This window comes from Dipodomys spectabilis, unplaced genomic scaffold, assembly GCF_019054845.1.
Source record: "Dipodomys spectabilis isolate Male_0828 unplaced genomic scaffold, ASM1905484v1 ptg000178l, whole genome shotgun sequence".
Taxonomy (NCBI): Eukaryota; Metazoa; Chordata; class Mammalia; order Rodentia; family Heteromyidae; genus Dipodomys; species Dipodomys spectabilis.
Genome location: NW_024870855.1, coordinates 3,028,030 through 3,100,118, shown reverse-complemented (window position 1 = coordinate 3,100,118; position 72,089 = coordinate 3,028,030). Strand labels below are relative to the sequence as shown.

Sequence of the window (72,089 nt, the reverse complement as noted above, 5' to 3'; positions counted from 1 at the left end):
ACCTGGGATTACAGGTGCTAACAACTACACGTGCCCTCTGAGCAATTCTATCAGCATGCATGATGATGATCCTCCCCAGAAGCTACTACAGGAAAAGTCTTACTCAAGCATCCTAGTCTCTGAGGCTGGCAAGTCCAGGAAAACCAACAAGAGAAGCAATCAACCAGTACGTGCAGACATCAGGATATAGAAGATGAAAAAGGGTAGCAGAAAAAAGAATCAAATGTATTGGCTTTAGGCTCAGATATGCTCTCCAAATACCCCAGGGGCATTACACCCCTCCAAGCCCTAGGTATAAGATTATGTGCAGACTCTCCCTGGGCTTCCAAATTGCACGGGGGGAAAAGGGTTCCTGCCCACAGGAAGAATCAACTAACACCACTCTGGTTCTCCAACCCATGTGCTAGTGCTTACCGACCCACCATCCCGCCAAATACTGCTCTTTGTGCAGAAATACAGTTCTCCCTGGAGCAGATCAAGTACCAAGAATCCAGTACTTTCAACTGAGGAAAAGTTTTGTTCCTACATTATTAACTCTTACAACTAAAAGAGCCCAAACTGTAGCCTCAATTCTTAAAATTGTAGTTCCAATAATAATCTTACTCCATTTCTGGAAGACAGTTAGCAGAAGTGGGGGGGAGGGAAAAGGACCTCAGAAACCTTGAGCAGCATCTCCTTTTATTTATACATGTGACTAATTTCTCCACTCAACACTATATCAGGTTGTGCCTGCAGTTGACTCCATTTGGTGAGCTAGCGTTCCTGTGCCCACATGCACTTCTAACTCCTTGGACTCCATTCTCCCATCACCTCCCACACACACCTCCCTTGGCTTGAGGACAGTGACAAAAGTGCTCAAATTACCCGAGCACTGACTTTGCAAAACATCAGAAGATATACTGCAAAGACAACATTAATTTCATTGTATATCATGCGAACTGAAGCCTGTCAGGCTTCAGTTGTGGTTATGACAGGTAGTCATGATAGCTAATAATCACACAGCCTAAATTATGCTCAGAACTGAGCAGAGCAACTTGTGTGCATGCTGCACATGAGCTGGCTTTGCTTAGTAGCCTGCAAACACAATGCTAACATACTGGAAGGCTTGGAGACGGGTAATGTCCAAGGTCACACTGGAACTCTGGATGGAGGGCTGGCTTTCACATCCTTACATTTTGACAGTGCTGAAGTTAGAAACCCTTGACTTGCTTCTTTAGATAAAGGGTATCAAGTCCCAACTGGCTGAAATGCCTAATTGAATCAGATACTGCAGCACTGGGGCTGCTAGCAAAAGAGATCTGCCAGGGTCTCTGCAAATCTCTTATTAAAATCAAACATATGATAACTGCTCAACATAAAATAGGAAAAGGAAGGCATACCAGAGTAAATTTCCAAAGATCTTCAAAGTTCTAATCTAGCACACAGATTTACTCCTAAGTACAGTAACTAAGTAATTCTGCACCACCACAGTGAAAAGCATGTCCTTGGTCTCTGATCCCTCCAGGAGGGTGATGTTTGGGCCTAGCACACTGCTGTGTTCCATAAGCAGACAAAAAATTGGAGGATCTAGGTTTCACATCAGCCCAGGCCAAAAAGATGTTGAGACCCCACATCAACAGAAAATTCAGCAGGGAGCAGCAGTGTGCACCTGCCAGCCCAGGACCAGCAGTCCATTCACGCCAGCAGGGAGGAAGAGTGAGACCCTATCTCAACAAATAACTACAGAAAATAGACAACTAAGGGCCTGGGTCACATGGTAATGTTCCTGCCTTGCAACACAAAGCCCTGAGTTCAAACTCCAGTACAAAAGAAAAAAATTGCCATAAAAGAGGCATTTTTTAAAGTTAAGCCAATGACTGACACTGCTCCTGCTTCAGGGCTTAGAAATAGTAACTTTTACAGATTATACCAACAGCACATGGTCCACCAGAAATAGCTATGTCTTTCTTATTTCAATATTCTCGGAGTCACTACAAAGTTGTGACTCTACAAAGTATAGATTCTTAGAACTTCCTGGGTTATTAAAAAATTTAAAAAAAAAAAGAAGGGCCTAGAATGTTCCTTTGTGGTACAGTGCTTGCTTAGCATGCATGAAGCCCTGGGTTTGATTCCTCAGTACCACATAAACAGAAAGAGCCAGAAGTGGTGCTGTGGCTCAAGTGGTAGAATGTTAGCCTTGAGCAAAAGAAGCTCAGGGACAGTGCCTAGGCCCTGAGTTCAAGTCTGGGACTGGCAAAAACAAAAAGAAAAATAAAAAGGAAAGAAAGAAAAGACAAGACACACTGCTGATCACAAGTATAATTCTAGCTGCTAATGAAGCTAAGAGGTGAGAATTGAGGTCTAGAACAGCAGTAGCACACAAATCCCAAGCAAGATCACAAGGCTCTGAGTTTAAATCCCAACATGGTATTACACACACACACACACACACACACACACACACACACAACATATCAAGCTATATAGTACTCATTAAGATCAAGTGTGTGCACAGAGTGAGACCAGGAGGATATTCTTAGGAGAGGATCACAGAGGCTCAATAGCTATGTACAGTTCATATAAAACAATATTTATCAAAACGAACTCCAGGAAAAGTGGGTTCTTTTCCTTTGTTGCTGTTTTTGTTTTCTTTTCCTCTTGTCTTGCTCATTTATCTCTTTTGGGGAGGGTAAGGTTGAGCACAGAAATGGAGGGACAAAGAGTGAACAAATGCAGCAGCTATACAATGTTGAAAATGACTGTACAATTTGTGGGTTGGGACTGAAGGAAAAAGTAGGGAGAACGGGGCTGGGAAGGTGGCTCAGTGGTAGAGCGCTTGCCTTGCATGCCTGAGGCCCTGGGTTCGATTCCTCAGTACCATATAAGCAAAAAGAAAAAAGCCGAAGGTAGCGCTGTGGCTCAAGTGGTAGAGCGCTATCCTTGAGCTGAAGAGCTGAGGGACAGCGCCCAGGCCCAGAGTTCAGGCCCCACGACCGGACCAAAAAAAAAAAAAAAAAAAAGTAGGGAGAACGCAAGGGAAGAGGCGACATTGTCCAAATAAGGAATGCACTCATTACCTGACTTATGTAACTTGACCCCTTTGTACATCACCTTTACAATAACAATATATTTTTTTTTAAACCCAGTGTATATTTTGTGAAACAATTTCTCCTCTGCTCACCTCCACTGCAGGTTTTATCATTTAGTTGCGTTTGCTTATTTTGCCAGTACTGAGGCTTTTTTCAGGTCCCAGGCCCTGTTCCTTAGGTTGGTGATCTAACCCTTGAGAGCCACATCTCCACTTTAGGCTTTTTGATGTTTAAGTAGAGATGAGGGTCTCTTGGACTCTCCTGCTTGTGCTGGCCTCAAACCTTGGTCCTCAGATCTCAGCCTCCTGAATAGAATTACAGGAGCACCCACCCAGGCCAGGCCTACTGCATGTTTTAAATGGCTGGTCTGAACAGACAAAATGGGCATCATTATGTCAGGTCCTCCTTAAGTGTGCAAGCTGTAGCCTAGTAAGACTAGACAGAAGCCAAACTGAATGTGCCCAGCTGCCTCAAGCACCTTCTGCTCTGCAAGGCAGCCAGGTTGAACAATTCCCAACCTTTTCCAAATTCAACAGAATGTCTGCTAAGCCAAGTTATCTGCTTGGATGGCTGGGGGCACTCCAATGTGGTTGCTTGAGCTTTGGTAATAAAGCTGAATGGACCTACTGTCTCAGCAGAGGCAGGGGAAAAGTCCCCACTGTAAGAATGCCCCTCTCTCAACTTCAGTGTTAGGCAAGGAGATGACAGTGTCTGCTCCAGGCAGCTCCCGCCCCCAGCAGCAGCCTCTGGGCAGGGGCTTCAAAGCCTTCCCTTCCAGCCACTCCTGCCTAACCCACTCACACCCAACACACTCAAAGGGGGGCAAAATAAGCAAAACACTCAAACTGTCTTATCTTCAATCCTGTAATTTCAGAAAGATTATGACTTTGAAGCACTTGTCAAAGCTCTTTATCTGCTTTCTCGTTTTCATTTTTCTTCTCCCCGGGGTATCTCTCCTGTCTTCTCCTCTGGAGTTGTCTGCGCCTAGCCTGGACACCCGCCTCCCTGTTCCCTTCCATGGCTGGGAGACCATGTGACACAGTGGGTAAATGGCCATGGTATGATGCTATTAACAATCATGACACATTTTGGCTTTGAAGTGCTGTCCACTAAATAAAGGATGCAATAACAGACCAAGAGTAGTATGTGTTTTCACTCTCCAAGGAAATCACCTCCTGGCCCCTTTCTTGTCTGAGATTCTAAGGGAGGAGGGGGCAAGTCAGTAGAGGGTCTGAATGAACAGTGGCCACCAACAGACAAGGGTCAGGCTTCTCCATCTGCTCCAGATGCTACAGACTTCTCTGGCTCTCTTTCCCTGGTGAGTCTCTCCCTAAACAGGCATCTCTTCAGTCAGACATTTAAGGAGCACCTACTAAGGGTGCTCCTTAAACTAAGGGCTAGGAATCCATCCAGTGTGTAAACATTTTAAGGTATTTTCCTATAGAAACATCCATTCTAATGGAAGAAAGACAATAATGAAACAAGTAAATGTATCATGCCAAAAGGGAAAAATGCTGAGAAGAAAAGTGAGAACAGCAGAGGACTATGCAAGGCTGCCTATTTATTATTTACTCAGTTGATTATTTATTTATGGACACTAATAGGGCTTGAACTCAAGGCCTGGGCACTGTTCCTTAGCTTGTTTGCTAACGGCTGGTGATCTACCATATGAGCCCCACGTCCACTTCAGGCTTTTTGGTGGCTAATTGGAGGTAAGAGCCTCAAGGACTTTCTTCCTCAAGCTAGCTTTGAGCTGAGATCCTCAGATTTGGCCTCCTGAGTAGCTAGGATTGGAAGGACTGGAGGCATGAGCCACAGACACCTGACTTCTGGTAGCTGTTTCAGATGGGGTGGTTTACCGTGTAAACCCACAATTCAGCAGACCAAAGTAAAGGAATTAAGGGAATGAGCCATCTGGTCTTGTGGGAGAAAGTGACTCATGCATGAAAATGAAATCTGCAAAGGTCCTAGGCTAAGAGCTCAGTGAACAAGAAAAATGGGATGTGCTCAGCACGGTTGTACTGGACAAGGGCTATGTGTGTTGTGGGGCACATGCCATCCAGCACTGGGACCATCCATACTGCAGCCAGTTGCGGGTCCTAAGTTTCCCCAGACGTCTGCCTGAGCCTGCCCCTAGCTGATACTACCCAAGAGTGTGGTTCCTACATTTCCCCACAAGTCCAGCCCCAGGCCCAGCTGGAGATCCCACCCTCATTCTTTCACACATTACCAGTTCATCTAATTAACAACAAGCACACCAGAAACTGCGGACATGTGTAATGGGAGAGGCAGCTGGCCACACAAACTTTTCAATCCCAGACTTCAATACACACAGCAGATATTACTGTCAAGAGCTGAGAGTTAAAATTAAGTGTGTTGTATGTCTGCTGAAGCTCTGGCCGGCTAACTTAGCAGGCTCCCCAGTTCTGTAAATGAGAGGACAAAAGCCCTTGAAACAACCTTGGAGACATGCAAACCTGGAGCAGAAAAGACCTCAGTAGCTGCTGGCAGCCTTTGCAATCTCCAAGTGCAGAGGACTGGACCAGGCCCTCGGGTCCCTAAATTGCTCTCGAGACTGGCTCTTTCAATGCAGACTCTCAATTACTCTTGTTTTCTAGCAATCTTCTTTTAATTCTCAAATTTTTCCACTGTCCCTAACCTCAAGCCACAGGCAGGCACCTTTGCCTCTGGGGCCACAAAGCCCCCCTCCCCCCACCCCCCAGTGTTCTGGGACATCCTACCCCTGACAGAGAGATCCAAGAGTCCCCAGCAGAGGTGTGAGGCCTGTGCAGGCTGAGGCCTGGGGAGCTGTCCAGGGCCCTGGGCTGGCCCTGCGGGGACCTGCCCTGCTGGAGGAAAGCCCTTTGGCAATAAGCCAGGGCTGCTCCTGAAACCAAAGGCCCCTGACCCTCCTGACCAATTTCCATGGGCCCGGGGCTGACAGGATCAGTGGGAGGGGAGGCTGGAGGCAGAGCACTTCCCCTGCTCCTCCGCCCTCCCCCCCCCCCCTGCATGTACCTGCTCTGAGCGCTCAGCCAAACTCGCACTCTGGCCTCACACTCCGCCCGCGGCTCCGTGTGGACTTTCCCAGCCCCAAGCTCAGCCAGAGACAGAGGGCGTTATTTCCTCAGCCCTGGAAGGCACCCCACGGCCACCGGGGCCTGCTCTGCATTCCAGCTGCGGGCCCCCGAGCACCTCTGCCTCCTCCTGCGGGGTCCACAGGGCGGGTCCACGCCTCCCGCCCAGACCCCAGCGGGACCCCCGTCGCATCCCCACGGGGGGGGGGGGTGAGTTTGCGGGGATCGCAGCTGTCCATGGCGCCCCCACGGCCTCATCCATCGCGGCCGGCCCTGTACCGCTGCCCGGGCGCTTCTCGGCTACACACAAGCACGAGCGCAGCCCCAGACGCCGCCAGCCGGGTCCGGAGCAGCTGCCCCGAGCTCCGGACTCGCGGTCCCGAGGCCCCGCGAGCCGGTCCCGGTGCACACGTCTCGCTGGGGTCTCAGGCCCTGAGGCGTCGCGGGGTGCCGCACCGGCCCGGGCGCCCTCTCCGCTGATCACCCCGCCCCTGCCCGGCTCCGACCCCCTCCCCGTCCGCCCTGGAGCCCCCTGCCGGCCATCCCCACCGCCCCACGCCGGTCCCCTCCCGCGCACCCCGGAGCCCTCCACGCCGACACCCGGCCCCAGCCCCCTCCCCGCCGGCCCAGGAGCCCTCTCACCTCTCCACCGGCCCTGGAGCCCTCTCACCTCCCCGGCGGCCCAGGAGCCCTCTCACCTCCCCGGCGGCCCTGGAGCCCTCTCCCCTCTCCACCGGCCCGAGGTCAGCGACCCCGCGCGGCGCGGGCCAGAAAAGTAGGAACCTGCCCGGGCCCCGATCTCCAGACAGCGGCGGCGGCGGCGGCGGCGGGGGTTCCCGGCATCCGGAGCCCCGACGACCCCTCCCCGCGCAGTGCATTGAGGCCCCGCTGCCGGGCGGGCGGCGGGCGGCCGGGAGGCAAATCGCTGCTCCACGCGGGTTCCCCAACTCCGCTCGCACTCACTCTGCGGCTCAGGCGGCGCCGCCCTCTCACCACCTCTTCCTCCCGCCTGCCCCCCCCTGCCCCCCCCCAGCCTCCGTCTGCACCTGCGCAGAGCACCGCGCGCTGCCCGGGGAACTCCCTCCAACCGCCGGCCCGCGCGCCCTGCGCTCGCGCCCCCGCCCGCCGCCCACGCGCCGAGGGCGGGGCCCGACTTCCCCACGTCCCCACCTCACACAGAGGGAACGGCCACAGCCCGCGCCCGGACTGCGCGCACGCACCGAGGGTGCAGGGAGAAGGCCGGCCACCGTCCACCTCTGCCCCCCCCCCTGCCAGCCGCCTGGGCCGCCAGCAGCGCCTGCCGCTCTGCACAGGCTTCCATTCCATCATTTTTATGTGTTTCTCAGTGGTGGGGATTGAACTCTGGGCCTGGACGCCGTCTCTGAGCTCTTCAGCTCAAGGCGAGCACTCTACCGCTTGAGCTGAGCTACAGGCCACTTCCGGTTTTCAGGTGGCTTATTGGAGATAAGAGTTTCAGGACTTTCCTGCCCGGGCTGGCTTTAAACCGGGATCCTCAGATCTCAGCCTCCTGAGTAGCTGGGATTACAGGCGTGAGCCACCAGCGCCAGGCCGATCTTAGGCTCTTGAGTAGCTAGGATTACAGGCGTGATCCATAGGTGCCCAGCCACCTTACTTTTTGAGTAAAACAAACCACCACTGTGGTGACAGTTTTGTAAGAATCACTGGGTTGGGATGGGGTGTTTGGATGTGGTGCATCCCTCAAAGACTAGTGTTTTCAAGGCTTGGTCATGAGTGCCCTGCTATTGAGAGCTTCTGAGAGGTGTGGCCTCATGAAAGGAAGTTAGATAATTGGGGGCAAGCCATCTGTGTGTGCCTCTCTCTGTCTCTGTTTCTCTGTCTGCCCTCTGTCTGTCTCTGTCTCTGTTTCTCTCTCTGTCTCTGTCTGTCTCTCTTTCTGTCTCTCTGTCTCTGTCTCTCTCTCTCTCTCTCTCTCTCTCAATCCTCTCTTGTCCTCAGTTGCCAAAAGGTAAACTGCTCTGTTCCTCTACTCCACACACCATTCTACAATCCCTGAAACAGTAAAAGCCAAGCACCATGGACAGAAGCCTCTGCACCCATGAGCCAAAATAAACCTGCTCTCACTTTAACTCACTCATCTCAGGTACTTTGTCACAGCCACAGAAAGCTGACAGAGATGTTAGGTATAGATGTATGTAAAGGCGAAAGATCTCTGATAAATAAATATAAATAAATAAATAAATATAAAAATAAATAAATAAAAAACACCCCATATGCGTAACATCCCATATTTTACATGTAAAACTTTAAGAGGCATTTTGAAAAGTAAAAGTAGAATGATACCGTGAACCTAAGCATTACATGCTGTGTTCTGATTTTGTCACTGGGTTGCTATCTTTAGGTTTTAAAAATAAAACAACAGAATCGTCTTTTATCAAGATCCAGAAAGAAAACCAATTGCTTGAATCATTTTTACATGAAAGGTGAAATTTACAAAGCTTTTGCTTTCTGTCATAATCACCCTAATTCCTGGCTTTTGTAACATAATTCTGTTTATAACTAAGTTTTTTTGTTTTTGGTGGTCATGGGGTTTGAATTCTGGGCCTGGGGCACTGTCCCTGACCAATTCAGCTCAAGGCGAGCGCTCTACCACTTGAGCCACAGCACCACTTCCGGCTTTTTCTGCTTATGTGGTGCTGAAGAATCGAACCCAGGGCCTCATGCATGCGAGGCAAGCACTCTACCACTGAACCACCTTCCCAGCTCCTGTGACCAAGATTTTGACAAACAAACAACCAAATATTTCTTGGAGTATGTATCTTCCTTGCAAATAATATTATTTTTATTTTTTATTAAGATTTGCTTTTGCTTGTTGAAGTAAATCTTCTGCAGTTGTTTGAATTAAGTGGTACACCCTATTGCAGCCTGTCTTGGGCACAAAAATGTACATTCTTACTGGGTACAAGTGGCTCATACCTGTAATCATTGCTACTTCGGAGGCTGAGATCTGAGGATCCTGGTTCAAAGCCAGCCAGGGCAGAAAAGTATATGAGACTCATCTCCAATTAATCTTCAGAAGACCAGAAATAGAGCTGGGCTCAAGTGCCATCCTTGAGCAAAAGAAGTTCAGAGGAAGTGCCCAGTCCCAGAATCCAAGCCCCAGGACCAACACAAATAGATAAATAGATAAATAAATGAGTAAATAGATACATCATCAAGCTTCACTTTCTAAACTTTCATTTAAATGGAATACATGATTTTTTAGAGCAAACAAAAACAATTCTTTTGACTATGGTAGTGTTTGAACTCAGAACTTTGCATTTGCTAGGCAGGGACCGTGTCACTTGAGTCACACTCCAGCTCAGATACATCTTCTAAAATAAGGGTGAAGGGCTAATACATTTTTTAAATAGTTGCAAATCTGAGACTATTTTTCTATTGATTTCACACTGGAAGATTATCTTGCATATGGTAAACTGATGGCACAATTTTTTCCCCTCAAAAAGAACTCTGCCAAATGATGTGTCTTTGGCATTTAGTGTCACAGAGACCTGCGTGATTGTTTTTTTCAATCCTATCCCACATAATCCACTTACCCATTATAGGCTTGTCTTTAATCTCCTCGGAGTTTTTATAAATTGAGGATTTGTCAAGATGTAATGTGGTAAGACTTATTAAGATTCATTTCCCAGTGATTTATTATTTTTCAGTCTGAGAAAAATTCTACATTTGTGTGTGATTCTTGATCGTGCAAGAATCCACCAGGTGCACAGAGAATTCCGCAGTGGATTCTCAATTCTCTCTACCTACCACTTTTATCATCTCCATTGCAATATTTTCCATTCTGTTATTCTTTGTCTCTGTTCTTAAGCATTTCTTCCTCTCATCCTCTAGAGCACTGATTTGATTTTCTGAATTTTCAGGGCTTCCCCCCCCCCCCATAATTGCTGTGATTTGGAGTTCTATTACTAAAAGTGTATGTTTTCCTTTTTTTTGGGGGGGGGGGGGTCTGGTCATAGGGCCTGAACTCTGGGCCTACGCGCTATCCCTCAGCTCTTCAGCTGAAGGCTAGTGCTCTACCACTTGAGCCACAGCGCCACTTCTGGCTTTTTTTGTTTATGTGGTGCTGAGGAATCGAACTCAGGGCCTCATGCATGCAAGGCAAGCGCTCTACCACTGAGCTACCTTCCCAGCCCAAAAATTGTATGTTTTCTTGAGTACTTTCCTTAACACACATTTCCCCTTTAGCATCTCAGATTCTTCTATTCTCTATTTTCCTACTTCATCTTTTTCTGTTCTGTTCCAGTTGCCAGTTGCTAACATCTACCTTTTGCTTGTCAAAATAAAGGAGAAAAAAAGAGATGTGCAGCCTGGGAATGTGGCTTAATGGTAGAGTGCTTGCCTCACATGGGTTTGATTCCTCAGTACCACATACACAGAAAAAGCTGGAAGTGGCACTGTGGCTCAAGTGGTGGCCTTGAGCAAAAGAAGCTCAGGGACAGTGCCCAGGCCCTGAATTCAAGCCCCAGGACTGGCAAAAAAGAGAGAGAGAGAGAGAGAGAGAGAGAGAGAGAGAGAGAGAGAGAGATGTGCAAAACTCCTATCTTGGGGTTTTGGCAACTAGGGAAGAAAGGGATACAGATGAAGAAATCTCTTTTAAGCTCACAGCAAACCAGAATTTGCTGGATGAAATACCATGGTGTTCTCCTATCCAATCCCATCAGCTTAAGAATGAAGAGATGTATTCTAAAAGCTAGTGAGAGCAGGAAAGGGGGCATCTAGGACCATCAGGACAACCCCCTCCCCTGAGGTTCTACACCCTTCACCATGGTCCTGAGTAGTCCTGGGTGCAGGCCCGTGGGCCCTACAGCACCATGGCTCTAAGCTGTCACACGTGCAGTCCACTAGGCATCACATCATGGCCCATTGTCCTGGAAAACCTGCAAGTGAACAGCAGACTGAAGGAACCCCAGAGTTATCCAGGATCGAGCACCTGGTCAGAGGGAGTAAGGATGCAGATCTCAAGAGTCCTTGTACCTTATTCACTCCTGCACCACACACCCCAGGCCATCCCTGCCCTTGGGACCCTCTTGTCTAGCATGAGGTCGGCTTATATTTTTCTTCAACAAATCTTTGCTGGTTTTACTTCTCCCTCTGTGTCTGTGGCCCTCAATCCTTGAGACCACAGAGACAAAGAACCAGATCCAGGGTCTGCAAGTTTTCAGTACCAGTGGGACAATAACAAAGCTTGTTATTTGACGAGGCCAAATATTCCCTCTTCCTCTCACATTTTCATCTGTACTGAATTTTCCTAAGCTTGCAATTGCTGTTTTGGGAACCCAGAAACTGATGTCAGGGTTTTTTTTTATACTGTATTTGTCAATGCTGTCTAGGTTAAAGGATGAGAGAGATTTGAATTCATGGTTTCAGAGGCTGTAGTAGTTTATAGTCAGTTGGCTCTGTTGTGTCTGTGCCATGGCAATGCATCATGGGAGGAAGGAAGAAAGCTGGCTGGTGCACACATGGCCTGTGTTTAGGCCCCTGGATTCCATGGTGGTCCACCACACATGGAGGGCAGGAAGTAGAGAAACAGATGGAGAAGAGTCCTGAGAAAGCATCGCTGAGGACGTTACCCCCACTAGAACAAGATCCCTTCAAAGACAAGGCCCTCCAGGACAAGCCCCTTCGACATCAGCTCCTCCCAGGACCAGTGCCCCCCAGGACAAGCCCTCAAGGACACAGTCTCATGACCTACTTGAACCTTACTTGCACCTTTTGAGGGAAGACTTCATATCCAAAACAGTAATATCAACCATGCAAATAACTTCCTGCACACCCATCTCTCATCGATCAATAGGAACAACTGTGACACACCAGGCTGGATTTCCACCGCCAGATGGACAGAACTCCCCTGCCGTCATCAGCAGATCTAAGTTAACTTTCTGGTATGTGAAGAGTTAGAAATAATGCTTAATTCTACCCAGAAGCATTCTCTTATTAATTCGGAGAAGCACTCCCAGCCCACCATGGGCAATGATGAACATGACACACCTTCAGTTTGGAAACCTTTCCTAGGTTTTGAGTTTATAGGTAACCTGGACTTAACAATAGTGAGGTTCCCACTGTGATTCCATGCTGTGATACATGGCACCAAAGGAAGTGATGTGGGAAGCTGAACCTATGCACACTTCATCTTCCATGTCATGGTTGCCTTTCACAGCTGGAAAAGGGAAGAAGGAAGCAACTTAGGTCCAGGAATCCTGGGAGATGGGGACAGAGAGGAAAGAGAGGCAACACTCATTATTTCAATGCCCCTTCTGGAGAAAGGGAAGGCACCACTCTATTATCAACACCTGGGTGTTGGCTAGCATCCCTCACCTGGTCTGCAAGGTGTGGGGATGGAGCTCTCCTTTCTCAGTTGTGGCCTTCCTCTTGGGCTGCCATCTTCCATGCACTACATTCTACTCTCCCAATTTCCATCTCTGCGCCTCTTTCCTGACACCCAATCCTATTACTTTTGTTCCTACTTTGCTCTTTTCTCCCCCCCCCCCCACTCTGTCCTCCCTCGCCCTGTCAAAGTAGTGTTCTACATTTGAGCCACAGGTTCACTTTCAGATTTTTGGTAGCTAATTGCAAGTAACTGTCTCACAGACTTTCTCGCCTACGTTGGCTTCAAATAGTGATAATCAGATCTCAGCCTCCTATGTAGTTAGGATTACAGGTGTAAGCTATCAGTGCTCAGCTATTAGGAAAAGCTATGAGTCTCTTACTTTCAATAAGCTACTCAGAAATAGCCAGACTTGGCACTGTAACTCAGTGGTAAACCACTAGCCTTGAGCACAAATGACTCAGGAGCAGGCCCTGAGATCAAGCTCCAGGACCTGCCAGTAACAACAAAAAAAGAATAAAGTATGAAAGCAATTTACATAATGAACTTGACTAACAGAAAGCTTCCTGTTTTATAATGCTAGGGGAGATGGTGGAGACGTTCCACAGATAAGTTGTCTTGATTCCAAAGGCAATAGGGTTTGCAGTACAATCTTCCTTTCAGTTTATGCCCTGAGTCTATTTAAATCTGCTTCAAGCCTCTTATTCTGGGTTTTCGTTGGTGGTCAAGAGTTAATGAAAAGTCTATAAAGGAACATTACAAATTCATTGGATAGAATGTAGAGAAACTTTTACCTCTAATAAAGAAAAACCAGGTTAGAGATATGGGTAGGTGTCATCAAAAATGACGCAAAGCTTCTGCACGTGGTGTCAAGTCTCTAACAGTTATGAACCTCCCTAGCCCCAGGCAGCCTCATCTTACAACAATCCCCACAAAATCAAATTCTGACTTCAAGGCACTAGCAAAGAGGGGACATTTAAGCCGGGCGCTGGTGGCTCACGCCTGTAATCCTAGCTACTCAGGAGGCTGAGATCTGAGGATCGCGGTTCAAAGCCAGCCTGGGCAGGAGAGACCGTGAGACTCCTATCTCCAATAAACCACCAGAAAACTGGCTGTAGCTCAAGTGGTAGAGCGCTCACCTTGAGCTGAAGAGCTGAGGGACAGCGCCCAGGCCCAGTGTTCAAGCCCCATGACCGACCAAAGAAAAAAAAGAAAGGAACATTTTCCTTTCAAAACACTATATCAGAGCATCAGTCACCACTACAGAAGATAAATCACAGTTGATCTCCAGCATTTATCAAAGTGCCCGAAACATCATAGACACTCAGTATTTAGTAGATAAATGAATCTCAGTTTTCTAGAATGTTTGGCAGTTGACTCTGGGTAGAGATGATGAATTGAACTAATACATATTTCTGGAATTCCACTAACACCAGAAAGACGGAAGAGAGAGAAGTGATAGCCACAGAAGCACGGAGGTGCAGCGCGGTGATCACGCACGTGGCAAATCTGAGGAAAGGGAATGCTAAGATAGTGACAAGCCAGGTCCTCCAGATGTGGAGGGGATGCTAGAGGGAAATAGCATGACTAAGGCATGGACACACTCAGGGCTCAGAGCCTCTCCCAGTTCCTGAATTGCTGGAAGTAGAGGCTTACTCTCTGAGCAGAAGATGAGAAAATTCTCTGTGGAATACGGGCAACTTCTCATTTGCTTTTTGCTGTCCCATTCTTTTTTTTTTTTTTTTTGGTCTGTCGTGGGGCTTGAACTCTGGGCCTGGACACTGTCCCTCAGCTCTTCAGCTCAAGACAAGTGCTCTACCACTTGAGCTACAGCGCCACTTCCAGTTTTCTGGTGGTTTATTGGAGATAGGAGTCTCATGGTCTTTCCTGCCCGGTCTGGCTTTGAACCGCAATCCTCAGATCTCAGCCTCCTGAGTAGCTAGGATTACAGGCGTGAGCCACCAGCGCCCGGCTGCTGTCCCATTCTTAAACATGAACAGATGACTAGGGTTACCCAGCATCCGAGGAGACCTCCAACATGGCAGATAATGGAGGATTTGACTTCCCAAATAAAGCCCATCCACTAAGCGCTCGGTGCAATGGAACCCATTGAGCCTACTCTCGGTATATATCTATACTTCTAGAGGCACCGGCAGAAAGACAACATTAACTTCCAAAAATAAATAGCACATGTTCCCATTGTATCCTCTCCTGGGACTTTGGAGGTGACATCCTGGGAGCTGAGCCAGTGAAGTGAGGGGCTGCAGTGGACAGAGGCTGTGTTGTAGAAAAGTAGCCATGGTGGGCAGCCTGAGAAAGCTCCTATCCTCTCAGTATCCATTCCATGCTCCACCCCTCTCCATATGCCTGCTCAAATCTCCATTTCCAAATTACCCCTTACCACCAGCACTCAGAACCTTTCCAGGAAAACAACCTAACTGCTAGCAACAATGCTGCCCAAAGACGGGTCTGGTACGAAGAGGAATGAAAAGAGTGACCCTGTATGTACATATTAGGCAAGTTCTCTACCCCTGAGCTTTGCCCCCATCTCTACATACCATGTCACCTTGTCTCTGATGCCCTACAACTTTTCTTTATCTTTTTCAAAATTTTAATGTTATTGTCAAGGTGATGTGCAGAGGGATTACAGTTACATAGGTAAGGTAATGACTACATTTCTTATCTAACTGGTTACCCCTCCTCCATTTTTCTCCCTCCCTCCCCCCAACTTTTCTTTTTCTTGCTCACAGCAATTTCAACTACTTGTAAGTTGCTGAACCTACTATTTTGATCCTTCTCATGTGTCCTTCTCTTTGCCTGGTTCATGTCTGCTTACATTACAAACTCAGTTCAGGCATAACCTTCTCCAGTAAGATATTCCGCATCATCCCCCCCCCCCCCAATCTACCTGTAGCCTCGGGTTAGATGTGCTTCCTCTGAGCATGTGCACAGCCCATTGTGTTGAAAATGATCTCTCCATCCCTCTGTGTCAGTGGGGACAAGATCCTCTAGTTACACATCTTCAATGTCTAGCACAGAGTAAGTATTAAAAATTTGTGGAATGCAATTTGTGTTTGTGTGTGTGTGCTGATCTACATTTCCAAACCTATCATTTTCTTCTCAAATATTGCCTTTCTTGAATGTTTTCTCTTTTCTTTATTGGACATTACATGGCTTCTTGTCATTAGCTCTTCTGTGTTATTCAGTTTTCTTTTCTATAAAACAGTATTACAAACAGTATCTGACTTGTAGGGTCATAGTGAGAAATACATGATAAAGCTACGTAAAACACTTAGGACAGAAGCATATGTCTCTCAGCTGTTAGTAACACTCGTTATAACTACTTACTCATTGTTAGTTCTTGGAGAGTGTCTTTAATGTATTAGGGATATTTTGTAATAATTGAGTCAATTAAACCAAATGTTGATCCAGTTTCCTGTCTGGCTGCAAGCTGTGACACATGCCACGTTTTATGTTCTGAACACTTTCTCGTCCTTCTACCTCCTTATGAATCACATTAAGTGTGTGACAGAAAACTTCAGATAATCACATCGTAGAAGTTTCTTTCTCACAGATGAAGCCTTTTGCCCAATCTGGTTTTATTTCTGATTCTGAGTGTCAACTTATTTAACTGTTCATGCAGTGATAAAAATCTCTCTGTGGATTCAACCTCAGTTCCTCAAAATCCATTGCCGTTTTTATCTCCTTAAAAACCAGACTTCCTAAAGCAGCAGCAAGCATGGCGGGAAGGCAAAGAAACTGCATGGGCCATTCTGTTTGCAGTGACCCTGTCTCCTTTCCTGTTTCTCTCTTACATGCAGAGCATTAGGAGCTTTCTCAGACTCTCAGAAATAGAGCCAGAGGCTAAAGATAAAGAAGGCCTGCTCATCCCACGCAAGAGAGTTGGAAGCTTTCATGTCTGGTAATGTTTCTGCTGCTGCTTGGATATTTTGTGTGTGTGTGTGTGTGTGTGTGTGTGTGTGTGTGTTAGTGCAATTCCAGAATCATCTGATCCTTTGTATGAAAGCACATATATGTACCCACTGATCTTAGGTGTATATTATAGGGTACACACAATAACACTTGTTACATAGCCCTTGTCAGCTTTGAAAACATGTTGGGGGGGGGAGGGCAGTAAGGTCCATACTAAGTGCTTCAAATTACACAGTTCTGACTTTAGAGCCAGTACCCCCACCAGGTATGAGCTCCTGAAACATATTTTCTTCCTGGCCTCTAGTGCTTATTGTCAGTTCCTGACCCCCAAACTAACTGGAATACAGTGAATCTATTTATTCATTTATGTTGTGGTGTTAGGGATGGAACCTAGGGCTTCATGCATACCAGACTCAAACTCTACCACTGAGACACACCCATTTCAACTTTATTTATCATTAAAATAGCTATAGACTTTTTAAAGTCTATTCCTTCCTTCCTTCCTTCCTTCCTTTCCCCTTCTTTTTGGATTTGAACTTAGAGCCTCCCAGAAAGCTCCCTAGAATTTAAGCTACACCACAAGTCCTTTTGTCTTTAGTGGTCCTGACAGAGTCTCTCTTTGGCTCTAGCTGGCTGGAGACTCTGATATTCCTATCTCAGCCTCTCGAGCATCTGGGATTACAGACGTGCACTACCAACACCAGGCTAGCAAATCTTTATCACCGAAAGCTTATCGTTTGAAGTTCCCACTTGGTGTTGAATCTTCAGTGCCTTTGGACAAATGCATGATGATGTGTATCACACGGAGTGCTATCACGGCTCCAAACATCCTCGGTGCAGTGTGGCACGGCAGAATTTAAAGAGGGAAAGGCAAGGCAAAGAGAAAACGGCAGAGCAGGGGCTGCCTCGACTCCCAGCCAGGTTTGCTGGGAAAGAAGTTCCGCAGCCCCCGCCGTCGACCCGTCATCCCAAGTCGGCCTCGGGGCAGGTTCCTCCTCCTTTGTTTTTATCAGGCAAATAGGTTTCCTGTTGGCTCGGGGATCCTGCGAAAGGGCAGGAAGAGGCCAGGCCTGCTCCCCGGGCCCCTCCCTAGCCCGGTTATTTATTTTGCCCACGTTGTTCGGGTCCGGGGGGTGTTCCCGGCGGGTGCGGCCTCCGTGGCCGGTTTGTCCCCTCCCCTAGGAGGAGGCGAGGCCGGCCCACGCCCGCCGGATCGCTCGCCTCCCGGGCCGCCGGCGTGCGGGGCGGGGAGGGGAAGAGGAAAGGGAAGGAGGGCTGGGGGCTGGGGGGGAAAGGCCGCCCGCGCGCCCGGGAGGCGGGGAGACGGGGCGACCGGCCCGGCCGCGCAGCGGCTCTCCGCCCGCCGCAGGTGGAGGGCCGCCGGGGTGGTGGATCTCGACCGCGCCATCACCGCCGCCACCTGGGCTCCGAGCCCGCCTGGCCGCCCCGGGGGCGCCGGCGCGGGGCGCCGGGGACTCGCGGACCCGGGCGGACCCGGGCGCGGGGGGCCGCAGCTCGCCCATGGCCGAGGGCCGGCGGCGGGACGACGAGGAGGAAGAGCTGCGCGAGCGCCGAGAGCTCGGGGGGCCGCGCCGGGCCCGGGGCCGGGCCATCTCCAGCCACTGGCCGCAGGTGGGAGGCGCGGGGGGGCCGCAGGTCGGGGGCCGGGGGACGTGGGGGGACCCGAGGCTGGGTGCCCCGGGGTCCCTCAGATCCCGCCCTGCCGGGCCGCAGTACCTCCACTCGCCGGGAGGGGACCGGCACCTGGAACTCCTGCAAGGGAAAGCGGGTCAGTGCCTCAGCCATCCTCACCTTCCCCCCGCCCCCCACACTTTGGGGGCCAGGTCAGGAGCTTGCCAGCGGCTGTGTGGTGATTCTGGAGCCAAACTCCTAAAATTCCTGTGCACGTGAAATCCCAGAGCTGGCGGCTGGGCCCGAGCGGCCTGCGTGATTCCTTATGGAGGCCAGGAGCCCTCCGGGGAAGTGGGGTGACAACGACCCCACCCAGTGGCATTGCCTGCACCGCCCCAACCAGGTCCACCCACGTGCTCACGGCCGAGTCCGGTCTTGATTCTTTGTCTGTTGAACTTCGGACCCCAGGTTCCCTCCCTCCCTCCCCCATGGACTGAGCTCACCAGTTTTCGCTGGGACTCCTTTAAGAGTTGTCTTGTGAAAGGAACTTAACATAATTTCAAGAGGTAATTCATTCGGATTGGGGGGATCGTGGTCCGGCTGGTAATTACTTTTCTGATCTTGTGTTTTTGGGGGTACACAAAGGCGGCAGGGATCAAGCGGTTTAGGGTCCCCACCCCTTGCTTCTTCCTGGGCCAGTTTTCCAATCCACATAATAGAGAGCTTTGGTTCCAACTGGAGAACCAGAGTTGTCTGAAACCCAGAAAGAAGCAAGAACAAGCCCTGGGGGCTGACAGGCATGGGAGGTGAAGGGGTGAGGTAGGTTGATTTGAACACGATCATTTGATCGTTGGAAGCCTCTGTCGGGTGTTAGAATGAATAACCTTCCAAGTGTTGGACTCAAGCGTTGCACAAGGTTTCTAGGTGGTCCCTTCATCACTGAGAGAAAGCTGGAAGCTTAAAGAAGAGATGGGGCTGTAGGGAGCGAATAAATGAAGGGGAGAAAAATACCATGGAAGGAAAGAACGAGAGCAGAAAGCATGAAGAAATGGCCAATTGGATGACTTTAGTCGAATCTTGAAGGCCCTCACAGGGGCTTTCATCAAAATAAGGCTTTTGACTGTCCCAATGGAAACCAGTGATCTTGATGATGATAGCTTTATCTACTGTAAAACCAGATCTAGTGAAATAATAATTGTTGGATATTTGTAAATATTCCTTCAAGAATAAAATGAAAAAGCTTTGCAAAAATGGACCTTCATTGGATTACAGGAACCTGTAATCAATTCTCAATTTTCAGTAAAAATAGTCCCTTTTACAAGGAACTGAACTTTTGGGAGCTGTGTTAGAATCCAGATGAAATAGGGTTCAGAAATAAGTTCATCATCCAGTTAAGTTTAAGTGTATTTTTTCCAAGACTGGTGGAAATGGCATTTTAGTAACTTTTTACCAGTTCCATAACATCTCGAGGCTGGCAGATACTTTTCAAGGTTCTATGATAATATTTTGCCAAGACATGACGTATACTTTCTGCACTCAGAAAATTGGTGTTTGCAGGTTTCTAACCACTTAAACATCTTTCTTCAGGAAGGGGCAAGGAGCCAGCACTATGGTGGAGGGGTAAATTGTTTTATTTCTTTGGGGACAGATTATTTACTAGCTGGCATCTTGTTACATGTAGTGTCTTCTTAGTGAACGTGCTTTTCAGACACCATTACATTCCTTACCAAGCCTGGGCATTTGTTAGTTCTGCCTGTTGATCTCTTGCAAGCCAGAGTATAAACTTACCCAGAGATTTAACATCTCTTCTACTTCTTTCTAATCTTTCACTTTCCTTTTTTCAACATGTCCTCCTTCCCACATCACTTTATAATTTAAAGATTTCCCTTTTCTCTGATCTCACAGAATTTAACACAGTCAACTCAGTGTTTGTGGACTTGAGGGAGCCTGTGAGCCCTTTTCTCTCTTGAGTTGTATAAATGCATCTATTTATTTTTGCAACATGCATACAATAAAAATGTATAAAGCGAAAACTCGTAAGCGCTCTACCACTGAGTTACATATCTTGCCTTTGTTTTATGACTTCTTTTTCTTCTTGCAATGGTGGGGATTAAAACTGGGGCATTGTGTTGCTGGGCAAACACACTCCCATGAAGCTACATCGCCAGTCTTATTTTTATTTTTTAAATTTTTGTAATTGTCTTTTCTGTATAGTTTACCATACACAAAAGTATCCCTATATTATTGCTTAATTTTATTTATTTAACAACTTGACCTAAGTATGTATGTCTTTTATAATGGCATGCTTCTTCTCTTTTTATTTTTTTGAGCAGATCATTATTTTTATTAACCTAGCAGAAAAAAAGGTAATGACTATGAAATGTCTGGAACGAGTTCTTTCGATTTAGAGGCCAAGGCTCCAGAAAGATTTCTTTAGAAAATAAGAGCTTTTTAAAAATGAAGTTAAGAATATTGGATTTTTTCATGATTTCATCATATGCTAATTGTTTTGGTGTTACCTTCATAAAATATGGCTTATTTTTCCACTTTTGCCTTTGTTTGGGTTTTGTTTTGTTTTTGGATTGAAACTAGGGCCTGGCTCTTGCTAAGCATGCACTCTGCCATAAAAACCTGTTTTCCTATTTTTCTTCCTTTTTTTTTTTTTTTAAGGTTATACTGGGATTTGGACTCATGCCTTGCTAAGCCAATATTGTACCACTTAAACCATGCCCCCAACCTGTTTTGCTTTAGTTCTTTTCAGATAGGGTCTTGCATTTTTTTACCCAGTGCTGATTTTAGCCTTTGATCTTCCTTCCTATACCTCCCACATGACTGAGATTACAGGTCTATACCACGTACCAAGTTTATTGATTGAAGTGAGTTCTTCCCCCCCCCCCCCCAGGCTATTCTTGAACATGATCCTCCCAATATCCACCTCCAAAGAAGCTAAAATCACAGAGGTGTCACCATGCCAGCTTCTGCTGTTAAAGTAATAAAAGTGTCTTTTGTGACACTAGCTGAAGCTTTGCAGAATTGCGGGGCAGTCAAGTGCTGAGGGTCAGTTCAGCGAAGACTAATTCTGTAGTAATTCATAATTCATGATATTAATTAATGAGCCAACGTAGGAAAGTTAAGTGGGAAGGTTTGCTGGAAAGTTTCATGCCCCCATGCTGAGGTGTCATGAATCTGGTTACAGTATGAAATAATTACTGTTGAGAGTTATTTCAGTAGCAAGATCCTGTTGCTTCACCTCACCTGAGTAGTTATATTAAAAAAGGACATAACTACCTGAATTCTTGGGGAATCTTATTGTTCCACTGTGTGTCCATCACAAATACGACAGAGCTGGTGTGGGTTCTCAGAAGTTCTCAAGCTTTTTCTATATACATAAGAATCATCTTGAGCCGGGCGCTGGTGGCTCATGCCTGTAATCCTGCCTACTCAGGAGGCTGAAATCTGAAGGATCGAGGTTCAAAGCCCACCTGGGCAGGAAAGTCCGAGAAACTCTTATCTCCAATAAACAACCAGAAAACCGGAAGTGGCGTAACTCAAGTGGTAGAGCTCTAGCCTTGAGCTGAAAAGCTGAGGGACAGCGTTCAGGCCCAGAATTCAAGCCCCACGACCGACAAAAAAAAAGAAAAAGAAAAAGAAAAGAATCATCTTGAAGGGGTTGTATACTCACAAGTTCTTGACTTCCATCCCAAGTCTGTTCTTTCAATTGGTTGAGAATTCAGTTCAGTTGGTTTCCCTGAGAATCTTTGTTTTTCTTCCCAGGTGATATTATTGTTGCTGATACTGAGGGGGATGCTGTCTATATATGTAACTAAGAGAAGTCACACCTTAATAATGGATCTTAAGAAATAGTTCCTCGGGCGGTTCTGGGAAGATGGCGGAGGAGAAGCTGGAATCTGAACAAGCTCTTGCATAGAAAACAGTTTCAGAGTTCCAGTGAACAGTCCCAAGCCAGAGAATCACACCAAGTGTGCCATCACAGGACAGAGAGTTAGCCAAGAGAGGGGAAGCCAAGCAGACACATCTGAACGTCTGCCAGCAGCTGCTGCTGCGGCGGCAGGGTCGCAGCGGCGACCGCAGCCGCGGCCATACCTGAGCGCTCACACAGAGAGTCCGGGACGAAGGAGCCAGACGCAGCGGGCGAGCGGATTCTACTCAACACCAGCAAGAACCGACAAGGAGCGGACAACTTCATCCTGCACTTTGCAGACCAGAGACGACCCAGGATACGAGACTCGGCGTGAGTAGAAGCCCCACTTCCTCACTCCTTCCCAGGGAGCAGAGGAGGGAAGGCCACCCCCCCCCCCAGCACCGGTGATCTCCATCTTGGATACCTACAAAGCTCGCAGGAGCGGCTAGCTCCAGCTCAGGCCTTGGAATAAAACGAGTCATTTAGCAGGTCACAAGAACTTAACGGCGAAGTGACCTCACAGACTCAGTTCCATCCAGGGAAAAGTCACCCAGCTCAGGCGCCAGCCATTGGAGTGGCTCTCCTCACCGGGTAACCAGAGCCAGAGGCTGCCCCTCCCTCTGGCAGCCACCACAACAATTGAAAAACAGAAACCCTGAGAATGGCTCCAGGCTGGGTGCTGTGAGTTTTTTTCACAAAATAGCCCCAGGGAAAAGCTACTGTTTGTTGAAAGGCCTCAACTCTACCCAGAACCTAGCCTCATCACTGCATCCCCCTCTTTTGTGATTCTCAAAGCAGATCACCCTCCCAGTAAACTAACCTGGGAGGGGGATCTCAAAATCTTGGGTAAAGCAGAGCATTTTTCTGCCTGTTCCAACAAACTGACTTAAGAAACCAATCAAGCCACAGGACCTCAAGCTGACCAGAGACTCCAACCACACTCTGGTTACAGACAAAAGGGAGATACAGGACTCTTCCCACCCCTCCCCCCCCCAAAAAAAAAAATCAAAGACCTTTTTTTTTTTTTCTTCTTCTTTTCTTTTTTTCTTTTTTTTTTGTTTTGTTTTGTTTTTCATTTTTTGTTACCTTATATATATAAAAAAATTTTTTTTGCTTTTCTAAAACTTTTATTAATCTTTAATTTTTGCCTCTTCTGAAAAAATAATTGTTTTCCATTAACTTTTTTTTTTTCTTTCTCCTCTTATAATTTTTATTTTAGGAATACGTGAATGTGTGTTTTCCTTTCTTTTCTTGTCTTCTTTCTCTTTTTCTTTCATTCTTAATTATCTTTTTGTTTTTTGTCTAGCTCTACTGAACTTCTGATCTTTTCTTCTCACTTTCCTATCCTTTCCATCTTTTCCTCTTTGTTCTTCTTTATGTGACTTAACTCTTGTCCTGCACATCCTCAGATAAACCCGTAGTTAACCAGTAGACCCTACCCCCCATTGTGTACACACTTAATCCACAAACTTATTACTCAATTCAAAACCTCTGAGACTTAAATTCATTAATAGCAGTACTACCTCTTTATACCTATATAATATTTTAAGCATTTTTTTAAAGTTTTTCACATCTCCTCTATGTCCCTCCCTTTCCCTCAACATATTCATATTCCTCTATAAATAGATGGTCTTTTAATCTCTAAAATAACATTAATTTTTACGTTTCTATTTTTTTTTCTGGTCTCTTTTCATTCCCCTTTCCCTTTCTTCTTTTTCTCTCTCTCTCTACTTGCATCCTACCCAACCTATTTCCTGCACTGTGATTAGGACATAGTTAACTCTCCCTGTGCCTCCCCACACCAATCTATTCCTATTTTTTACCCACATCTCTCCCTAACCCTAATAATTTCTGGTTTTCCAAATTCTTCTCTGCGGTTCGAAGTCCTTTAACATATAGTTGTTTGATGTCGAATAGATGTATCTGTTGAACTAGATTGTATCTGTAGACTATTGACTGTACAAATGCAAACTTTGGTTGATGGTTGCCTTAAGATAGTGTTCTAGCACATAACTGGTGCTATCTTCATCTCAAATGGGCAGAGTAAGCCGGAAAAACACAAGAAAAATGGCAAATTCGGGTATCTCAATTCCCAATCTTGATAATCAGGGGTTAGAACAGATAATGAATAATCCAGAGGAGAGTTCCCAAACAGCTCTACAAACACTGCTGGCAAACATGATAAATGAAAAGTTTGACAATGTACAAAGGACTCTGTATGAGCGTGACAGGGAGAGAGAGGAGGGATCCCAGAAGTTTATACAGGAATATCATAAGCGTGAGGAAGCTACTCAAAAACTGATACAGGATTTGCGTGAACAACTTGAGAATACTCAAAGAGAAAGGGAGGAATGGCGTGAGCAGGCTGAGAACACTCAAAGAGATCTGCAGGAATCCCACGAACGGGAGGAAGCTAATCAAAGAGTAATACAGGAATTGAGAGACCAGGTAGAGAACACACAAAGATCACTAAAGGCATTCATGGAATCCATTAACAAAGAGCTGAAGGAAGTCAGGGAGACCACAAAGGGAATGCTGAATGGAACCCAACAGAAGGAATGGGAGCCCAAAGAAACCATAACCAATCAACTAAGTGATTTGAGGAGAAACACTGAACACCAAATTAAGGAAGTAAAGAAATTCATACAAGACCTAAAACAGAGCTTCAACAAAGAACTTGAAGCCATCAAAGCTGACCAACTAGAAGGAAAAGAGATAAAAAACAAAGTAGAGAGTCTTGACAGCAGGTTAGACCATGCAGAAGATCGAATCTCAGGGATTGAAGACAGTCTAGATATTATAGAGAAAGAACATACAACCATCCAAGACAAGTCCAAGAAATATGATAGATCTATCCAACACCTGGAAGACACCATCAGAAGGCCTAATCTAAGGATAATGGGTGTAGAGGAGCACCTAGAAACAGAAGTTAATGGTCTAGGAAATTTGTTTAACAGGATCCTAGCAGAGAACTTCCCAAACATGCAAAAAGATAGGCCTGTCCAGATACAAGAAGCCTTTAGAACCCCAAATAGACCAGACCAGAATAGGACATCCCACCGCCACATTATAATCCACACAGGATCAACTCAGACCAAGGAAAAGATCCTTAAAGCTGTCAGAGAGAAAAGGGTAATCACTTATAAAGGGAAACCAATTAGAATCACCTCAGATTTCTCAGCAGAGACAATCAAAGCAAGAAGAGCCTGGAACGATGTATGCCATGCCCTAAAAACAAACAACTATCAACCAAGAATACTGTACCCAGCTAAACTCTCCTTCATAACCGAAGGCCAAATAAAAACCTTCCATAGCAAAGAAAAATTGAAACAATACATCTCCACCAAACCAGCCCTACAAAAGATTCTTAAAGATGTCCTACACATAGAAAACCAACAAGACCACAATAAAGGCCAAGAAACTGCACCCAAACTGAGAATCCAAGAACCATAGGAAGAACCCAGTTTTCGCAGCCCCCAAGAAGGTAGATAACATGGCAGGAACTCCCAAATACCTCTCAGTCCTATCTCTTAATGTTAACGGACTGAACTCTCCAATTAAGCGACATAGACTGTCTAGTTGGATTAAAAAACAAGACCCTTCTATCTGCTGCCTGCAGGAGTCACATCTTGCCCATAAAAACAAACACATTTTCAATGTTAAAGGCTGGAACAAAATCTACCAAGCAAACGGACCGCATAAACAGGCGGGAGTTGCAATCCTAATATCAGATAAAATAGACTTCAAATTAAAATTCGTAAAAAGAGATAAAGAAGGTCACTACATACTAATAAAGGATCTCTCCTTCAGGAGGATATTACAATTCTAAATATCTATTCACCAAACAATGGAGCACCCAAATTTATCAAAGAAACACTAATTTCCCTCAAATCCCATATAGACCCAAAGACATTAATTGTTGGGGATTTTAACACACCACTCTCCCCACTAGATAGATCAACTCGGCAAAAACTCAACAGAGAAACCACAGATCTAAACAGCTGCATAGATCAACTAGACTTAACAGACATTTACCGAACATTTCACCCAGCAGCATCAGAATACACGTTTTTCTCAGCAGCACATGGAACGTTTTCTAAAATAGACCACATTTTAGGCCACAAAGCAAACTTGTCTAAATTCAGAAACATTGAAGTTATACCTTGCATTCTCTCTGACCACAAGGGAATAAAATTAGAACTGAACACCAAAAGCCACCAAAGAAAGTCCGGTATCACATGGAGGCTGAACAACACACTGCTGAATCATCAGTGGGTCATGGAAGAGATTAGAAAGGAAATTCAAATGTTCATGCTATTCAACAAAAATGAACACACAAAATACCAGCTCCTCTGGGACACAGCAAAGGCAGTACTCAGAGGCAAGTTTATAGCTCTGAGCTCCTACATCAACAAATTGGAGAGATCTGAAACTAGCAATTTAATGACACATCTAAATCTCCTTGAAAAAGAGCAGCAAGATAACCCCCAATCCACTAGACGGAAAGAAATAATCAAAATTAAATCAGAATTAAATGAATTAGAATCCAAAAAAACTATAGAAAGAATCAACAAAACAAAGAGTTGGTTCTTTGAAAAACTTAACAAAATTGACAGACCCTTAGCAAATCTTATCAGAAAAAGAAGAGAACACACCCAAATTAATAAACTCAGAGATGAGAATGGAAACATCACCACGGAAACAATCAAGATTCAGAACATTATAAGGGAATCCTTCTCAAAACTGTATGCTAATAAGTTTGAGAACTTAACAGAAATGGACCTCTTCCTAGCAAATATTGACATGCCAAAACTAAACCAAGATGAGTTAAACTATCTTAGGCCCATATCAAGCATTGAAATAGAAACAGCAATAAGAGACCTCCCAGCTAAGAAAAGTCCAGGACCAGATGGTTTTACAGCGGAATTTTACAAGGCCTTCAAAGCAGAGCTCACACCAATTCTCCTCCAACTCTTCAATGAAATTGAAAGAGAAAGCTTACTACCGAACACATTCTATGAAGCCATCATAACCCTCATCCCAAAACCAGGCAGGGACTCATCAAAGAAAGAGAACTATAGACCCATTTCTTTGATGAACATTGATGCAAAACTTCTCAACAAAATTTTGGCCAACCGACTTCAACAATTCATCCAAAAAATCATACACCACGATCAAACAGGATTCATTTCAGGGATGCAAAGCTGGTTCAATATACGCAAATCAATTAATATTATTCATCACATCAACAGGAGCAAGAATAAGAACCACATGGTTATCTCAATAGACGCAGAAAAAGCATTCGACAAGATCCAACACCCCTTTATGATGAAGGTTTTGGAAAAATTAGGAATCCATGGAACATTCCTCAATACAATAAAGGCTGTATATGACAAACCTACAGCCAGCATTATACTCAATGGTGAAAAACTAAAGCCATTTCCTCTTAACTCAGGAACAAGACAAGGATGCCCACTCTCTCCACTTCTCTTCAATCTAGTATTAGAATGCCTAGCTACAGCAATAAGACAAGATGCAGACATAAAGGGGATCCAAATAGGGAAAGAAGAAATAAAACTCTCCCTCTTTGCAGATGACATGATCTTGTATTTAAAGAATCCCATAGACTCCACTCCCAAATTACTCAAGCTGATTCAAAACTTTGGCAAAGTAGCAGGTTATAAAATTAACCCCCAAAAATCCATGGCTTTTCTGTATGCCAACAATGAGAAAAGTGTGGCTGAAATTAGGAAAGCAACTCCATTTGTAATAGCCCCACAAAAAATAAAATACCTAGGAATTAACTAAAGAAGTGAAGGACCTCTATGATGAAAACTTTAAAATCTTGAAAAAGGAAATCAACACAGAACTTAAAAAATGGCAAAACCTCCCATGCTCCTGGATTGGAAAGATTAACATCGTGAAAATGGCAATACTTCCCAAGGCTATCTACAAATTCAACGCAATACCTATCAAAATTCCACCCTCATTCTTCAAGGAAATAGAAGAGGCAATCCAAAAATTCATATGGAACAATAAAAGACCCCGAATAGCAAAAACGCTCCTCAACGGAAAGAACACTGCTGGAGGAATATCAGTACCAAATTTCAAACTCTACTATAAAGCCATAGTAATCAAAACAGCTTGGTATTGGCATAAGAACAGACCTCAGGACCAATGGAATAGAATTGAAAACCCAGAAATGAACCTACAGACCTATAGCCATCTAATCTTCGATAAGGGAGCTAAAACAATAGAATGGAAGACAGACAGCCTCTTCAGTAAATGGTGCTGGCAAAACTGGTTCACTACATGTAGAAAACTAAAGCTAGATCCTTCTATATCACCCTGCACCAGAATCAACTCCAAATGGATCAAAGACCTTGAACTCAAAGCAGACACTCTGAAAACATTACAGGATGGAATAGGAGAAACCCTGGGTCTCCTCGGCTCAGGCCGAAATTTTCTGAATAGAGACCCGGAAACACAACAAATCAAAGAAAGGTTGGACAAATGGGATTGTATAAGGTTGCAGAGCTTCTGCAGGGCAAATGACATAGCTAGCAAGATCAATAGAAAGCCCACGGATTGGGAGAAGATCTTTTCTAGCCATACAATGGACAAGGGTCTCATATCTAAAATATACTTGGAACTCAAAAAATTAAACCACCCAACAACAAATCCTCAAAGAAACAACTGCCCAATAAGTAAGTGGGCGAAAGACTTAAAGAGAAGCTTCTCTGAAGAAGAAAGAAGGATGGCCAATAGACACATGAAGAAATGTTCAACATCCCTAGCCATAAAAGAAATGCAAATCAAAACAACATTGAGATATCACCTCACTCCAGTTAGAACAGCAAAAATCAAGAACTCTAACAACAACAGATGCTGGAGGGGATGTGGACAGAAAGGAACCTTACTTCATTGTTGGTGGGAATGTAAGCTTGTTCAACCACTTTGGAAAGCAGTATGGAGGTTCCTCAAAAGACTCCATATAGAGCTCCCCAATGACCCAGCAATCCCACTTTTGGGCATTTACCCAAATGACCACAAACAAGGCCACACTAAAGCTACCAGCACAACTATGTTTATTGCAGCATTATTTACCATAGCTAAGATATGGAACCAACCCAGATGCCCCTCAGTAGATGAATGGATCAAGAAGATGTGGTATATATACACAATGGAATTCTATGCCTCCATCAGAAAGAATGACATTGCCCCATTTGTTAGGAAATGGAAAGGCTTTGAAAAAATTATATTAAGTGAAGTAAGCCAGGCCCAAAGAAATATAGGTCCCATGGTTTCCCTTATTTGCAATATCTAGTATAGGTATGAGTGAAGTGGAAAAAGTCAGATAATGTGATGTTAGGAAAACGAACCCTCAAATATGTATTTTAATGTTTTTGTTTCTTTCATGCATGTGTTTCTAACGCATTTATAATATTATTTCTTTGTTGCTTTGTATGTCCCTCCCCCACAGTGTAACCCCCGCTTTCACTATATTTGATGTCAGTATAACATGTGGAGGAGACGGGGACAAACAAGTCGTTTAAGGATTCAGGTGGACCTGTTGCAACAATGAGAAGTACAAAATGTCATGTCAAAACCAGCTTTACAATGTCGTTGGGGGGGGGGAGGGGGGGTATGATTGGGTGGGGGGGAGGGGGGAGGCTGGGAAGGGAGGTGAAGGGTAAACAAAGGAGGAGGCTGCAATGCTTGGTAAGAAATGTATGCATTTTCCTGCCCATGTAATTGTAACCCCTCTGTACAGTATGTTCTCAATTAAAATAAAATTAAAAAAAAAAAAAAAAAGAAATAGTTCCTCTTTTTTTTTTTTTTTTGTCGGTCGTGGGGCTTGAACTCTGGGCCTGGGCGCTGTCCCTCAGCTCTTCAGCTCAAGGCGAGCACTCTACCACTTGAGCTACAGCGCCACTTCCGGTTTTCTGGTGGTTTATTGGAGATAAGAGTCTCACGGTCTCTCCTGCCCGGGCTGGCTTTGAACCGCCATCCTCAGATCTCAGCCTCCTGAGTAGCTAGGAATACAGGCGTGAGCCACCAGCGCCCAGCTGAAATAGTTCCTCTTAAACTGGATGCTCTTGGCTCAAACCTGTAATCCTTACTCCTCAGGAGGCTGAAATCTGAGGATCAAGGCTTGAAACCAGCCCTAGCAGGAAAAGTCGAGACTCTTACCTCCAATTTACTGCCAAAAATACCAGAAGTGGAACTTGGGCTCCAGTGGAGCCCTAGCCTTGAACGATAAAGCTCAGAGACCAGGGCCCTGAGCTCAAGCCCCAGTACAGGCACAAAAGAAAGAGTTTCTCTAGCTAATTTGTCCTTTTGAACAGATCAGATGAAAAAACAATAAGATAAACATGGAGATTTCCACAGACTAGCACAGAAGACTTAGTTTCTATTGTGGGTTTTCTCAGTGGCTTAAAGTATTTCATGGTTGATTTCTGTGGGATGGCCTGTTGAATCAACTTCATTCTTTGTGATTTTCTTCTTGTGTTTTTTGTTTGAGTGTTCATCTCTAGTAAAGCTTGGAGTGATAGCACCTTTCCGTTAGTGCCAAAGAAGGGAGGCAGGAGGCAGGGAAATAGAAGGTACAGTGACCAGTACTTTCTGGTTATCCTGGGATTGTCCCAGCCTTTCAAACTGAACGTTCCCCATCTCAGGATTCTGCTGCATCAGGGCTAATCAGGATGTGAAGCCACCCTCACCCAGTACAGCCTGTGAGTGACCCTGAGTTGTAGAGGAAGGGGAAGGGAAGAAGATAAAGTCTACAGATAAGATTGCTTATACTTACACCATTACTTCAAACTGAGTCTCAATTTTGTTTGTTTTTGTTTTTCATCCAATATTAGGTTTATAAAATTCACATTGGTGCTTGTTTTTATGTTTCATTTTCATAGTTTTAGTCTGTCCTTTTTGATTGATTTCTTAGAGTCCTTTATCCAGGATTCTCAACTTTTGTTGGTTATTTCTGTTGCAAATAATCTATCCTGTGACTTTTAATTTTTTTTTCAGTTTTTGTAATTTATTTAGATGTGGAAAATTTCTCATTTTAATGTAAATGAACTTATGATTCTTTTCCTTTATAATTTGTGTCTATTCAACTCCCAAGTGAATAAGGTCATCCCTACTACAAGGTAAAATAAAACATATAATGAAATAAAATATATAATAAAAATAAAAATTGTCTATCTCTTATGTTGTTTACTAAAAGATATGCAAGTTTCCTAATGGAGAAGTACCACAGCTTTGCTAAGGCTCAAACAGGTTTGAGAAACTCTGAGTGACCTATAGCATTTTATATTGTTTCTGCAAAGGGCAGACATACAAAATCTGATTTAAACACAAAATCTGATACAAACACCTGATTTAACAATCAAGTGTAGTTGCTTTGCTGGAGTTCATGCTTTTCTTGCGTCTTAATCCTACCAGACCTCCAAACACTGAGATTAGTTTTTTTTTTTTTTGGTCCGGTCGTGGGATCTGAACTCTGGGCCTGGGCGCTGTCCCACAGCTCTTCAGCTCAAGGCTAGCGCTCTACTACTTGAGCCACAGTGCCACTTCCGGCTTTATGCTTAGGTGGTGCTGAGGAATCGAACCCAGGGCCTCAGGCATGCAAGGCAAGCACTCTACCACTGAGCCACCTTCCCAGCCCCTGAGATTAGTTTTTCTTTTCTTTTCTTTTCTTTTTTTGGTGGAGGTCTTGGGACTTGAAAATCAGGACCTGAACATTGTCCCTAAGTTTCTTTTGCTCAAGGCAAGCACAGTACCACTTGAGCTACAGATCTACTTCTGCCTTTTTAAAAAAAAAAAAAAAGTTTATAGATAATAGCCTCACCTGGGCCACCTGGGCTGGCTTCAAACCATGATCCTCATGTCTTAGCTTTGTGAGTAGCCAGGATTGCAGGCATGAGCCACTAGTGCCCAAGCCATTTGGTTTTGTTTTTTTTTTAGATTATCAATATTATTTTATTACTATGTAATAGGAGCACCAATCTGTGCCTTCAGTTCTTTTCAAAAATGACCAAACTTTTAATTTCCCATGCTGTTTCGTAAATCTGTATCACTTTCAGTAGTCAGGTGAAAGACCCTTGTTACTCTCTTCCATTATGACCTCACAGCCTCAGGCAAATTTTGAGAAAGGACTTGAATGAGCTTAAACTCTAGTGAGCTGTGTGGCTACACTGATGACAGACATTCTAACTGTGACGACTGTGAGACATTAAAATGGAATCCTAAAGGGATCAGTACATCCATCAGCTCTTAGAATCTTGTAGGAAGCATGCAGAGAAAAGCTGACTTTGGCTTAGGTATAAGACAACGCTATGGTGCAGGTGTCATGGTTGGGAGGCGAGGAGGCCTGGGGTCCCGCCAAGCCTTCAGCCAGCTGTGAGACCTTGAGAAAGTCATTTAATGTTTCTGGGCCCTCAGGTCTTTTTTCCTGTTGGTGGTAGAGAAATGCTGTCCAGTCTTTCATCACCATCAGCTACCTCTGAGCCTCTTTTTAACCTTCTTCTGGCAAGTTTAATTTGACCCTGTAGAATTTGTACCCAGTCTCGGGGGCCAGGAAGTTTATCCACATGGTTAGCAGTACAGTATTTTTCATTGAAAACTTTTATTGCAGCCACAATATTTTGGTCTAGTCCTTTCCGGTTGTCATTGAGTCCTCTTTTCCTCTTCCCATTGGGTAAGGAGTTAGCCAAAGTCTTGTCATCAAAAAATGCACACACCAGTTTTCTAAACAGAAGGCTTCCTGAACGAGGGTAGTTTGATAATATAGAGTCCAGCTGAGATTTGGGCATAAACACATCAAAGCCTTCAGCAAGTTGCACTTCTGGCTGCTTGGATTTGCATTAATTTCCTCATGGTCTTGAGTTCTTGAAGAACGGCTTGTAACGTTGACTGGCAGTTACAAGTACAGCAGTTTGATTCAACTGTTCACCACTGGAAGTTCTCCATTGGAGCTCACAGCAACATGGGGCTGACTCTGGAAGTCCTAGAACGTGTGCCATACTGTCCTGAGAACTGCCCACTTTGGGGTGGTAGCTCATTCCACACACCACGGGAAGGAGGGTGGAGGCCTTGTGGAGGCTCAGTGGAGGAGTTCAAACGTTGAGGCCACACTAAATCCAAATCCTGGGGCTCTTCTTTTAATTTTTCTCCTTCTTTGCCTACACGCTGACATATCCTTCCAGTGCTGTCATTCAATAATCTTCTCATCTCTGTAACTTGTTTTTTAATTTCCATGCTTTCATCTCCTAAAAAAATGGGTTGTGTCTCTTCGGCTTCCCCATTAATATCGTTGGTGAATTCTGAGATCTTATAGACCTCACGGTGATAATCGGGGCTCACCAGTTTGAAGCTCTGGGATTTCCGGCTTCTTTTCCTCTCGGAGAACTCCATGGTGCCGGGAGGACGCGGCGCTGGCGGCGCGGGTCGTGTCACCGCCGCGGGGACCGAGGTCCGCGTCTCGGGCCGGCCGGCGGGCGGGTGGGCAGCGGCGGCGGCAGGGAGGAACGGAGCGAGGCCGAGCGACGCGAGGAGCCACCGCCGAGCCCGCTCCGGGGCTACCGGCCGGCGCGGGGTGGGCGGCGCGGGCTCCCGGACGAAGTTGCCCCCGCGCGCCGCCGCCTCCCGGAGCCCTAGGCGCCCCCCGGAGCCCCTCGCATGCCGGCGGGCCGCCGCCTCCCGGAGCCCTAGGCGCCTCCCGGAGCCCTAGGCGCCCCCCGGAGCCCCTCGCATGCGGGCGCGCCGCGGCCAGACGCCGCCCGCCGCAGCCCAACTTTCCGCAGGGAACGGGCCGGGCGGAGGCGGGAACGACGGCGACGGCTCGGGCTGAGGACGCGGTGGTGATGGTGGTGGCGGCGGCCGTGGCCCCATTTGGTTATTTTTTAAGCCATATAAATTATTTCAATATGGCTCAGTAGTAATATTTAAAGCTTTTCTATTGTCATAGATGAAAAACTTGTGACCTGATAAAGCCATCTTTACAAATCTCTGCAAATCTTTCTTTGTCCTTCCTTCCTCTGTCCCTCTCTACCTCCCTTCTGTCTTTCCCTCCTTTCTTTCTTCCTTTGATCTTTCCCTCCCTTCCTTCTTTGTGTTGGGGATGGAACTCAGAGCCTTGAACATGTTAGGTAAGTGCTGTGCCACTGAACCCTTCATCCAGCCCTCATACAACCAATTTTTTTTTTTAATTTCAATTGTATACTTATATTCTTCTCTTCTCCCCCTTTGACTTTTTTGACTGTTCATCCAGGCCTTGTATAACTTCACTGGTATAGTACATTCTGAGGATAACACATCCATCCTGTTTTTCCTCAGGTAATTTCAGCTCTACAACATCCACCTGAGCCTTAGAATGGTTTTTGTTATTGTTGTTGTTGTTGCTTTTGGTCTGTCCTGGGGCTTGAACTCTGGGCCTGGGCGCTGTCCCTCAGCTCTTAAGCTCAAGGCGAGTGCTCTACTGCTTGAGCCACTGCACCACACCGGTTTTCTGAGTGGTTTATCAGCGATAAGAGTCTCAGGACTTTCCTGCCTGAGCTGGCTTTGAACCATGATTCTCAGATCTCAGCCTCCTGAGTAGCTAGGATTATAGGCGTGAGCCACTGGCGCCTGGCTCTGAGCCTTAGGTTTGCCTCTCTGTCTCTTTTGTCTGTCTGTCTGTCTGTCTTTTGGTGTGCTGGGGACAAACCTAAGGCTTTGCATTTGGTAGCCAATTTCTCTCCCACTAAAACATATGTACAGACACCATATTCCCTTATTTTTCTTGTGCGATAAGTTAAAGCATTCTACATTATATTTATCTGTCGTTTCTTCTCAGGCTTGTCTTGGCTATGACAGTTTCTCACATCGTTCTTGTGGTTGATGACTTTGACAGCTTTGAGGAATCTTGGTGAGACATTTTATATACGATCCTTCCATTGAGATTTGTCTGATGTGTTGTAAAGGTCAGACTGGCTGTGGGTGTTTGGGAGGTTAAGTTGGTATTGTCATCTTGTATCAGAGGAATATATTAATAACATGACTTATCCCTCCTGATGTTGACCATCATTTCTTGGCATTGGTAGTGATTGTCAGGTTTTTCTACTTCAAACTCACTTTTTTATCCTCCCATTCCATACTGTGCTCAGCCCACACATGAAGGGTAAGGAGTTCATCTTTCAGGAAATGGTATCAGTGTCTCCATTAAAAAAAAATTCATTGGCATGGGGGAGACTGTTTATGTACTTATTTACAGCACTAGGGTTATAACTGCCTGCACTTTCTAAGCAGATGTTCTACTGCTCGAGCCACAGCCCAGCCCTTTTTGCTTTAGGTTCTTCTTTCTTCCGTGGTCTCTACTGTTTGAGCTTTTTCCTGGGGCTAGCCTTAGGCAGTGATCCTCCTATCTATGCCACCCAGACCTAGAGTCCTAGCTCTAGTATCTGCACCAAACCAAACCAAAAAGACAAACATCCTTAGGCTGAGGTTGTAGCTCAGAGGGAGAGCCCATGTTTAGCACATATGACCCTGAATTTCATCCCTAGCACCAAAACCAAAACACAAATGGCAAAAGCCATAAGAACCAATTGTCTACTGTTCTAGTGTTTTAATTCTGTTCACAGTGTTTTTAAAATCCTGTTTTTCCCTGAGATGAGTTTGAGATGAGCAAATATTGTTCTGTTCATAAAAGAAATGATTGATAAACTATTTGAAGAGGTGACATAAGGAAAGGAGTTTATAATTGTTTCCGCCGAAGATTTTTTTTTTGCAAATAATGGCTAATTTATCATTTGGTCTCATTTAGTCTTATGGTAGTCACTTGTTTTCACAAAAGCTACAACTATTGCAAGGTAAATCCTCATTTAGAACCAAACTGTTGAATACCATGTAACATAATTGAGACCTACCTCATTATTTCTGCTGTATTTTTCATGTGCATTTAATCTTCATCTTGTGACCCAACAGAACCCATTGTAGTAGACTGGATTCAAGGAGGCACAAATTCTAAATGCTCAATAACCACTATATGACTTTGATTTAATATCTCACATTCTTCATTGCTATATGAAGGATTTTTAAATCCAGGCCTCAGCTTCATACCTGTATGAAGTTCTATTGGAACATGATTATCTTCATTCACTTGCTTATTACCTGGGTCCCTTTTTTGTCTTTACATATTGTCTATCAGTAGCTCCTTTGCCTTTCATCTGCAGAGTTGAGTAGTTGCACTCAAATTCATGTGGCTGCAAACCTACAATACTATATAGCAATTTACAAACTCTGCTAACTCCTAACAACCAAAATTCACTTGAATGTTTGAAATTTTTAGAGTTGGGATATGTGAGCCAACTATTATTTTTCCTAGTCAGATTGCTTTGTAGTAAATCACCAGATTTACACTACCTTGTACATCACTTTTTGTTCAGTCCTCGTGCTTTTCATATTTTGCAATTAATTTTGTGATCACAAATAACTTCTAGAGCACAGTATCTTATCCAACTGAGGTACTGTAGTTGAGCCTCACCCGGGGTGCTTTTCTGGGATCTGAGCCTAAAAGGCAGAAGTCCCTAGCCAGGGAAAAGAGCAATGGGGGAAAAAATACCAGCATTGAAAACTTCTATTCAAAGTCACTTTTTTCACTTTCTACTCACATTTCTTGGCTAATGTGATAATCATGGTACAGAGAAGTGTCAGCCTTCTGCAGGAGACCCTGCAGGTTACCTCCTGGTCCCTAGAGCAGGTGGATGATCCTCTCCCAGAGAGTAAGTGGTGAATCAGCTGCAGCCACAGCATCTTTGCCACCATTCCTCAAAGGGTTGAGGAAGTTAGAGAGTCTTGGCAGAAATCTGTGGATGATCTTCTTTCTTCCTTATAGATAGTAACTTAGCAGGCTCTGAACCACTCCTGCCACCCTCCCCTCCCCCAAAAAAGTAGTTTGTAGTACCTTTCCTAGAGATTGTTCATGTGAGCTCTCTTATTTTAGAATTTTAAAAATAGCTTCACTGAGCTCCTAGGGGAATAGGAAATTTTCCCTAAAATCCAAATACTTGTCTTTGAAGATGCTCCAGTGATTTTTAATTTGTCAAGGCCAAAATGTTTTCATTATTTAAAATTCATTGACACAAAATTTCTTTGATCAACCAAATGTTGCCCCTTCTTTTTATCTAGCCTAAGAATGTGGAATTTTTAACAAAATCAACCAACTCAGAAGCTTTGTACTTGCTGCTATCACAGCTTACCGGTATAAGTAACTAATTTTTACAAAACCAGCTTAATTTAAAAAATAGCAGGCACTGTTTAATTTTAACATTTAAAATAGAATCTATAGCCTCTAGAGTATAGAAAGGGTCACAGAGAGAAAAGCTATGGTTCTATGGGGATTTGAACTCTGTATGTTAGATGTTTCCGTGATATTTTGATTTTCTTTTAATAAGCAGAATTTGGGAAACATTTTTTTTAAGTGAAAAGTGATTTGATTTTCTTTCCTTAAAGAAGCCAAAATCGTATCAGCATTAAAAGAGCTGTTTTATGATTACCAGTGGGAATTCTGTGAATATAGAAATTCTTAAATATCTTGGAAATGATAAGAAAAAATGGTTGTAGATGCACATAAGTGCTTCTTAGGGGGTGTGTTAGAGGATATTCAAAAGACAGCCATAATTCAAAGATTCTTCTTATTTCTGAACTCTTGCTTTCTCTTCTGAAATGCAGGCTACCACTTTAATATCTACTCGAATAGCAAATAGATACCCCAAATCTACTGTGTCTGTTATTAGTAGTTTCCTATTGCAGTCATAGCACATTACAGATTTAGTGGCTTAACATAACATGAATTCTTCCCGTAGTTCTGGAGGTCAAGTCTGAAATCACTTTCACTGAGCTGAAGTGAACCCGTTGGCTGGGTTCTCTCCCATCTGTAGGCCCTGCAGGAGAATCCGTAATTTGCCCTTTTTAGCTTCTAGAAGCCAGCTGCATTCCTTGGCTCATGGCCCCTGGCTCCATCTTCAAATTTAACATCTTGGCTCCTCTCTTCTTCTCCATCATTCCATCTTCAGCATTTCTCATGAACGTCTCTAATATCCTGTCCTACTCTTTTAAGAAGTCTGTGACTGGGCTGGGAAGGTGGCTCAGTGGTAGAGCGCTTGCCTTGCATGCCTGAGGCCCTGGGTTCGATTCCTCAGCACCACATAAGCAAAAAGAAAAAAGCCGGAAGTGGCGCTGTGGCTCAAGTGGTAGAGTGCTAGCCTTGAGCTGAAGAGCTGAGGGACAGCGCCCAGGCCCAGAGTTCAGGCCCCATGACTGGACCAAAAAAAAACAAAACAAAACAAGAAGTCTGTGACTAAGTAGGTCACAAAATGGTTCAGGATAATTTCTCATCTCAAGATAATTTTCATCTTAGGAGTAGACCTCCTTTCAGTATGTATGGTAACATATTCACATATTTTGGAGGTTAGGATTTGGCTGTACTTGATCAGTAGCCTGGCAAATCCATCATTCCTGCCTTCATTTAAAGATATAACGAGCCAGTAATCTAGGGATTGTTCTTGATCTCATTCTCTTATTTTCCCCCATCATTCTCTCAGTCATCATAGCACTCCAGTCATCACATCTAAATCTGATCAAAAGGCTATCTTGCTGCTACTACCTAGCTCTCTGTAGATTTCTCCTCATCTCATGGATCTGTTTTTCACATTTTGGTGCTTTGGGTACTTGTTCTACCCTATTCCTTAAACTCAGAGTTAATACAAGTTAATACAAGAGTTAATACAAGCTAATACAGAGTTAATACAAGTCTTTGTGGCCTAAGTATGATGAGTAATACACACAAAGTGCTGTACAACTAGATCCCAGTGACTTCATTCCAACACCTGGATATGAGTGAAATTTGGGTTAGTTGAGGGTAATTATCCTGAAAGGCAAATAGAATTTCCATCGAAGACTTCAATCTCTTTTATTTTTCTGACAGTGAATCATTTCCTCTTAATTATTGACAACAGAATAAATGCAATCTGGTCTCTGGTTTTGTTTTTCTGTGTTTAAAGTTTTTATTGTAAAGGTGATCTACAGAGGGCTCACAGTTACATGATTCAGGTAGTGAGTACTTTTCCTTTTGAACCTTCATTCTCTCCCAGTTTTTTCCCTCCTGGCTTCCCTCCACCCTGATCTCCGGTTTTGAATGACTCTTTCCTCTTTTCCCTTTCATGAAAAAGGAGCACGTTTAAAAAGTCCTTTATGCTTAAAAGGTTTAAAAAGTTCATGTTTAAAAAGTTCTTTGGCAGCTGGTTTCCAGTGTGTAAATGAATATCTTAGATTTGGTAGGAAGAGTGGTAGCTTAAGAGTAAAAGTAAGTGTCTGAAAAGAGGAAGGACCTGCTGCTGAAATAATGTCAACATCTTGCTTCCACACATTACATTCTGACTTTCTCTCTCTCTCTCTCTTTTTTGGTCTGTTTTGGGACTTGAACTCTGGGCCTGGGTGCTGTCCCTGAGCTTCTTTGTGCTCAAGGCTAGCATTCTACCACTTGAGCCAAGCACTTCTGGTTTTTGAGTGTGTTTTTTTTTTGTAGGTAAGAGTCTCATGAGGACTTTTCTGCTCAGGCTGGCAGAATATTTATTGGATTTTCAGTAGCTTTGTTAAAATTTCATCAGACTTAAATTTTTACATGATATGTGCAAATAAAAATGGCACAAATGAACAAAAATATATTCCAAATATACTTCATAAATTAAAATTGATTTTTCAAGAAATGCTATGTGGAGCCCTCCAAGAGGAGTGTAAAGATGTCTCTGTTTACTTCTCTCCATTCAGTCACTTGTAATGTCCACAACTAAATTACTTGTGAGAAAGTACTTGACATTATTTGTGAATACAAATGTCTATTGATTTTTTTTCCATCCAGTAATGTATGAGTGGGTGCTGTACCTCACCTTTTGAAGTAAGCTTTCCATTTTGTGTCTTAGTTATTGAAACAGAAAGTGGATCAAGCTACTTTGAGCCTTTTTTTGAAAAACAATCCCAAGTCTTGCTTAGAAAATCTTTAGAGCCCTAAATATATGATAGACAAGTCAATATTTGTTTAAGTTAAGGAGATAAGCCTTCCTGCTCATTTTTAAACAGTAGTTTTCTTTGAGACTATGGTTTTAATGAGACATAATTTACATGCCATGTAATTTGCCCCTTCCCCATTTTTGTTTGTTTTGTTTTGTTTTTCAGTGCTAGGAATGGGGCAGGGGACCTAGGACTTCACTCATACTAGGCAGGTGCTCTATCATTGAGCTACACAGTGTCAGCTCCAGTTTTGAAAAACATTTTCTGTAGTGCTCAGATATTGTTTGATTTTTTTTTTCCCTAAGCAATAGACAGCTAAGTGCATTGAGTTGTTGCAAAGGGAAGAGTCCAGGAGCAGAGGACAGACCAAACAAGGCTGAGGTGAAAGTGGGAAACTGCTCTGGATAAGAAAGAAAATCAAACAACACGGTGGGCAGGTTGTGGTGAAAATCAAACAACAGGTGGGCAAAATGGTGAATTATAACGTAAGCTTGAGTAAGTACTTTTTTCAGATGATTTTGGTAAATAGGGCCTTACTACAAGGACAGTGTAAAGAAGAGTAGATTAGGACAGAAAACAGCCACTGGCCTTGTGGAACTGCCCTGATGTCAGGATCCAGCCGCCCTCTGGGGTTGTGCTCAGTGCTGTCTCTGTCTCTGCTGTGATTGTCTTCTCTGCTCTCCTGGCCCACCCTTGTCTCTGCAGCTCTCTCTTCTCACTACCTCTCCTTTTCCTGCTTTGCTCCCCCAGCATTGAGCCACATTCACCGCTGCTCTTCCTCATGTATCCCTATCATGCTCCACCCCTAAACCTGTGGATTCCTGTTCTCTCAACCTGAAAGTCTGTCTGTCTCTTTGTCTCTGTCTGTCTGTCTGTCTCTTACAAGTAGACTCTGACACTTGTTATCCTTATCTGCTTCTTCAGTTTTATTTTTCTCTATCGAACTTTATTGTACATGACACTATAGTGTGTATTTCTTTTGCCTTGTTTTGTTCTGTGATGTGGAGAATCTAACCCAGGGCCTCACAAGGCAAGTGTTCTACTACTGAGCTACATCACCAACCCTGCATTCTTTTGTATTGGTTTTCTCCTTTCCCTCCCTGGAATATAAACTCCTTGAAGTCAGGCTTGGTATGTTATATGTACTGCTGGAGCCTTAGAATGGTGCCCATTTCATGGTAGCCTCTAACACTGATCAGTACCTTAACATACCTAGTGATGTCCTCAGTGGAGGGGTCCATTGTGTCGTCCAGTGCTGGGGGCAACTCTTGGGTGAGATTCCAGATTAATCCCCCAGTACTCCCTTACAGACTAACCTGCTAAGTCAGGTTCCATCTCTGCTGCATCTAAGCAGTAGAGTCCAGAACAGTAAGAGTCTGTGGCCCTTGTCTTCTCCTGGGAGGCTAGTGCCTCTAAACCGTCCAAGGTTCAACTCCTGGCTCACAGAATGTTCAGATCCTATCTTGTGGACCACTTGCTTCCCTTTTTGAGCTAAGCTGATAAAGGGAACATCTACTAAGAAGTATGATTTTGACTTTCTTTTTTTCTTTTTTTTGGGGGGGGTCTGGTCGTGGGGCCTGAACTCTGGGCCTGGGCACTGTCCCTCAGCTCTTCAGCTCAAGGCTAGCGCTCTACCACTTGAGCCACAGCACCACTTCTGGCTTTTTTCTTTTTGCTTATGTGGTGCTAAGGAATCGAACCCAGGGCCTCATGCATGCAAGGCAAGTGCTCAACCACTGAGCCATCTTCCCAGCCCCGGATTTTGGCTTTCTTGCTCTTCTTTGTGCCCTCTGCTCTCTGGCCCTGCCTTATATCCTATGTGCTTTCTATTTGTCCTCTGGTTGTTGATTATACTTTGACATTTCTTCTGATTTCCTTTCTTGCCCCTCCTGTCTCTCTTCTCTCTCAGCTACTATTTTGCTCCACAGCTCAAAGCTCTTTCTCATGCAATGACTGCTTAGCTTGAGTTCTTGCCAGCAGGAAAGCTTTCAGCATCCTGCTTGATATAATCTTTCCTCTCCTTTGTTCCTTGTAGCTGGAGAGGAGTGAGGAAGAGAACTGCACTGGAATGTGTTTTCCTCCTTCTTCCTTTAATTACTATCTTGCATGAAACATTATAGCAAGTTCTGGACTACCTCCATAAATAAAATGCTCAGGTTCCAAACATAAATTTGGGAACACGAATAAGTTATTTGAGTCTTTAACATTTATTTGGTATCTATATCTATATCTATATGCATATATATATTTATTGAAGCTGTATAGAATGGTGGATAAAAGCAAAAATTCTTTTGTCTCATGACCCTTATATTTTGGTAAGACAGACTTATGTTAATTATACATGTATATAAATGGTTGATACAGTATTGTATCTATGTTGAGTTGTATAAAGGAGGATACCTAAGTACTCTGAGAATATACATTAGGGAAGTGAGGGATGGTTCTGAGTTGAAGAGGGAACTGAAGGCACAATAAGCATGAGCTTGGCCAGGCCTGAAGTGGACAGGGCGTGGAAGATACAGGTTCCTACTGCTGAGGGGCCAGAGCATCAAAGCAGTTTAGGCAGAAAGCACAAGGTGGAGTGATGGTAAATGGAAAGACAGACTGGAGCCAATCTATGGGGTTTTGTGGATCTTATGAAAGATTTTGGATAGTTTTGAAGTGCTATGTGCAAGGGGAAAGAAGTAGAAAAGTATACAACATCCTTTTAGTTTTAAATCATTGGTAGAAGTGCTGTGAAGAGTAACTGGAATAGGGTGTAGAGGTAAGATGGAGGAAAAACTTGGGGAAGCATTTTAGAGACTGGAGGCAGTCTAGATACAAAGTGACAGTAAAGATTAGCAAAGATGTCAGGCACCAGTGACTTAGGCCTGTAATCCTAGCTTCTCAGGAGGCTGAGATGTGAGGATCGATGTTCAAAGTCAGCCTGGACAGGAAAGTCTGTGAGACTCTTATCTCCAATTAATCACCAGAAAACCAGAAGTGGCCCTATGGCTCAAGTGGTAAAACACTTGCCTTGAGCTGAAGAGCTGAGGGATAGCACCTAGGCCTAGAGTTCAAGCCCCACAACTGAAAAAAAGAAAACCAAAGATGAGCATAGGTTTTAAGTTTCCAAACCTACTTTTGCTTGATGGATGTCCTTCCTTCCCTTTTGTTCCTTTCTTTTTTTTCAGCAGTATTAGCGTTTTAACTTAGGACTCTAGCCACCACCCCCTTTTTGTGAGGCAAGACCTCGCCATGGAGCCCAGGTTGGCTTTGACCTCAGTGTTTTTCCTGCCTCAGCCACCTGAGTGCTGCGATTACAGACATGTGCCACCCCACCAGGCTTCTATCTTCACTTCTTAGTAAATGTATTTATTTGTCCAAACATTGTTTCTGAAGAGTCATCTTACTGTAAAAGATTCAAATGCAGCTGGGCGCTGGTGGCTCACGCCTGTAATCCTAGCTACTCAGGAGGCTGAGATCTGAGGATCGTGGTTCAAAGCCAGCCCGGGCAGGAGGGACCGTGAGACTCCTATCTCCAATAAACCACCAGAAAACCGGAAGTGGTGCTGTAGCTCAAGTGGTAGAGCGCTCGCCTTGAACTGAAGAGCTGAGGGATGCACTCAGGCCCAGAGTTCAAGCCCCATGACCGAACAAAAAAAAAAAAAGATTCAAATGCAAAAAATAAGATAAGTGAGAAATAAAAGATGACTTAAGAGGGTATGAATGGAATGATACGGAAAATCCAGGAGAGGATAATGATTGTAGACAAGTTAAAAACTTAGCTCTGGGCTTCTGGCAGAAGAGAACAGAATAGGTCATATGATTTTGTTGTTGTTGTTGTGTTATTATTGTTGTTGCCAGGCCTAGGGCTTGCACTCAGGGCCTGGGCACTGTCCCTGAGCTTTGGTGTTCAAGGTTAATGGGCTATCACATAAGCCACAGCACCATTTCTGGCTTTTTTTAACTGTATTTTTTTTGTCTTTTCTTTTTTGGTACTGGGGATCGAACCCAGGACGTTGCACTTGCTGGGCAAGTGCTTTGCCATTGAGCTACATCCCAGCCTTCTGGCTTTTTCTGAGTAGTTTATTAGAGTCAGGAATCTCACAGACTTTCCTGCCTGGACTGGCTTCAAACCATGATCTTCAGCTCTTAGCCTCCTGAGTAGCTAGGACTATAGGCTTGAGCCACCAGCCCCTGTGATTATTTTTAAAAAGAAAGCAAGGCTTACAATCTACTCCTTAGTTATAGAAGTGACATTAAACAACCAGAATAGGTCAAGATTGCTGACATTCACCACCTTATCTCTGGAGATCATAACATTAGTCGTTATCAATGGCAGTCAGTTAGGAAGAGAACAAGGTCTTAGTACGTACCCCAAACAAGCCTCAGATTTATGACAGTACTGCCTCAGCCTCCTTGAGTGCTGGAACTGTAGGTATGTACCACTATGTCTGGCATTCATCTATTTTAGTAGTAGGTTGCTATAGTAGTTTATGAACTGAACTACATAAATGCATTTCTTTTTAGACCCTTTGTTATAGTTTGAGGGCCAGAAGAGGATTGGAAGGGAACATAGGATGGCAGCAGAGATGACAAATATAAACTGAGTAGAAGCCTATGATATCCCCTATGGGTATATAATGAAGACCGTTAGTTCCTGGAGGACAATTTGTTTATGAAACCATAGATACTTTTGCCTGGCTGATTTCTCCAGTAGTTATGTAATTTGTACAACAAATATATATTCATAGAGGGCATCCCCTCTCCCTCCTAAAACACATTAGCGAGACAAAGAATACCATGCACAAATGTGTTATTGCTTAGTTTATTCACATTCCAACATCAGAAACACAGAACAATGAACCTTAATCATTTCAAATTATAAAGGAAGTCATGCAGGATTTCCGGTGACTCTTGTGAGCTCCCTGCCCCCTGGGATTTACTCTCTTGGCCTTCCAACCCTCTTTTCATTTCATCTATGTTACCTACTCTCCAGGTATGTTAGGCCCAAAGGCCCAGAAAGGCCCCAGGAGAGCCAGAGAGAGTAGTATCATAGGGAACAGGAAGTCAAATGAGTCAGGATCATTGGCTCCCAAGACTTCAGCTCTTGAGGCAGTGTCATTAATCCATTTTTTTTTTTTTTTTTTGGGTCCGGTCGTGGGGCCTGAACTCTGGGCCTGGGCGCTGTCCCTCAGCTCTTCAGCTCAAGGCTAGCACTCTACCACTTGAGCCACAGCACCACTTCCAGCTTTTTTCTTATGTGGTGCTGAGGAATCGAACCCAGGGCCTCGAGCATGCAAGGCAAGTGCTCTACCACTGAGCCACCTTCCCAGCCTGATTAATCCATTTTTAATAGTAGAACACACTGGTATAGACCCCAGGAAGCCTTTGACCACATTGCACTCCCCAGCTGACCACTCCTATTTGAATCCAAATGCCACCAATATGACAGGACAGCGGCCCTCCAGAGTCACCCTAAGGAAGAGGGAAATGTGATGAGTTGGTGGAAGGCGTATGGAAAGGAGTATTCATAGTGGGGAATGTTCTTCAGCACAGGCCTTGAGACCTCAGGAGCTATGGCACTCTGAGGGATGTGGATGTTGTACTGTAGTCTTGGGAGGAGGCCACAGGAATTCTAGAGCCAAAATATTTGAAATTGGCAAAGGTCTTAGCAAAATATCTTGGTCATTTCAAAACATTCAGCTACATGATAAAGCAGAATCAAATGAGTGTGATCAATTTTCATACATCAAGTCTTTCATTCACAAAATGAAATAATCATTTGAATGAACCGCTCTTGTTTTCTGTTCTTAGGGTCTTACTGCCTTTTTATGTTCAAATAATCATTTGAAATAAAATAAGTGATAGTAGTTGATAGTATGGCTTTCAATTTCATTCTTTTTTTTATAACAGCTTTATAACATTGATAGACCATATTATATGTGTAACTTCATTATTATAAAATTCATATGCCATAAAATTTGCACTTATGATGCACACATGGCTTTGAATATATTTATAGTATTACGCAGTATCGCCATGTTCATTATGAACATTTCCCTTCCATACCTCATTTTTTCCCAATCCTCCCAGCTCTAGACAGACTGGTGATCTACTATCTACCTTTTATGAATTTGCTTATTGTAGACATTTTATATAAACAAAATCATATATTATAATTTTGTATATCATATATTATATAATACTATAATAAATCATATAATATTATAATTTCCTATTAGCTTTGCATACTTTTTTCAAGATTTATCTGTTATACTCCAATATTCCATTCCTTTTCATGGCTGAATAATATTCCATTATATTGTTATACTACGTTCTGTTTGCCCATTCGTTAGCTGATGTATATTTGAAATTTGTCCACCTTTTGGCTATTACAAATCACGTTGCTGTGAACATTTATGTGCAATTTTTTTTCAGCACTGGGGATCAAACTTAGATTAAATGGTTCCTTAGTTGTTCAGAGGAGTTACATCATTAGAATCCTTGCCTAAGTATACCATCCTTTGGTCAATTTGTTGTATATATAAGCATATAACCCTGAATTGAATGTCTTTCTGATGTCAGAACCAAACTGTCTTTATTACTGTTTCTTTGTAGTAAGTTTTGACGTCAAAAAGTATGGCTCTACCAAGTTTGTTGTTCTCATTCACTTGAATTTCCATAGAAATTTTAGGATCACCCAAGTGTGTATGGTCTCTGTGCTCTCAAGAAGAGGTTGTAGCCTGCTATTCTTAGGACTGTTTTTAAAGTTTTACATGAGAGTAACTTCTCTCAGATACTGCAGATAACAGTTATAAATTGTGGACAGAATATAAAAGCCAATTCTCTGGAGATAGTGGAGAGTTGCCAGAAGTGGCAGAAGCTAGAGTTAACTTTTTTTTTTTTTGACAAAATGGTTTTTCCCTAACATAGTTTCAGTTATTATCCTATGGGGTGGCTGCAGCTGAAACTTAAACCCACAGTCCTAAAGGCTTATGAAGCAAGATAAAGCTCCCAGCTACTGTAGTAGTTTGAAAGTGAAGGGAAAAATACCAGAAAGGAAAAAGCCACATGAAGGAAGCCCCAGTGTGTAAATTCTGTTCTAATGGCTGGGTGACCCTGAACTACATGCAGGATGGGTAGGGTGCCAGGCCACACAGCTCAGACTAAAGGGACGGCTGCTGCCTCTCAGGTTGGAGTGTGGGGTCAGCCAAGCTAATGGTCTATTCTTTACAAGAATCCATCTTCCCAACATCCCATCACTGACAACATCCAGGATAGGATCCAAAGTTACTAGATGTTAAAGCAAATAACAACACAAAGACACAGAGAGAGGTTTCCTAAGATCACTTGGCAGTTGTTACTTGGGAGGAAAGGCAATAAGTGGAAAATACTGCTATTATAACTCTGGTTTTAGAATTACCAAGTAAAGATCTCTAAGCAGCTATTCTAAGTGTGATCAATACATGTGGAGGGAAGTATGCAAATAATATACAGATATTCAGAGCTCTTAGGAGAGATCTAGAAAAATGTGTGTATGCACACACACGTGTGTGTGTGTGTGTGTCCATGCATGTATGTATGAGAGAGAATAAAACCAAATGGTCATTCTAGAACTAAAAAAAATTACCTGAAATTTAAAAATTGCACAAGGTGCACTTACATAATTGTACAGTCTAAATGGCAGCAAAAAGGGATAGTGGTCTTCAATGCAGATTAAAATGGTTGGAAGAGCAGAGTGAAAGTATTAAAAATAAAATGGACTTGTCTATAAATATCAAACGGCATATCTTATGTAATTTACATATAAAGGGGAAAAGTGGGAAAATGAGGCAGAGGAATGTTTGAAGAAAACATGTCTGAAATATTCCCAAGTTTTGTGAAATTCATAAAAGAATATATTTTGAAAAACAGTCAGGTATGGTGGTATATACCTATAATTCCAACATTGATGTAGAAGGATATCAAGTTCAAACTAGCTTGAGTTAGACATTAAAACTTGATCTCAACTGGAAGGGGAGACATGGTTCAAAAAGAATTTTAGGTCTGGGAAGGTGATTCAGTGGTAGAGTGCTTGCCTCACATGCATGAGGCCTTGGGTTCAATTCCTCAGCACCACATAAACAGAAAAAGCCAGAAGTGGCCCTGTGGCTCAAATGGTAGAGCACTAGCCTTGAGCTGAAGAGCTGAGGAACAGCACTTAGACCTAGAGTTTCAAGTCCCATGACCCCCCCTCCCCCCAAAAAAAGAATTGTATTCATTATTCATTATCTGATTCATGTCACTGGAACCCCTCTGTATATCAACTCTACAATAGCAATTAAAAAAAGTAAAAACTATCTCAAGACACACACACACACACAAAAAAAGCCAGGTACAAGTGGTTCACACCTATAATCCTAGCTACTCAGGAGGCTGAAATCTGAGGATTGTGGTTTAAAGCCAGCCCTGGCAGGAGAGTTCATGAGACTCTTATCTCCTATTAAGCATGAAAAGTTGAGAAGTAGAGCTGTGGCTCAAGTAGTACAGTGCTAGCCTTGCACACAAAAGTTCAGGGTCAGCACCCAGGCCCTGAGTTCAAACCCTAGGACCAGCACACAAAACGTTTTAAAAAGTTGGCAATTATGGTTTAATTTTAATATATTTATGAAGACCTAACAGGTTTGGAAAAGTTTAATGATTTATTATTACTGGTCTAGATCAATAATCTTAACCTTGAAGATATTAAATTGTTATATTAACTGATAGGTTATTGATTTGTCCAGGGTAACACAAGAATCATGGTTAGCTCCCAATTTGTTGTTATTTAGGGATAGGGAAACTAGGATCCAAATTAAGATCTCTTAAAGACAAAGTTCCAAAAACAAAGTCTCAAGCTCAAACTCTAACCTTACAACTATCCTTCTTGTTTATAATATCACCAGCACAAATCATGTCTTCCTTGATGACTGATTCCAATGCCGGCAGAAAGATGCCGATTGGATTATAGAGTTGTTCACACTCCTGGCGGGTAAAGACAGGTACTTCAGCTTCCTGCAGGGACAGGAAAGAGATGTAAAACAGCCTGGAAAGCTAGGCACCACTCAGTCAAAATGTGTAGAAGTCTCTCAACAGAAACCATAAGGCAGATTTCAGGTACTTCCCAATCTTGTTAACTTATGGAGGGATTTTTGGTACAATGAAATAGAAAGTTGTGGAGAATTTTCAATTATTTGTTGGAGGATTTTTCTGTTGTGTCATTATTCTGAACAAAGATTGTTATTCCAAATAAAGATATGCATCTGGTTGAGTAAAGATGTGAGTATTCTAAGGTATTTCAAAACTTTTCCATTTTCTTGCTTGCAAGTCAATTCCTGTTTTATCTCTACTTCATCCAATGGAAATAGTTGACACAACACATTGGAAATGAATCAAATTGGTTTAGCCTCTCTCCAAACCTTATGTCAAGCTCTAAACCAGAGAGAAGAAATTAAGTATTTAAATTGTTAGTATCTGCTCTAACCGCCGTAGTTAGACTCCAGACAGGATATAAGACTACATAACCATGTAAATGCCAGAAGAACTTTTTTTTATTTGTAAATAATATCATTATGTGGATCTGATTTTGTTGAAGAACATTTGCTATAATAAGGACATAGCTAGAATGTGAATGTTCTGGAATAGGAACACCAGGATGATGTAGGAAACAACCTCTGTCTCTGCCCATTCTCACCTGCATTCTCCTTAACTAGTCCCCATCCAGTCACCCAACAAGAAGCTGGGATCTTCAGCCGCTTTGAGGTACTGGGCAGGCAGATGGGTAGGATCTCCGCAGAGAAGGTGACTTGGGAGGACAGTCTGAGCAAGGCAATGTCTGCATTTGAGCCATCGTATTTGGGGTGGACGATGATTCGGGACACATAGTATACCTTGCCTTTATTTGAGGCATCTGCTTTAAGGGATCCCAGCCAAACAGTGTATGAATAAGCTGAGGTCCTATGGAAAAAAGAGAGAATAGAAGTGCAGCAGGCTGATAGTCTACACTGGGTAGGAGAAGCTGTCTCTATATCACAATGAACACAGCAAGAAAGGATAGCATACTGGGATTTAATCGGGGTCCAGTTGATCTTGGGCTAGGGTTAGTTTGATTCCTTCTTTCTATTGCTTGACTGCTCTTCTGTTGGTCTCCAATTACATGCTCATAGCTAGAATTATGTTTTATGTTTTCTCCCCAATTCTCTCCCTGGTAAACCACCACCTGTATGCTTAATAGTCATTCTTCTTCATTGTCAGTTTTGATTTCTGTCCTAAATAAAACTTTAAAGCAAATTGTAATGGGGGCTGGGAAGGTGGCTCAGTGGTAGAGTGCTTGCCTTGCATGCATGAGGCCCTGGGTTCGATTCTTCAGCACCAGATAAACAGAAAAAGCCGGAAGTGGCGCTGTGGCTCAAGCAGTAGAGCGCTCACCTTGAGCTGAAGAGCTGAGGGACAGCACCTAGGCCCAGAGTTCAGGTCCACAATCGGCAAAAAAAAAAAAAAAGAAAAAGAAAGCAAATTGTAATGGGTTACAGTTTAAATAACTTAAAATGCCAGGTAATTTGATAAGCTGTATAAAATAAATGAAGAAGTTCTGCTGGGTGTGGTAGTACACACCTGTTAGGCAAGACTCTCCCCCCCCCAAAAAAAAGTGGGTGCCTAGCATGAGTGAGACCTGAATTTATTTCCCAGTATTGCAAAAACAAAAATTCACCTTATTCTGAGGCAGTCTCTTTCAGCTGTTTAGCCCTTACTCATTTCCCTGGTATTTTCAAGAAACACTATATATTTATGTTTCTTAACACCTCCCCTCTCTTTTTAGAATATTCTTAAATGGAAGGAGAAGACTAAGTTATGTATCACAGCTTACCCCCAACCCCCTCTTTCATTTATTTTCATTTATTTTTATTTTTTTTAATAACCTTTATTTAACATGTGAGTTACAGAAAACATATTCGCAAAATGCAAAGTATTACTGCCACAAGCAGTTCAGGTGGACATGACTGTCTAGATCCTCCATGTACATACACCCATCCCTTTTTAGGTAACAGATCTATGGTTTGTGTCATGCTTTTCCAAATGTTACAAATTCACCAATTCAAAATCCCAAAGCTACATGAATATTTTGATAACCAAGAATAAACTACACAAACTCAATCTGTTTGGTTAAAAAAAAATGCATTCCTGCTTTTCTTAGGGATAAAAATTTCACTGAAGACAAAAACAGCAACAGGCTTCTAGACAGAAGTATTGGCAGAGTTACAATTAAAATACTGAATTTCTTTTATGCTCAATTTAAAGAGACATAAAGCAAGATATACTAAGCAATTTCAAAACTCATTAGTAGGCTTATAGCATACTATTAGCAAGAATGTTTCTACTAAATATATATATCCCTAGGGGACAACCAGAACCATATACATCAATGGTTCTAATCAAAGTAAAATTCTGAGCACACCTGCACACATCTCTCTCCCTGCAGGCTTCCTATTCCTACCCTCTCCTGCCAGCCTCTAAGTCAGTCCTGACTTCATTGCCCAGAGGTGGCACAATCCATCCAAGATGGATCTGCTGATTGTAACAGGTATTTAGAAGTTATTTAATTCCCTACTTCTACTTTTTACCATATATTATCTCAGGACATCTATAAAGATTAGATGTTCTGAAATAATGAGAGCTTTGTGTACAATGTAAGTATTTTACCAAAAATGCAATGCTAACGGAGGCCTTCCCCACCTTCCTCTTCTCCCTCACCATCTCTCCAGACACGCTGAGATAATTCACTCCTAGGAGACAGTTTTTCCTAAAAACTAACAGAAGGACATTTCTATAGGGATTATTTTCTACTTTTTACTTTTAGCATTAAGACTTAACCCTTAATACTTGATAATATTAACTAAAATACACATACAAAACCAAGTCTAGACCAACAAAACAGGCCCGAGATAGCCTTCTCTTTTTTTATCCATCTTCTTCCCCAGTGTTGTCATAAGTTTCTGTTAGCACAGGATTTATGTGCACGTCCCCGTGGCTGAGCAAACATTATATCTGGTCTCGTGATTACATTTCTTGTAAAGCCTTTTGCTTCTCCTAGAGTTAATAATGGCATCTCACTTTGCTCTCTTAATTTTCTATGTACCCATGAGTGATTCATCATTGTTTCCACAAACTCTGTCCAAACTGTAAATCTCACATCCAAGCCTGCCATGCATTCTATGAAGACTGCCTTTATTAGTGTCCTCTGCCCTCTGGTTCTGTCAAGGCTGCCATCATTCGGGCACTTCCCTTAAATTTTATGATCTTCTTGGGAATTCTGTCTGGATCTCATCTTTCTCTTTTTATTTTCCCTTCATGTTGGTGAAACACATGAGCCTATGACTTCCCCAGAAAGTGTGCTTGAGAGGTAACATTTTGGCTGCTTTGCATGTTTGGAAATGTATCCTTTGTACCCCATATTAATTGGTATTTTATATATGGGGAGAATTTTAGGCTGATTTGCCCTCAGCATTTTGACGTTGTTACTTCATTCTCTTTGAGCATTCACTGTGGTTGTTGAAAAGCCCTGCTGTTTTGACTTCTGTCCAGGTTAGTTATCAATTATTATGTAACACATTATGGCAAGGCCTAGTGGCTCAGAAAAACTGACATGTATGTCACTGGGTTCCTAACTCCAGGTGGGCTCAGGTATCACAAGTTTGCTTGGGGGAGAACTGGATTCCAGACTCTGGTTTATTGCTTTAGGCCTTCAGCAGAGTCATTTCCTGGAAGACAAGTTCTAGTGTGATGGGGTCTCTCCCCGTGGCTGCTTGTTCTAAAGGCAACTTCTTGAATATAATGGCTCTGTGAGAGGGCCATGGTTATGACACCCCCCTCCAAAGAAAACAAAAAGCTAAGACAACCCCTCTGCTCATATTTAGGAAGTGATTTGATTAAAAGTTAGAAAATTTCTACTACAATGACTGTCCTCTACCAAGGTGAGGACAGTCCACTCATTTACATGGTTCGTTTGTGAAACCATTCCAACATTTACAGAAAAGCTGGCTGTCCACATGATAGCAGCTAGAACTCACTTTGGTAGGCAGTGTGCGGCGGTCAGTATCCAGTTCTTACTGATGAGGGACCCTCCGCAGATAGGGGCCCTGTCCAAATGAAGGCTGACTTGCCAAGGCCAGCGTCTGATAGCAGCATCCTGGCCACTGATGATGTGGCTTGAAAATACAGGTTGTCCACACACTAGAGAAAGAAGTGAAAGAGAACTGCGGAGATCTGGTCCCCTTCCTTTCATCCCCAGACCTTACCCCTTCCAAGGATCTAAGCCCTCCCTGGAGTCCATGCTCTGCCCCATCTGAGTTCAAACCCAGCCTGTGGAGACCACTCACCTGATTGTAAGTCTTTCTTTTTGGAAACAGAACAGAGGGAAAACCCTAAGGAGGACATGTTATTAGTGCTTAAGACATCTTGTATCTATATTCACTGAATTCAGGTATTTCCAGTTGTAAACAAAGCAATGCTCTGAAATGCTTTTTTTTTTCTGGCCAGTCCTGGGCTTGAACTCAGGGCCTGGACACTGTCTCTGAGCTTCTTTTGGTCAAGGCTAGCACGCTACCACTTAAGCCACAACACCACTTCCAGTTTTTTTCTCTTTATGTGGTACTGAGGACTCGAACCTAGGGCTTCATGCCTGCTTGGCAAGCACTCTACCACTAAACCACCTTCCCAGCCTTGCTTTTGAGATTTATAAGCTGGTTTGTACTGTTTAACTAAATTGGCATTTTGCAGCATTTATGTATCATTCTCTGCTGCAGTTCAAATTCTTTTAAGTCTGTAAGGGCCAGAAAAAAATAACAACATGCTTATGCTAGAAGCTGCTCCTATTCCATCCTCTTGAAATGTCATTTTCCTGGATCCTCTTAGCTGACTTAGTTATTCCCATCAGACTGGGTTTTCTAGTTCTGTTGGTGGTAGTGTTTTGGGTTTTGGTAATGTGGGCTATGGAACCCAGGGCCTAGCCCCTGCAAGCAAGCGCTCTACCACGCAGCTGCCTCCCCAGCAGCCTCTCCAAGACCTGGCTCAAACGGCTCCTTCGTGAGGCTGTCTCTGACCACCTTATTTTAAACTGCGACTCACCTCTTCCCCCTGGACTTCAGCTGTTCCTGTCCTCCTACAGCTTTTTCTAGTGACTTCTCACATGCCTTCTACTTTACTGACTCCCGGTCCCATGAAGACAGGGATCTTAGTGTGTGGACTGCCCGTGTCCAGCACAGAGCAGCCCAGCGGCGCCTGGGCTGTATATGATGCCTTCTTCCGTGAGGACCTCCTGCGGCCTTCCTTCCTTCTTCCTCCTCCGCCGCACGTGGGGTCCGGCCTCCGGCCTCCTCTCGGACACGGCGGCTGAGACCTTCCGCTAACGTTCTCGGTGGCTGGCCATCGAGAGCCTCCTCCTGCTTGGGGTTGAGAGGAACGGAATTAGGCCTGTCTGCCCGCCCTGGGCCCGGGGCTCACCCGGCAGGAGCAGCAACAGGCCCGCCCGCCCCCCCCACGGTCCCCCCTGCCCATGGCGCCGGCCTCCCAGCGGCCTTTCCGGTTGGACTCGGGCCGAGGAGAGGGCAGGGCCACCTTCTGCTTGGATTCCCGCGCTTCGCGGACCCCCGTCCCCCCCTCCCCCAAATGGGAGCTGCGGGGGTCCCCGGGGGCGGCGCCTGGGCCTGAGGCGCCCCCTGCCGCCCTGGGGGAGCAGGGCGCCGGCACCCTGCACCGGAAGGGATGGGTGGATAGCGGGTTGGGGGCCCTGGAAGAAAGAGGAACCTGGAAGTGGAGGTGTCCCTCGGGTGTTCTTGTCCCGGAGGAGAACACGGGATGCAGAGATACGACCGGTTAGGAAATGTGACAGGAGGGATACCAGGTTTGCTCATAGAGATACTGCACAGATACCAGCATCTTTCATTTACTTTTATCTTTTATTTGCTGGCTTTTGTTTTGTGCATAGCCCAGGCTGACCACAAACTAGCATTCTTCCCGCCTGGGCCTCTCCAGTCTGGGGTGAAAGGTCGATGGAGGGCTTGGGCCATCTCCCTTCAGAATCTGATCAAGCTTAGCATTCCTAAAAGTAGGACAAGGCAGACATGGCCCTCTTGATGTGGCCCAATGGGAAGCACTCAGTACCTCCCATGCAGTGTTCTCACACACACACAAAAGTGAAACCCGAACCTCTAAAGCTACTTTCACTTACCAAAAGTACAAGGGATAAAAAGAATAAGTTAATTGACAACACAAGGAAGTAAATAGTCAAATCCAGTATGTGGGATATTGTATAAAGCGGCTGACCTAGTTTCTGTCATAAGACAACCCTATGAAGGTAAAAAGGGAGAGGACTGCTTAGGTTATCAGACACTTAAGATCCTTAAGACTCTATGGCCCTTGTTTGAATCCAGATTTAATAGGCCAACTCTAAAAATACCTTTGGAGGTAAATAAGGCAATTTAATAATGAATTGGCTGTTAGATGGAGTGATGCTGATCCTGGCAGGTGTAACGGTGGCATTGGATTATGTAAGGAAACACCTATTTTTACAGAGAATCTGGGAACCACAGTCCTTTGTCGTTGTGTGGGAAGTTCCTCTGGTTTTCAGTCTGCAGTATGCTTGAGCCGTTCTCATGTTTTGACATTGTGACCTTAAGCAAGTAAACTTTCTCCCAGGCCTCCATTCCTCAGTTGTGTCATGTAGGCATTTGAATCAATTGATGGTTTTAAAAAATTTTATAAATGTATCATTGCTTATCACAGTGCTATTTATTCTTCATTTATTGTCTTCATTATCCTTCTATGAATACTCTGTTAATTTTCACGATGTCGTTGTACTACTCCTGGCTTTTCTAAGATAGGTAGTACCAAGGAATAGGAAGCCAAAGAGTGGATGCCAAATGCCCATGCTACACTTTGCTGGAAGACAGCTCTGTGAGCTTTCTGACTCACATCAGTCTCAAGGATAAGATCTATCCCTAGATGTTCACACTGAGCTTTCCTTTGAATGTCTCTGGGTTTTTGTTTGTTTGTTTTTGTTTGTTTTTATTGGTTGTGGGGCTTAAACTCTGGGCCTGGGCAGTGTCCCTGAGCTCTTCACCTCAAGTCTAGCACTCTACCATTTGAGCCATAGTGCCACTTCTGGTTTTCTGGTGGTTTATTGGAGATAAAGAGTCTCATGGACTCTCCTGCCTGGTCTGGCTTTGAACTGAGATCCTCAGATCTCAGTTGCTGAGTAGCTAGGATTACAGGCATGAGCCACTAGAGCCCGGCTTCCTTTGAATGTCTCTGCTGTACACAGTTAATTGCTGATTTGGGAAGGGTCATGTGAGGGTGATGTTAACCATGTAATTACTCAGCACAAGGATAAAGTTTCTACCTCTCCAAGATTGCAAGATGGAACCAATAATATTCCACAAGATTTTCATAAGAACTATGTGAACAATCATAGAGATAGTAGTTAGCTTGGTGTGTTAATTTTCCATCAGGATGAGAAAAAAAAAAGGAGAAAAGATTTATTTTTACTCCTGGTTTCAGTACATAGTCTGACTGGCTCCATTGCTGTAGGCTTATGGTGAGGTATGATACCATGTTGGCAGAAAAGTGTGGTGGGAGTCAAAGCTGCTCATGTCATAATAACCAGGAGGTAGAAAGAGAGAGAAGAGGATGAAGATCAGGTCACCATTCAAAAGTATATCCTCAGGTACCTACTATATTCAACTAATCTAGTTTCTGTCATCTCCCAGTAATGCCACCAAATTATGAGGCCATGAATGTATTAATTCATGACTGGGTGAGAGCCTTCACGATCCACTCACCACACCATCACTCTGAATAGTGCAGTAGGGACCAAACACACACACACGAGTTGGAAGTGAGAAGGATTCTATATCCTAGCACAACCCCCTGTCCCAAAGGTTCACATTGATCTCACAAATACAAAATGCAGTTTAGGTCCATCTCCCAGAAGTCCCACAGTCTTAGTAGTTTCAGCATAGTTTAAAAGTCCAAATCTAGCCAATAATGACTTACACTGGAAGATTAGCTACTCTGGAGGCTGAGATTGGGAGAATCATAGTTTGAGGCCAGCCCAGTAAAAAGCTCAAACCTGTCATCACAGTTAGGAAGAAAGTAGAAATAGGGGGATTGCAGTTCAGGCTTGCCCTGGCATAAGTACAAGACCCTACTTGAAAAATAACAAAAGCAAACTGGGCTGAAAACTTTGTAGAGTGCCTGCCTAACAAGTACAAGGTCCTGAGTTCAAACCCCAATACTGGGGAAAAAATAGTTGCTGTTTTCATTATTGTGGTTACTGAACAGATATCACAGAATTAAGCATTGACTTAAATCAGGGTAGACACATTCTCTTTGCTATGGTTTAGATGGAAGCCCCTGCAGACCAGAGCTTCTCAACCTTGATGCTGTTGACATTTTGGTCCAGATGATGCTTTGTTGTGGAGTGGCTGCCTGTTCAAAGTAGGGTATAATATCAGCCCAGGCTTCTGTGTTCTAAGTAGATGGCACCATTCACTCCTAGTTGTGACATGTCAGTAGGTAAATATTGCCCAGTGTCCCCTGGCAGAATCACCAGTGAGAATGCTGCTGTAGAGCAAGGATACCACTTTCAGGATAAAATAGGGACAGCAGCCGATTTGCATCTTTCATAGCTTTTACCTGTGTTCCATACAGGGCAAATGGACTCTTGTCTGTTTTCTAATTCAGTCCATCAGATTACTCTATTACATCATGAATAAGTCCCTCTAAAACCATCTCCTGAAAAATAACTGGCTAGATCTGGTCTTCATTCTTGAACCTGGACATTTTGAGTCATGCATTAGTTTCACTCCAGTAAGTCATAGAACTGGTCTGTATACTCACCATCTATTATGTCAGTATACTCACCATCTATTATGTCAGGCCCAGCCGTGCCTGGGCAGCCTCCTCCTCTCTCTCTCTGGCTCTTTGCCGTCTTAACCAGTCTGAAGGTTTTCCTGAATTGGTCCTGCTCTACACCCTTTAGGCCTTGGGCCCTATTTCCCTAACCGCAGCCTTCCACACCTCCAGTGGGGATTAGTCTTGTTCTTTGGTTACTAAAGATAGTTTCTTTTGTGTGTGTTTTTAAAAAATTCACTTCTATTTTTCTACTTTTTAAAAAATTTCACTTCATAGTAATGGAATTTTTCCTCCTAATATTGACAGCTGTAGTCTGTAGCTCTCATTTTGTGACTTCAGCAAAACAAAATCGGATACTTTCTGTTTACAAGCTACTGTCCTAGATGCTGTTAGAGGGTCAGGAAGATGAGTAGAACAGTGGTTTCTCTTCTCCAGGCTATTCTTATCTATTCAAAGAGAGAAGGAAGCTGTATGCACCCAAATAACTACAAAAGGAGGCCAGGAATCCAATCAAAGGTACAAATAACTAGGACCAAAGGGCAGATTTTTTTTTTTTTTTTTTGCTGTAGTGTAAGGAAGAACTTCTAACAGAGCTTTCTAAAAATAAATGGAAGTAATTTATTGTAATAGAAAGACACATTTTTTAAGTCAGTCAGTCCTACATAAATCTGTTAAATATTAACTGTGTCATCTTAGACAAAGTAACTTCCCTGTCCTACGGCTGTTTACTTCCTTAGGTTGTTAAAACTAAGTAAGATAAATCTTGAAAGCGACCAGCAGAGTACCTAATACAAAGGAGTTATAACGTAAATCTAAGTTCCTGCCATAGCTAAGAGATGTGATTAAAATTTCACCCAGGGAAACCACGTGGGCAGGCCTTTCACACACAGCACAGTTCGGTTCAGCTCATCCTTCTCTTCGCTCTGAGCCTTACCTTTTTAGCTATGGGAATTCAGGGCTTGTCAGAGCACCTCAGGGAGATCAAATTCAGAATCGAACTGACTTATCCTATTTTAAGAAACTTGTATAGAAACCAGTATATTTATTTGAAATGAGGACCATTCACTGCTGTTATTTTGATCATTTCTGTCATTTTTCCCAACCAGATCACCCTCTTCTTGCTTATGAATAGGAAATCCACATTATTAATTAGGTGGTGATTGAGGAGGTTTCAGAGTAGAGCAGATGGAGGTAGCTAATTTCCATGAGCATTTCACTTCAGGATGAGACACTGTAAGACCTTTCTTATAAAAGCTAGGTAAAAACCCACCCTGATAATTCATTCCTATAGTTCCAGCTTCTTGGGAGGCTGAGGTGGGAGGATCACAGTTCCAGGCTAGCTCAAGTAAACTAGATTATATCCCCAAAAAGAAAATACAGACAAAAGGGCTGGGGATGTGACTCAAGTGGTGTTGCACCCACCTATTGTGTGTGAAGCTTGGGGTTCAATTCCTACCTTAAAATGGAAAAGAAGATAAAAGAGCAGTTCTTTATAGCAGATTTGTCTTTTAAGTAAATGCCAAGTTTATTTCCACCTTCTCCTTCCCTCAGTAGTATAGGGTCTGATGAACATGTGGTTTTCTGACTTTTCCCTTCCAAGATGCCATGCCAACTACATGCCTTCCTAATGCAGTTTTTTCAGCAGTCAGTAATACTGCTGAGATGTTGGCTTTCTAAGATTTAATCTCATGGTCCCTTGAGAATATTTCAAGTCCCCAAGTGTAGTTTATGCCTATAATAAGTAGGTCATGTATTTTTTTCAGAAATCTGAAATCCCCATTTCCTGTAAAATGTGTACCCTTAAGTTTGCATTTTAGAGGATTCTGGTGGGTGGTGATGGTGAAGTGCTGGGCGGTGAACCCGCTTCCCATCCGCCTTGCCCCACAGAGAACAGTCAACTTTCTAGTTCTGCTGTACTAGGAGGTATCAGGATCATCTATTGGGTCTATTCAAAAGCCAACTTCGGCCTTGAGCTGAGAGTCAGATCAGATCATTTGTAAACTGCCTTCCCACTATGTTATTTTGTAATCCTATAATCTTCTTTTATCTCCTTGTGGTATCGTGGGCCTCTGCTATGTAGCTCTCTCAACTTTCTTTTGATTCTTTTCCCACTTATTTAGCATCCCAGATTTAATGAGTTTACCTTGTCTTACACCAAAACCATTTCCAGAGTAAGCAAGTATGCTTTGCTTGCAATTCTGATGTATTTGTCATCTAAAAAAAAAAAAAGATGGTTGGATGAGTGGCTCAAGTAAGAGCTCACCTGCCTAATAAGCACAAAACTCTGACTTCAAACCCCAGTACCACTGAAAAACGTTAAAAAAATAAAGATTTGAGCTGGGCGCCAGTGGCTCACGGGCACCTGTAATCCTAGCTACTCAGGAGGCTGAGATCTGAGAATCACGGTTCAAAGCCAGCCTGGGCAGGAAAGTTCGTGAGACTCTTATCTCCAATAAACCACTAGAAAACCGGAAGTGGTGCTATGGCTCAAGCCGTAGAGCACTTGCCTTGAGCTAAAGAGCGCAGGGACAGCGTCCACGCCCAGAGTTCAAGCCCCACGACCAACAAAAAAAAAAAAAAAAAAAAGATTTTATATAAACTTTTTGCCTACTGCTAGTAACTCTTATCTGTATCCTAGCTACTCGGGAGGTAGAGACCAGGAGGATTATGATTTGAGAATAGCCCACACAAAGAGTTCATGAGACCTTCCATCTCAGCTAGTAGCTGGGCACAGTGAGATTCAAAGTAATTTTAAAAAAGAAAAGAAAAAGAACTAGAAAGTGACTTTCAGCAATAACTATGTGTTTTGTGTGTGACTGAAACAGGCCACACCAGAAACAAGGGGTTTCTGGAGGTTAGAGGGTAGATGAGACATTCACTTGTAGAAATGTTAAGCTGCTTGGGAGTCTGAGATCTGAGGAGCGTGATTTGAAGCCAGCCCAAGCAGCAAAGTCCCTGAGACTCTTATCTTCAGTTAATCACCAAAAAAGCAGGAAGTGGAGCTGTGGTTCTAGTGGTAGAGTGTAAGCTCAGAGCAAAAAAAGCTGTTCAAGCCCCAGGACCAGTACCAAAAAGAACCCCAAAGCCACAAAACATGCACAAGAATGTCCCCCTGGCCACGTGCAACGAGCAGCTGAAAGTGTGAACTTGGAATTTAAGAGATTGGCCAACACTAGGGCTAGATAGTGTTTCATTTGCATGTCAACATTGAAAGCTATGAAATGAGGCAAAGTCTCCCCCAAGAGAGCATAAATAATGCTTATTGTCCTAAGAATTAATCCCAGCAGTGTGTAGATGAGTGAAATAGGAGCTTAAAAGTAAAGATTGTGTTTGGAGGAGGAAGGTGTAGTCAGTTGCCAGATGCTTTAGAGGAGGAGTTTAGCAGTGTGGAATGGCTCTGGAGAGAGAGAGTAATTTGAGACAGCGCAAAGGAGTTTTGCTATAAAGGGAAACAGAGAAACAGCTGGTAATCAATCAATAAATAAATAAATAAATGTCGGGGTGGCCAGACTTTTGTCTGTTGTTATTTCAAAATGGGAGAAATGACATCATGCTTTTATGCTCGTGGAATTGTCCAGCAAAGAAGGGAAAGTTGAAGAATCAAGAAAGAAAGTGGGAAGATTGCTGGAAGGGTGTCTCAGAGCAGAGGCTGGACCTCATTCACCAGTTGCCGCTGGAACAAACAGATCTTTCTCACCACAGGAGCAAAGGCACTGATGGCAGCCGTAGGAAACATGTGGAGTCCTCATTGTTTCTGTTTCTTCTGAAATATAAAATTGCCCATTGGGAAGGCAGGCAGGAATGGTGTTGAGGACTCTAAAGAGAAATGACTAACTCCAGCTTGTGTGGGCAACCTGGCAGCGGCACCTGACACCCCATTGATCTCCAGGGATGATTTGGTTGATCTGATTGGCCAGACTGAGGCCCTCTTCCTCCCTACCTCTCTATAGGCATCCCTCCCAACGCTGTCAGAGACAGATGGCTTTTCCTGTTGCAGGAGGACTGTTGTTCACTGCATATGCATACCTATGCTTCTCTCCTAACACCTTCAAATAAGCTCTGTAGAGTGAACTCCTGCACTGGGGATATGGCTCACGTGGTGGAGTGACTGCCTAGCAAATATAAGACCCTGAGTTGAAAGACTGTTACTATAAAACAGAACAAAAAAGAATTAACTCCTACATGTAGAAGTGGGGATAAGGCGAGGCTGAATGGACTAGGAAAATCATAATAATTTTCTGCCAATAGCAGAAAGAGCCACTGGAATTTAAAGTGAAATTGGCCTGTTCACCAACAGCACAGGTGGAGGGAGGGAGAGAGCCAAGGGTTTGTTCCAGCCGGGGTGAGGAACGTCTCCGGAATGATATGTAATGTCATGGCATGATAAGTCATGAACTGAAAGTAGGGAGGAGGGAATTGAGGTAAAAATCCATGGATTGTAACTCCTAATGGGGCTGACCGTTGTTGGAACTGCTATTCTTACGACAAGGAGTCCAAGAAAGATAGTAAGTGGCTGGGGAGATGGGATGCTTAAAACTGAGCTCATGGAGAGCTTATGTGTACGGGTGATCACAAGACCAGGAAAGCAGTGTCCAAGGTCTGATGCAAGATGATTTAATCCTGAAAGCAGGTTCGGGTTGGGAAGGAGGGTAGTAGTGGAGGCAGGGAGGGATTGGAGCTTTTAGAAATGTGCAGAGGGCTGTGTCACCCATCTCCTCCCATTGAAACTGGAGGCCACAGTGGATCCATCTCACTGACTTCTGACTGATCTTCCAACTGATGATTTACCAGTCAAACCATGCCAGAAGACTGTTGAGAACTGTGCCTGACATGTACACCTAGACCAGGTGCCCTTACTTTCTCTCCAACATGCAGATGGAAAGGATATTTTAGTCATTGTTATTAAAATATCAACAGGCCAGACTTAATGGAATGGTGTGTCTGCCTGTTGGATTTGTTCTTTGCAGTACTGAAAAGCATTAGACAGAAGTGCAATGTTTGAAGTAACAAGGTTTTCTTCCTCAGTGTTTCCACCTCTTATACCAGGTACTCATGATCCTGCTGCCTCAGCGTCCCCCACCTCCTTAGCACTGAGATTACAGGTATATGCCACTCTGCAAGGTGAAAGGAAAACAGTTGTATCAGCAATCAGGTTTTCCAGTCATTAACCTTGGTCTGTTCTGGAAAGAAGGATTTATAAGAGTGTATATTTAATATACAACATATGATAGTATAAGTTTACATTTAGTAATGTTTCATCCTTTTTCTCATGCTTACCCTATACAAAGTCGTATATTTCTGATCTTCATCCAGATAAGTCCCGTTTCTTATTGATGAGTTAGTTGATAACTTTCTTGTCCTTTTCTCAGAAACAAATTGAAAACAAATGTTTTGTATAAAGCCAGAAGGACCAACTATAACTCTTATTTAACTGAGAAAATAGTTGTGAATATGTGGACATATATGGATACAGTGAATCCTTGCTTAGCATGCAGGTGCAGACATATTCCGAATGTGCAGGAGGCTGTGTGTGTTACTACTGGCACAGTAATTACACACTCTTCAGTGAGTCCCAGTCAAGCCTTCGTGTAAGCACACATCTGTTTAAATCTCAGAACAGTCTTGCAATATGCACTTAAATGTTTTTTTTTGAGCTGTTACTTTATTCACAGAACACAGATGGTCAGTGCAAAACAAGAGAAAGCACCCAGTAAACATCCAGTGAGGAAGAGGAAAAAGAAGAGAGCGGCTAATTAGAGTTAACATGATTTAATGTATGTATATATAACTATTAAAAGGATATTTATTCCATGCTAACAATCTTGGGTATTTTTTATTCAAAAGTCCTTTAGAAAACCTAGCAGTTTCTTTTCTTTTACATTATGCTTCAAATGAACATTTCTAGAGAACCTTATCTATTTCAGAGCTTCCCATGTGTAATCTCGAGTTTGTAAAGGTTGATGAGGAATAAGTTATTTAATAAGCTGCCACACTTCATGCAAAGAAAGAGCTAAGAGAAAGAGCAAAGAGACAGACCAGGGCTGGGTCCAGAGCACACTTTTCCCAGTCAAAAGAAAGTGTGAGCAGTGCAGCAAATAGGCCCAATTATTTAGGATAAAGAATGTCAGAATTTGAGGGAGGGCCTGCTTTCCTAGCGAAGAGCTTTCCTTATTATATAATAAACCCTAAGCTAAGAGAGCATTTCTAAATGATATCCCCCAAAAGTCATAGTTTTACTTCAAATTAACCTTCACTTATGAAGACTTCCAAATTAATTTATTCTTATATTGGCGGCGGCTGGAGTCAATATTTACTAAAACCACTTAAAATTAGCTAATTATCTGAGATAGATACGTGTACAAAAAGATATACAAATTAAAACCATTTAAAAATGATAGATATCATATTTTGTCCTTGGCCAAAACTTGTATGTTCAGAAATGATTGTGAAATTAAAACCTAAAATAAAAACTGAACACCATGTACTTGAAATGATTTACATTAGAAAGCAAGGCATCCTTCATAGTTACAGATTTAGTGTCTCGGGTGGGTTGAGGAGAGAAACCCCATGATACTTTGAGTTTCTGTACTTCTCTCGGATGGACTGCTGCGCATGCTGTGGTGCTCTGAGGTAGGTCTGGTGGAGGTCCAGGAGGCAAGGCCTGAGGCTTTCCAGGGTGTATCCAGTCTTTTGGACTAATGATTGATTCCGGCCAGCTCTGTCCTGTGATGGTATAGAGTGCTAAGTGAAAGGCAGCTCCGGCAATAATCGAAGCAGGTACTTCAAGTACGGGTCCGCATCTATCAGACATAATTCTCCCAAAAACATTGCTAAGCTTTCAACCTTGCTGTTTGCAGGCTGCAGGTGTAGGAAGTACTGTGTAAGAAACTGGTTTACTGTAGGTGCAGCCAGGTCAAAAGCAAGGACCTTCAAAACCAGGTGCTTCTTAGAATAGGTATCATCTGTAATGTACACCAACTCGCCTACTTCTGGGGGGTATATTTCTTCAAACTTTGAGGCAAGCAGCATGGCGGCAGTACCCACGAGCTGGAGCTTTCCTCTCAGCACAGACATGGAGGACAGAAAAGCGGTCAATGTAGTTCACAGCCAGGTGCAGGGTCTCGTTCTGCAGCTTGCAGTCCTCCCCCACTTCTACCAGCCAGTCCACCGGGATGGCCCTCATACTGCTGGTGATGTCAGGCTGTTTCTTCATGTAACCCACTTTAGGTTTACATTTAACCTCCACCTCCCTGAGGTATGCATGGATGTCTGCGTGGTACTCTGGCACTTCATTCACACTCCCTGGCTTCTCATCTTCTAGCACAATTGATATGTCCATAGCATGTGGTGACTCAAAACTACCATCCATTGGAAAATCAAGAGGTACCAGAGGTTTTCGTGTGCCAGACAAAGCAATGGCTGTATTAAAAGCCAGCACATCTTCGCACTCCGTGGCTTTGGGTTCGGGTGGCGGCTTCTGAGATTCTGCAGGGGCTTCGTCCACATGAATAGTGAAGCCTTCCAAGGAGGAAGAGCGCTGACAGGCTCATCATTTATCGGCAGGTCCTTTAGGGGTGCAGCTCGTCGTGTCTTGGGCCTCGGCGGCCCCGCCGCCCGCGCAGGGCCGGCTTTGAGCACCGCGGGCGCGGCCTGGCTCCGCGGCGGCCGGGCGCTGCCTTCTCCGGATTGATGTTCTCCTGCTCCTCCTGGGGAGCCGTCTGCGGCAGGGTCAGCAGGGCCGCGGCCCTCGGTGCCGATCGATCGGCCCAGCGTCTCGACTCCCGCGGGCGAGCCGGATCCTCAGCCGCACCGCGTGAGCTCCACCCCGCAGACGCGACGCTGCAGTCCTGGCGCTCGCCGCAGGCCCAGCCAGCCTGCCGCCCGTGTGCTCTCCCGGCTGGGGCCCCTGCGGGACCGCGGAGGCCGTGAAACGTGCCGGCAGACGCTGCGGGGCGCGGAGACGCCAGCACTTAAATGTTTTTGAGGCTCACTTTATGTCTTCAAGTAAGAGATGATAGAAAGTTAACAGATGGCCAACAACGATATTGAGTTGACAAAGGAAAAGCTGAATTTAGTTACTTCAGTTTCTGATTTAAAAAAAAAAGTGAAAATACACTTAAGAGTGTGGGAGTGTTTTTCCATTGATGTGTTTTGTTTGCTTTCTTTTTAAATTTTGTTTTTGTTCCCCCTGGGAGCTGCCAGGCAGGGAGGGGAAGGGGAAAGGGGAAGGGGAAGGGGATGGGAAGGACTCCTGCCTCCTAGTGCTTAGCAGACCCAGGAGGTCTACTTTCTATGCAAATAAAGTTCACTTTCTAGTCTCTTTCCTGTTGCTCTTTGTCACTAGAAGAGTTTCTTAATGCTGAAAACAATTTTTCTTGATTATCTTAGACCTAAAAATGCTACTGACTTGACTGTGCATGTTTGAACATGTACAAATATTTCTTTGTTAAATTAAGTTTAATCTTGTACTTAATGTTTCCTGCTGTATGGAGAGAATCTGAAAGTGAGGCCAGAAATCAGGTGACACAAATGCTTCTTAATTAGAGAAATCTCTAGTCAGTACAAACTAAAAATATATTGACTTGTCTTTTAATCAGCTGTGCTCATTCCTAAGCATTAAATTCTGAGTATTTAGGGTAAAAATGAAACATTTGGTCCATTTCAGAAATAGCTAGACTTTTTCCAGACTCTCAGGGTAAAAGTAAAGCATGTAAAAAAAAAAAGTCTAAAGGGTTAATGCAAATGTTTTTTAAATGGCCATTTCTGATCTCTCTTGGAGGCAGGGTGGTTATGGTGTTTATTAGTATTTGCTTTTTGTTGTTGTTTTATTAGTAGAGCTGTTAGGAATATGTGTTTATGGGAGTCTTAGTACTGAACTCAGGAAAATAAGATCAATCTGTTTGGTTTTTTTTTTTCATAAATACTGGGTAATATTTTTGTCGTTTTATTTTGTGTACTTTTTTTTTCTTCCTTGTGGTACTGTGGCTTATGCCTGTAATTCTACTCTGGAGACTGAGATCTGAGGATCCTGGTTCCAAGTCAGCCTGGTCAGACAAATCCGAAAGACTACTATCTCCAGTTACCCAGCAAAGAAGCCAGAAGTGGGAATGTGGCCCTTACAGTTCATTAAAAGTGTCCAGTGCAGGGCATTGCAGTGCATACTTGTAGTCCAACTGAGGCAGAAGGATCTCAAGTTCAAGGCCAGTCAGGACAACTTAATCAGGGTCTTTCTCAAAAAGAAGATTTAAAGAATGGCTTGTAGAGTATTACTCAGTGGTAGACTGTTGGCCTCATCTGTGTGAAGCCCTGGAAACAATCCCAGGTGAGGTTGTAGTTAGTTTACATTATTAAGCTTTCTAAGGAGAGAGCTTTAGCCAAGTTGAATCTAATTTGACATACAATTTTTCACTTAATACCGCAAATCCAATACATTTAGCCATTCATCTTGTTCTTTTCTGACTAATGATAGAGTGTTCCATGACCTATATCCTTCCACAAGCTTCCTGCTTCCACACGGTGTTATCCTGCCTAAGATTTCCATTCTCTAATCAGCCCTGTTGCTTTCACTTCCCTCACTGTTGCCTTTGGCCCAGCTTTTAATTCTTGTTGCTACTGTCATAAATGGTCCTTCCGTGGAGCTGGGCAGGTGGCTCAATGGCAGAGCGCTTGCCTTGCATGCATGAGGCCCTGGGTTTGATTCCTCAGCACCACATAAGCAGAAAAAAAAAGCCGGAAGTGGCACTGTGGCTCAAGTGGTAGAGTGCTAGCCTTGAGCTGAAGAGCTGAGGGACAGCGCCCAGGCCGAGTTCAGGCCCCTGACCGGACCCATAAAAAAACAAAAACATAAATGGTTCTTCCACTTCTGTTGGCCCTCCTATCTCCATCCATCTCTCCATGTCACCTTTCTTCCATTATGCACAAAAAAAATACAAGCTACTTCACAATAAGTATTCATGAATTGCTCCAATATGGTCCTGAATTAATTTTAAATCATCTCCCTGTGTGTTTTCTTCACACCCTAAACTCAGCCAACACTAATTACTCAATACTTTCTGAATTCTTCACACCTTTGCATTTTTGTATCTATGATTCTCCCAACACAAGAGGCATCATCCTATCCTAACATTCCCAATTTCCCTTTTTCCCAGGCAGAAGTTAAGCCCATGTCTGATTCTTTTTCTGGAAGAATTTGGCAATTTCTTAGGCATAGCTAAGCTTTCCTGTAATTCCATATTTTATAGTAGCTTCTAGACATTTGTTTTGACTACTTACTAGCTGTCTTTAAGTCCAAGTGATCAGAATGTCAACTGATACAGGGATTTTTAAAAAATTTTTTATAAGACAGATATACCAGTACAAGTGATGGATATAACTTTAGTGAAACATGGAATTAGCTCTTACTGTAAAGATGTGACCGGGGCATACATAGATTTTGTTGCTGGTATTATTTGGAAAAAGTCTGGAAATTTATGCAAATGTTTTTGTATTCAACATTCACAATTCTTACACCAGTCAGTAATGTTACCACTCTTCTGTCCTTTTGGTAGTGTAAATATGCATCAAAATTTTTTTGCTCTTGGGTTTGGAATGATAGTATATACTATAATGAAAGGTACAAAGGATGTGGAGATAGAATGATTGTGGTTCAAGGCCAGCCTAGGCAAATTAACCATACTCTTATGACCAGAAAAAAGCCAGAAGTGAAGGCATGGGTTGAGTGGTAGAGTACCATCTGTGATAGAAAAAAAACCTAATGAGAGCATGAAACCCAGAGTTAAAGCCCTTGTATCTACACAAAAAAAGCTAACTGAAAGGCTTAAGATGGCTTGGCTCAAGTGGTAGAGTACTAACCTGGAGTTTAAACCCCAGCAATATCTCGAAACCTATAGGGGAAAGATGAAGAAGTAGGAGGATCATAGTCCAAGGCTGGCCCTAAGCAAAAATGTGAGAACTCTCCAGGTATCAGTGGCTTGTGCCTGTAATCCTAGCTACTCAGGAAACTGAGATATCAGGATCTCAGTTTGAAGCCCTGAGATCTGAGGATCTCAGTTTGAACCCAGCCTGGGCATGGGCAGGAAAGTCCATGAGACTCTGCTATCTCCAGTTCAGCCCCAGAAGCTGTGGAGCTATGGCTCATGTAATAGAGTGCTAGCCTTGAGCATAAAAGCACAGCGACAGCATAACGTCCTTGAGTTCAAGCCCCAGGACCAGTACACACACAAAAATAATTTGCGCCTGGCACCAGTGGCTCACGCCTGTAATCCTAGCTACTCAGGAGTCTGAGATCTGAGGATCGCAGTTAAACGCAAGCCCGGGCAGGAAACTCCGTAAAACTTTTTTTTTTTGGGGGGGGGAGGGGGTTCCAGTCCTGGGGCCTGAACTCTGGGCCTGGGCGCTGTCCCTCAGCTCTTCAGCTCAAGGCTAGCGCTCTACCACTTGAGCCACAGCACCACTTCCGGCTTATTTTTTTCTGCTCACATGGTGCTGAGGAATCAAAGCCAGGGCCTCATGCATGCAAGGGAAGCGCTCTACCACTGAGCCACCTTCCCAGCCCCTCCGTGAAACTCTTATCTCCAATAAACCACCAGAAAACCGGAAGTGGCACTATAGCTGAGCTCCCATCTAATGTTTGTGTATTTTAACTATCTTTTGTGAGGGTAGACTTTACATTGCCACCAAACCATACTTAATTGTGTAAGAAAAAAAAATCAGAAATACTCGGCTTGGTGTCCTAGATACATATTTTTCTCTAGTTACTTGACTCCTAAGAACATAGGAATTCAGCAGAATTCAAGCCTGTCTTAGATCTGTTGATTTTATGATGAATTACTATCATTAAACTACCACCTCCCTCTCTTCATGCCCCTGGATGTATGCTCTGCTCATGAATTCAATGCTAGTAACCTGAGATTGTTGATAATGACAGGATAGGGAGTCAACGGGAGCAGCTGTCCTGACTCAGACACCTGGTCATAGATGCCCAAGTCAAATGCTTCTGTATTCTTAGGAACTTCTGAGAGGGGGTGGTTTATGGCACTAATGAAAACCTTGGACGCTGGATTTAGTCTCTATACAACATGCCATCTGATAAGTTTTGATATGTTTCTCCTGGTGCATTCATCAAGTGAAACCTCCCAGAAGTGGGGACTTTGTAGTGGTTCAGATGTAGGCTCAAATGTTCATATTTTCTCTTTATTTAAAGTAACTTCTCTGAGCCTTTGCTTTGTCATCAAATAAACATGACAAAAACCTAGACCATGGGACTTCATAGTCCCATGATTAGATTAAGTGGAACTATATTCAAAAGGCCTCAAGGGAGGGAACAGTGAGTATCAGCTGTCATTGTTGTTTACCCAGGTTCTGAATTGGTTCCGATGGTTTTCTGTGACCTGAGAGCCAAAAAGTGAAACCCTCATGAAGCATTCTCTGTCTTTGGGATAAATCAAAAAATGTGATAGATGCAATAAAAATGATAATGAAAAACAAATTTTTTGCTAATTCTGCAACACTGAAGTCTTACTTCCAAATTATTTCCTTCCAAATCAAAATTATTCAACCGCTTTGTGAGATAATGTGCTCTCCCTTCTTTGTGAATTAGTAACATCAGTCCTATTCCACAAAAGAAACAAAAATGAACAAATAACACAGAGGCTAATTTTTAGCTCAGTTTATTTCTAATTTGCAGGCTCAGTGCTATATATTCAACAACAGAAGCTTATGTGGTATCTGCTGCGTAAGGTGTCAGGCATTTTATATATATATATATGTATATATATAAATAAAATATTATAGTGCATGTGTGTGTGTGTGTGTGTGTGTGTGTGTGTGTGTGTGTGTGTGTGCGTGCTGGGACTGTGGCTTGAAATCTGGGCCTAGGCACTGACCCTTGGCTTTTTCACTCAAGACTGGCGTCTACCACTTGAGCCCAGCTCCACTTCCCTAAAGGCACTGTCTTAAGCAGTATAGATTAATAGGAGCTGCCAGACATAAAGTGTGCTAAGCTGATGATTGGTGCTAAGCAGTGGCTGGATGAAGAAGGAGAGGCATTATTTCTGCCCATGAGAAGAAATCAAATACTTTAAGGCTAAATGGTAGATATCTCCAGTATTTCTTTAAACTTAACACTCTGGGAGGCTTGAGAACTTACTTTGGGCATTCATGACAGCCAAGAGTACAATGAAACAGTTGGGTATTCTGTCTGCTAAAGATGATTGTGTGGATGGAAGTTAATAAGGAGGGTGGGAAGGACAGGAGTCTTGAATCTGCAGCAAGAGATGTGTTGCACAGAGAATACCTTCCTGATCCCTAGGCCAAGTAGTTTGGCCAGGCTCGGATATGACTTTACCTTTCTTTCATTAAAAGAAAAATGTTTTTTTATTGCTCTAAATTTGTGATCAAGACTGCCTCACTGTGGATAAAAACTCAAAGACCCAAGTGGGAAAGATTTATAGCATCAACAGCCCTGGTACGAGGCTAGGTCCCTGGGGCTCAGAGGACTGTGGGCCTCTGGTGTTTCTGGCCTTTCCAAAGGTAGAATCTCAGCTACAGTGGTTTCTGAGTTTACTTTGCAGATCAGCAAATACGAAGGGAAGCTGTATAATAATTAGAACCAATGGAAGAGAAAACATAGTAAGGTTTTTTTACTGTTTATAAAATGTTAATTTATACCTCAACAGCTGAAAAAGCAGCATGTGGCTTAGAAATATTAGTCATCATCCTTTTGCATCTGATATAACAATTTAAAATTTTATTGTTTTTGTTTTTGTGCTGGTAGTGGGGCTTGAACTCAGAGCCTAATGCTCTCTCCTAGTTTTTCCTGCTATAGGCTGGTACTCTACCACTTGAGTCATACTTCCACTTCTGGCTTTTTGGTGATCAATTGTAGATAAGAATTTCACAGATTTTCCTGGCTGAGCTGATAATTAAATCCAGTACTTAGATCTCAGCTTGCTGAATAGCTAAGATTACAGGCATGAGCCACCAACTCCTAGCTAACAATTTAACTTTTTGTTTTCTGAATTCTTATGGAATGTCTATCATCCTGAAAACAGTGGGAGGTTTTAGTAATTTTATAACAAAATAAAATATTTACATTTAATCTGTATTATTCATTCTTTGTCCCTCATTAA

At 43.6% G+C, this 72,089-nt stretch overlaps 1 long non-coding RNA gene and 2 pseudogenes across 1 annotated transcript; all 3 read right to left on the bottom strand.

Annotated features, from left to right (window-relative positions):
• Positions 1-23,456: 23,456 nt before the first annotated feature.
• LOC122120768 lies at positions 23,457-33,417 on the bottom strand (annotated as a pseudogene).
• A 16,325-nt stretch (positions 33,418-49,742) lies between these two features.
• LOC122120769 lies at positions 49,743-54,543 on the bottom strand. Its single transcript, XR_006149790.1, has 5 exons — positions 54,175-54,543; positions 53,427-53,471; positions 53,118-53,280; positions 50,479-50,506; positions 49,743-50,007 (listed from the first exon to the last, which is right to left on the bottom strand). It is a non-coding gene; the product is annotated as an uncharacterized LOC122120769 (long non-coding RNA).
• A 9,900-nt stretch (positions 54,544-64,443) lies between these two features.
• Positions 64,444-71,120, bottom strand: LOC122120805 (annotated as a pseudogene).
• Between the last annotated feature and the right edge of the window lie 969 nt (positions 71,121-72,089).